We start from the raw sequence: 69099 nt of genomic DNA, 5'->3' as shown, positions 1-69099 counted from the left end.
ATGCACTTGTTCTCACGTGGATAATAAAGCACTCCCTACGGTCGTGCAAAATTACCGCTGCTGTGTATGTTAATATAATTATGTCATTTCTCGACAAAAATATAACGAAAACCAGACTACACTTTAGGAATTGCGCAAAAAATATTTTCATCAAATGAAATGTTTTAGAGCAATGCATCAAAAGTTTTTGCGACAAGGTGTTATGTATTAGGTATTGCGTCATAATTTTTTTCGAGAAAGTGAAATGTATCACGTATTGCGTCCACATGTTTTTCGAAAAAGACCTTTTATTAATTTCTCGTCAAAATATTACTCGTCATGTGCAATGTTTCTGTTTCTTGCAACAAAAAATTTGGCCAATTAGCTAAAATTTTCTCGTTTATTCGAGTTATTTTTTGCGAAAACACTGACAATATCATGCCTTTGCGCCTTAATTTTTTCCACTTGCGTAATTCTTCTCACAAAAGATCGCGTAAGAGGTGACCCTTTGAAGCTTCCGTAAAATATTTAGTAAGACGCACAGACATTACTCGCATTGACAAATAGCTCACGCAATTCAACAAAGTTTTTTTGCAATGATTAAAAACTTGTACATATTACGTATTTTATCATAACGTCTTGATGGAATGTTTTATGTATTACGAATTAATCATAACGTCTTCATGGAATGTTTTTGGTCAAAACGACAAGAAACAAGTTGACATGACGTGAAACTTTTAGATAAATGGAGGCACTGATAAGCTTCCGTATAGTACAAATCATTTGAAATACCGCATTCCTATTTAACTATTATGATTTTATACATCAGCTTGTCATATAAACTATCCATATAATTACCTTATCTTTAAGCGCATGTACATTAAGGTTTGTTATGGGGGCTTTGCAGTTGAATAAAGCTGTAAATTGTTTTTAACAAAATATATATGTTGTATTCAACATAAAATTATATAAATGCAATTTATAGTCATGCAGTTTAAATGCGGTAAGTAAGCTAAGAAGTGTGTTGACAAGTATATCAAGGTTACGACCTATAGAACATACTTTATAGAAAGTACAAGTAAAATATGTTACTATAAGCTGATAAGCAAATCGATATTGAAAGATATTTGTAAAACGTTTCAATATCTCATTATTTACCAATTAAATAGCAATTATTATTATTTCAAAGATAACCATTGTACGGAAGCTTATCAGGGCCTCCACTTATCTAAACGTTTCACGTCATGTCAACTTGTCTCTTCTCGTTTTGACCAAAAACATTTCATGAATACGTTATGATTAATACGTAATACGTAAAACATTTCATGAAGAGGTTATGATTAATACGTAATACGTAGAAGTTTTTAGTCATTGCAAAAAAACTTTGTTGAATTACGTGAGCTATTTGTCAATGCGAGTAATGTCTTTGCGTCTTACTAAATATTTCAGCAAAGTCGTGAAATCAAGAAGTTTCGACAGGATTTTTGTCGAAGAGACAAAAGCTTCAAGCATATCGAAAAAAATGCAGTTGTAATGCCTAAAAGTTTCTCATCTTTGTCAGTAAATTTTATTGAGAAATGCAAAAACATCTTATCAATGTGAATAAAAATAGGTCGACTTAGCGCAAAACATCTCACCAACTGTAGGCCCTGATACGCTTCCGTACCATTGTATGCGCTAAGCAAATTGTTGTTGGGGTTATCTCCCCTTTGCCAGCAATCATAAAATAAAAATAGTAAACGTCTAAACTATAAGAAAATGTCCTTTCTTTAAAAGCATAATACAAGTTACTTACCAGGCTTTAATCGTTGTGTACGGAAGCTTATCAGGGCCTTCATTTGATGAGTTTTTTTGCGCTAAGTCGACTTATATTTATTCGCATTGATAAGATGTTTTTGCACGTCTCAATAAAATTTACTTAGAAAGATTAGAAACTTTTGGGCATTGCAACCGAACTTTTCTCGTTATGCATTATGCTTTTATTACGGAAGCTACGGAAGCTTCAAAGGGTCACCTCTTACGCGATCTTTTGTGAGAAGATTTACGCTATTCGAAAAAATATAAGGCGCGAAGGCATGATATTTTTAGCGTTTTCTCAAAAAATAACTCGAATAAACGAGAAAAGTTGAGTTAATTGGCCAAATGTTTTCTTGCAAAAAAAGAAACATTGCACATGACGAGTACTTTTATGACGTGAAATTAATAAAAGTTGTTTTTCGAAAAAAGTGTAGACGCAATGTGTGATAGATTTCACTTTCACGATTAAAATTATGACGCAATACCTAATACATTACACCTTGTCGAAAAAACTTTTGATGCATTACCCTTATACATTTCATTTGATGAAAAAATGTTTGCACAATGCTTAAAGTGTAGCCCGCTTTTCGCTATATTTTTGTCGACATCGTATTACCTTTTCACACATGATGACTGTTATTTCGTAAAATGAGTTTTTTTTTTATAAAATAGTGGCATTCAGGCATATTATACTACAGGAGGCAGCATATTTATCATATATGTCATGGAGAAAGTTTTAACAGTATTGGTATGTTATTATTGTCATTATTATCATTAATATTACTATTATTAGTAGCACTAGCAGTAGTAGGAGTGGCGGCGATAGTTGTAGCATCAGAGAAGTAGCATTGGCAGTAAAAGCTAATGATCAATGCGAGTAACGTCTTTGCGTCTTATTTAATATTTCAGCAAAGTCGTGAAATCAAGAAGTTTCGACAGGATTTTTGTCAAAGAGACAAAAGCTTCAAGCATATCGAGAAAAATTCAGTTGCAATGCCTAAAAGCTTCTCATCTTTGTCAGTAAATTTTATTGAGAATTGCAAAAACATCTTATCAATGCGAATAAAAGTAAGTTGACTTCACGCAAAACATCTCGCCAACTGTAGGCCCTGATACGCTTCCGTTCAAAATATATAAATAGTGCTACTTAGATATCGATTGTTTTCCGCCTTACATATTTTCGCCATAATTCAAACAAGATAATTGTTTGAGACGGAAGTAATCTAACTGCTAACTAGCTGTCATCACATGTAAACAATATATTAAATGGGAATGAATATGGAGATATTTGGTTGACTATCAGTTGAAAATGCAAAATATTAATATGGAAAACATCTATGTGTAGTTTATGTGTGTTGTTTGACTGATATATTAGTTGTAAAAGCCAAGTACACTAAGTGTAGCAGCAGCCGGACACATGGCGCTTCGTAGCAACAACGTTAAAAACGTGAACGGTAACTGAATGAGACATGGCAAAGCGCATGCTCAGGAACTGACTTCCGCTCTATCGAAATACTGCATATACATATAGCGAAAGTTCGTAAGTGCAGGACGGGTTAACCTTTGTCACGAGTTAAGCGCAAGAAAGAAAAAACAAGAAAGAAACCAGTACTTAAAGCGTCACGTCGAATTAAAGTAATAAGAAGGTAAGTCTTTTGTTAGGAGGTTGTCGTTCATTTGAATATACTTTGCAAGATTCTATTATCTATTATCTGTTTAACATGCAATGAATTAAATAATTATTAGTTTTAATTTAAATAGATTTTACCATCTTATAATAATCTTAATCGGATCTCAACTCACTGAATTGGGCGTCGTTCCTTCCAAATACATTTACTTGATGAATCTGAAATAATCCCCCAAGGTCAAGCTTCCACCACGGTAAATCACTGTATCCTGATAATGTGAGATATTTGCTGTTGATATTATGGCATTCTTTTACTCCATCAACTGCATTTGAAGATGGCCATGTTAATTGCCCTCCAAGCTGTTCGGTTTTCTTTCCAAGAGCTACATTTACTTGAAACAGTCATATTTATTATATTTTATTTTAATGCAAAAAGGACAGTTACTTCAAAATTTTGATACGGATTTATTTAAAAGTGTTGATGATTCTGTCAATGGGTAACCACGCCCATTCTTGCTATAGCAATTCTATCAGGTCAACATTAATGCACAATCAAGGACGATCCATTTCATTGTCCTTTATGCTGTCCGTATCATATTGTGTTTTCAGTTATCTTGTATTGTATATAATTTATATAAATTGAAAATATTGTTATAACTTAAATATCACTTGAAGATAACTATGATTAAAAACTATAGTTTATCCATTTTCTCTTCCTGTTTATATTATTTATATATTCACATTTAACGGTGTAGTTAAGATACAGAGTAAATATCAATGTAGATCACCTATGTAAATCGTTATAAAGTCTTTAAATGGGTTGTGCATTCATTAAGAGAATATACTTTTAAGCCTTTATTTAAATGCAATATTACCTAAGGCAGCCATGTTTTCCGTAACTAGCAGCGTTAGAAGTGTTAAACAATACTGTGTCTTCATAATTTCTTTGCTGAGCTGTAAATACGGAATTGAGAGATACTTTTACCATTGTATGTTTTTTTGCTGTTTCTTACCTATTATATTCAGTTCACATTCAATGAGAGATTGATACTATAATTATTTCGTGGCAAGGTGGTAAGTGTCAAACAGCTGGTCACGTAACCGGTTGTTAGCATTTATATCAAATTACAAATATTATGCTACTTCTCCACATCCTTCACAATCTAAAAATATTCTTCACAAAATTCCTATCATACAAACAGTTTAATGTACAAGACATAAAATTGTGTGTTTCGTGATTTTCGTGTGGAAAAAAAATAACTTATAAAAAGTAAGGCGGTACACCATTCCAAAATTTTTACTGTGAGAGGATTTACCCAGGATAAGAAAGAAAAAGTTTTTAAAACATAGTTTTGAAAGAGAGAGAGAGAGCGACTTCCTTGCGTATTTCTTTTTGTCAAACAAAAAACGCTTGTCCGATATAGTACCCAGGTACTTAGCAGAATAAAAGTCATTGCTTTATATTTTATTCTAATTGCAAATATTTTACTTATCAATAATTAAATTTTATACTCACCTTTTAGCAATAAATCCAAATTATTAAACACTTGTTTATAAAATGTCCACCTAGGGAAGTATTTTTACACGTATCATTAATGCATCAAGCCCTGGTTTATTTAATTTATGTGAACCATTATCTTCTAAATAAATACAGATAAATTGTACGTGTGGTTATACCTATTTCGCTGTTTTATCTAAAGTTGTATATCAATTTTGGTATTTCTTATCAAATAGTAAGACGGATTTGGAGTCATTTTGATGTACTTCCTTTTTCATTTTAGTTACGTTATCCGTGTAGCGGCTGTAAAAAGTCTCCCCGTACATTTAGTCAATGCTGTTATATTTTCTTTCATTGAAAATCGTTAAGCACTACATTATTGTTGTGTATTCATATTGTGTGGTACTTTTAGTTTCTTTTGTTTGGCCTTTTTCAACTTTTATGGTTCTGGTATTCATACTTGAATACTGTATAATCACCCTTAGAATATGTTGCCTGCTTTTTAAATTTGTCTTTTGACGTCTTGTCTTAGATATGCAGGCTTCATAATCTCAGATCCCCTTTCAAAACTCTATTTTTTATTTAGTTCCGCCCATTGTTTCCTTGTTTAGGACAAAAGCATTCTTTTACTTGGGGACCATACGCCGCTTTTCATAGAACGGCACCACTGTATCTCATTGAAGGTTCCATGATGACCACCGTATGAAAACATCTCCGGATGTTTCTAAATTCAAAATTTCAACATTTTCTTGTTTAAATGTTTAATTCTGCTTAAGCCGGTGCTAGGGGGCGTGGACGGTATCTCGCACTTTCCAATACCATTCATGAACAAGCTCAATCAAACCGAGCCTGCAACATGTTTTATTTTGTCGTGTTGGGCTTTCTTTAGGGGTTCTGTTTTTCTCTATTTTATAGGAATTGACTGATGAAAAAACATGTGAATTATGCGATAAGTTAACTATTTAAGATGAATTTAATTTTGTGCTCTAATTACAAATTTTCAATGGTTTTGTTCGATTGAATTTGTTTAACTTATTAAAACAGAGAACCAACGATTACTTCATTATATCGGACTTAACTTGAACAGGACGCTTAAAAAGACACTACTAAACTAAACATGGTATGTTTATTCAATTTGTAGAAGGGCTTAGTAGTGATCCATGCATACTTTAAAATAAACATTCGAAGCTGTTCTGTTGACAGTTGAATCGTGAATGATAATACGATTTTCATGGACAATAAATCAGTATTATTCTGTATTGTAATTTATTATTATTTCAAAAACTTTAGACATTGCCACTACAAACGTTGTTACGGTCATTTTGTGATGTCGATAAATGAACTTTGATAACCTGACATGACAGTGTTTAGGTCTAAATTATTTATGATTCTATTATTTCGTCACCTTAGTCTAGTAATTACTTGAAATAAAACCGTAACTGTACTAAAAGGAAAATATGTTGATATTATTTACACTTTTTCGATACTTTACATTTAGACTAAGAATGTCAAATGTACAGCTCGAATTCGTTATTCCTTTCATTAACTGTTTATGTCAATATTGACAAATAGGGGTGTCGATAACTCTTATATAAAAACATACAATTTATCGCCTAAATCTTTCACTACCTAATCAAGCACTCATTTATTATGCGTTAAGGATAATAGCGTAGTGGTAAAACGTCCGCTCTGTGACTGTAGAGACCCTTGTTTAAATCCTGGAAAAGGTATTTTTTCTGTTCTTTAGTGTTTTTTATAGTTTTTTTTCTTACAACTAACTGGATTTTAGTTCCCCATGAATTTCATTCACACAATGCTATTTGAGAATATTTAGTTATACACACATTCGCATTCAACGTGTTTACAAGACAACACCGTCGTGATAAGGGTGATAAATGAGCAATGGAAGAAAATATATATACACAAATGAGCCAAAATTGTTTAAAATGTGGCGAATAGAATTCAGAGTTTCAAATAGAATAAAAATGATCATACTAATTAATAACTCTGTTTTAAAATCAAATACATCCAATTTTGTTTAACCGTCATAAATAACTTTAGAGTGTGCAAAACATTATAAAAAGAGAAATGACACACAATAAAAATATATATGAACTCGAAAAACCATGTTCATTACCTGTGATCTTTCTGGGTTCGGACTTATATGTATGTTTCTACTATTATTCTTCTGTATTGCAATAAAAGTGCACAATGTAATACTTGAAAAATTTGGACAACCCATTATATCACTATGATACGACTGATTAATATTAACGTTATCGTGTTCGACTTTTTTGTATTGTCCAACAACATTGATCTGGCACTTCATTAACGTTTGTAAAGGTCATTTGAATAAACAATAACCAGTACCTATCGAATATATCGATTTATTTTATGCTTTTCAGTGGATTACTGATTTATCCGTGAAAATTATATTTGGTAATTTCACAGTGAAAATTATAAAATATAATTTCACTCTTTTCAATGACGAAACTACTTTTTTAAGATTTTCCCCATGTGGTACCTCAATTTTATTTTTGCTGACAATTCTGACAATGTCAGGCTGTTTAAAGAAAAAGCAAAACTGAAATTGATAAATAACTTAAATGTCAAAAGTAATAAAAAGAAGAAAACTTACTTCTATTCATTCAAATTCATAAAATTCCAATCACCAAATTTCGTTTTTTTGTTTCATTTTGACAGTCTCAAAAATACATTCCTTCCCCATGCAAAACTGCTCTTGATGACATTTGGGCATATTAAAGTATCCTACGAGCAATAACTGCCGTATGCTTTATGAAAAGTTGAAAGCTTTGACAGCCATAACTCGAAGAATAAGTTAAATCAACCCAGCGTTCTTGAGCAGGTTTCCAAGTTTTCCATTTTCCTAGCTCCTTTTTTGAATGTTTTCAACATCTGTCAACACTTATTTTTTGTCTGTTACAATCCTCAAATAAGTTTTTCTTTCTTTTAAAAATGTGTATGACTAACAAATCCAAATTATATCCCTCTGAATCTTACACTTTATTTTTCCTCCCATGAAATACACAACTTTAAAAATGGCTGCCGCTTACAATTTACAAAGCCAGGTCTAATATAAATTCGCACTAAGTAACAGAAATATGGATGGATGGTTTGACTTTTTCTCCTACAAGAATTGTTTGTTTTATTATCAAAACAAAGCGATCATTCATATTTTTTTAATAAAATTAATAAATATCACCGTCATTTAATGTTGATTGGCGGACTTATTTTTCAGCTCAAGACTTTTTTTTTTTAATGAGAAATTCCGAATAAATGGGGCTCTCAATGGGGAAACAGTTTTAATATTAACGTTAAAATTATGGAATTTCGTTTTAACTTGTTTTTTAAGCATAAAAATAAAAAGAAAATTTGTCTGTTTGTTGTGTAAGATGTAATTTTATTTCATCTCGTGAACTTTAAAAACAGTATTCTCACTCGTGGCTTCGCCACTCGTGAGAATACTGTTTTTAAAGCCCACTCAATGAAATAAAATTTCATCTTACACACAAACAAACAAATATCCTCTATATATTTTCTAACTTCACTCGTCAGTGAGGCGTAGTGTATTGGTATATCTGAAGGTATCTGGTTCAATTCCTTACAAACACCAAGTAATGATTTTTTTAAATTAACTTGCAATCGTTTTACTACACCTGATTTTAGAAAACATTTAAAGAGATGTTTTATGCAAAATTGAATTATTTTTAGCATTAAAATAACTTATTACGCTTCATTGGTTTGTTTACCTTTTTAGTTTTATTTTAGTTTCCGTTTCTTAACATCAACCAAACAAATTCTCATTGGTTTAGATTTGATATTCTTACACCTTGGCTATTTTAGGTACTTTTTTCCAGTTTTCATTGCTATAAGTATTTTTTGTAGTGTCGCTTGATTTTCAAAATTGTTTCTCGAAGTCGTTTTTAGGGTGTGGCATTCCCGCCTTTTATTTTATTTTATTACGTTATATAGTTTCAAAGTTACCACTGGACTTTCATATAAAGTCCGGTTCAAAAAAAAAATGTTTTGAAATTCTCGGAAAGAAATGCCAGATTTTTCTGTTACATTTTGTTAATTGCTGGTACAATTTGTGAAAGTGATAATAAAAGTATAACGGATCTATTTATATTAGTATCAGGACTTTTCTGCAAGTGCTTGTTTTTGCAAACTTTGAAATACACGTGTACTCTGTACAAATTACGCGGGTGGGGAGCATCTCTCTATTTTATCGCTATAGGCTTTGTTGACAGTACATTCTACTCATTCTTTGCATTGTATAATCTATATTCATATCTGTGAAAACGGACTGAGATCTTGTCCAAACGTTCGTCACGCTTGACTGCGACGCAAACTTATCCGATCAGCTGTATACCGTTAATCTCCAATAATACAATGAGTGAATTTATTAATATAAAATCAGTTTTACACGATCTTAACTTCCATGCACAAAATTATTATGTATTATCATTTTGATTTTTTTTTCGAGTCGAGTCAAGGGCATCACATGCTAGATACAACTTCATTTTCATACGTTGCACTTCTTTGTCCCGGGTTATCTGAAAATAAATAGGAATAGTGTTAACACTGTATAAATTGAACTGTTGTTGTTGTTTTTCATAACTCAGATTTGAATGCTAAGCATATAGTTTCAATGATTTGGAGAGGTTGATTGCGCTCAGCTCTTGACATGTTAATTAACAGGACATCCATTATAGAAACATCTTTAGGTGTATTATGCAGGCTTAAAAAGACGGTGTATATTTTATATATTAAAGACAAGATACAACCTTCAGAGTAGAATCTGCAAATACAGTGGAATTATGCAGAACAAAAGTTATTTGGAGACATATATTCTGGTTGTTTTGCTCAATCATTGTGAAGTCGTACGTTGTCAAAAATTTGATACGACTGTGATTGTACGTATGCCATTTAACTTTACACAAAACCCTTCAGAAGTATAGGGTAGAAAAGCTTTTCCGTTGATACTTTACGATAATTACAACGGATGTAATTCCAAGGCAATTTGCAGACAGCATACTCTGCTGTCAATATTTAACATACCATCAATGATTTGATTCCCATGTACCCTACGATGATAGTATAGTTTGGTGGTCCTTCAGGAGCAAGTCCAGCAAGTTAGTGTTAAAGTTTAAATACAGTTTAATCCGTTGTTAATGGGCTTTGAGAGATGTTGCACATTTACATTATCTCTCATTAACAGATTTTATCAAACCTAGTATAATAATATTGTCACTTCCATTGCTCCCAACCGATCGCAACTTTTCCAGATTTTTTTATATAAACATCAGTCTTGCTGCGTTCTATATAAATCGTTTGATATAATTTGCAAGTGTCGGTTTAACGACCTATTATTCTTATACATGATATTCTCATACCTGATTATTATTGTAACAGTTGAATTGACAAGAGAGATATAATCATTATATTTACGAAAAAGAAGAAAAAATATCGATAATGAATAATTTGATTTAAAGATTATATGTAATATCATATTGATAACATACTGTTCATATGTTTCAAACGAAACAATCATAGCTCAACGGGGAGCCCGACGATAGTAATATAAGACATAAAAAATCCAAAAAAGTTTACACAATAATGACTTCAAACTTTGAATGTTTCCCACGGCTATTTCATAAGAAATAATAATACCGTCATAATTATTCTCGCGTGAAATGTTTAACCAGCACCGTTTTAGAAGCATTGTGCGTGAATTTGCGACGATACACAAATAATCAGAATTTTCCTTTACCCAGTTGACAAATATAAGCATAAATGGTATACATGGACTGAATAGTCCTCATTTGTACCAAATTGCAGATTTTGGGCATAAAAAACTTTTCCAAATTATGAGTGTAAATTCAAAGGTTATACGTAATGATTGTAGTACAAATATGTTCCGTCTTTTTCCCTTGTGTGAGATTAGCTGAACCGATCGTTTACTGCATATAACTTAGCCAAATATAAATAAGTAGAAATTGACCTAAATCATTCTCAAAATTTCAATGACAGAGCATTAAATGAGATCAAAGTAGCTTGCATACTATCTTCCTACAATGTATGCAAAGCATATGCAAAATATATTTATATGTATAATTGTACCATCGAGTACGTCTAAAGTGTCATAATCTGGATCATCTTGTGCAGCTCGAGACTTTGGCGTTGAGTTGTGACTTTTATTGTTCTCACTGTAATAAAAAAATAAATATTCAGAGTCTCTTCAAGCAAAGAACAAAAACAACAAAACAATATTACAAACAATAACGCACAATACCATTAAAACATGTGTAACTTGCTCTATCTTTTTGAAAAGTATTTTATAAAGGTACTTATCTCAAGACTTTGTTAAATATACATTGAATTGATTCTACCTTTTAACATATTTTATAACTGTATCAATATAGCAGTAAAGAGAAGACGAAATGTACTTTATTTATCGGTGTTTGTAACACAGACAGAATTTTTTTTATAAAAATAAAAATTATTTCAAAATAACCAATCAATTAAAGCTATTGACGTTCAAGTTGTGTCATTTTGATTTAAACTTGTTAACCTTTTTCTCTTTCTAAATATAAAAACAGCAACAATTAAGGCGCTAAGTATCAGGACAATTATTGATCCACCGACAACACCTGCTACCAGAGCTGTTGAATTCTTCTCCTTTTCTCCCTTGTGGGTTTCACCAACTGTATACAAACAATAGAGGATTCAAAAAATATTTTCAATGATTGAAAATCGGATGAAAATATCAGAATTTCGTTATTATATGATCTAAATATAGCTGCAAACAGTAGTCAACAGAACTTTTTATAAAATCATATTAACTGGGTGTAGTATCATATTCACTGGCTGAATTGGAATTTCCTAGTCTAAAGATAGATTGAGACTCATATTCAATGATCATACACCGTAGACTGTTAATTACGCGTGTTAATTAAAAAATAATTGTTGCTTTTTTTTCTTATGGCATTTTTCTCGATTAAAATATCAATACTTTACTATCATACTGAAGGGTTACACCGCAATAATGAGTATAAACTTGAATTATTTTTGTATGCGCAGCGTTCGCGTAGTCGTTGCATGCCTAACACGTCGTCTTTCTTCCCGCGCTTCAACGAGGCAAAATTTGTACATGTATAATTAGAAGGTTGCACTTTTGTGATTTTTTTAATTTCTTAGCCTATTCATATAATAAAACAATTATTGACAAGTGAACTATTGAATATGATGTGATATTCACCAGCAGCAAGTCATATTGACCTCGGCTATCGCCTCGGTCAATATGTCATCTGCCGGTGAATATCACATCATATTCAATGGCTCACTAGTCAATAATTGTATAATGTTACATACTAAACAAACACATTTTATTTAATATACCACCCCTTTTAGTTGTTGACATTAATTTGTTTAAGTAATGATTTTTGCCGCGTAACGATATGCTCTGGAAATAAGGACGTCTTCAAATTATGACGTCACAATAATATTGTTAATTTGATATTGTAAAGTTTCTTTCACTTGTGTTTCATTTATAAAATAATTCATGCAGATATTCACGCCATTAAGCACATTTTACTAACGAAATAGTATTTTTGACAATTTCCACTGAAAATTAAATAGATCTTACACCGGCTGCTGTTATAAACATTGAGACCTTGAACTTGAGTAAGCACAAAAACGATAGTCATATACATCTGTACATTTTACACAAAGTTTGAAGACGGCCCTTCATGAAGGAACATTTTTTGTATAGCTGACATAATCTAGTATGACGTTTCACTTTCAAGGGTGTCATTGACTGTGATACATCACACCGGCATTTAAGCCCAATGTTTACAGCAGTCGCGAGATTATCTAAAATATGATAAACAAGATCAACAAAGTTCACTTTCAAATGTGACCTTCGGTAGGAACATCTTCACAATGCATATTTGCAGTAATGATTTGCGCAAAGCTTGGTGAATAGCATTTAGAAAGGTACAGTGTTTATAAAGTCGACATGAAACTATTTGTCATTTTACTTCAGCAAGCACAATGCTAGCATTGATGCTGCCCATTGACTTGTTGAGGTGAAAACACCTGGAGGAAGTTTAAAGAAAGTCCTGCAAGGGGTATATAATTTAAATAGCAGTCGTAAGTCACTAGGATATTACAACAACTCACCTTGATTACAATGGAAACCAGTGTATCCGTCTTTGCAACCGTTTTCACATATCCCATAGTCGTTAGTACATGTACCATCTGCACAAAAACAGCTCTCACTACACTTGTCTCCAAAAGTGTTCTTCGGACATTCTTAGTAAACACAAATGTTAGTCTCAACTTATGACGCATTATGAACAAACATATACGTATTATGCCATAATTTTAGCATAAGTTTCAATGAAATATGAAATGAATGATAAACAAATGCGACTTATTACACATTTAGAAGTAAACGTTTTTACATTAAGATGTTTTTTCCAATTTTAAAATTTCAAGATTGTATACGCTGAAGTGTACAGAGTAGGTAATCACGTGATATTTGTTAACCGTAGCATTCGGTCACTGCTACCTGTTAAAGCTATCTATTCGTTATTTCTTTCATGCTTGACATATAAACATATTCCAGTAAATATTTGCCTATCCAATGTTATATAACTTGTCGTAACATTTTTTACTTTAGCTGTTATAGTAGATTGTTTTCTTTGCGGCAATACTATGATTAAAATATATGTAACAATTCCTGTAAGCATATCGGAATAAACGCTACACTAGAAATTTATGTACCATTGATATCATCATCTCAAAAATGTCTGCGATAATTTGAATCTCGGCCTGTTGATCATACATTTATCTATCTTTAAGGTTGAAGTAGCAAAATAGATTTTTAGAAACATCAAACATATTTTGAGTATGTAACATAACGTGTCATTTGGTCAGGGTATCGCATTGTAACATGGCCAGCGATTGGCTGAAAAAAAGTGCAGGGAAAACCGTATGAGTCAATTTATACATGAGGTGATTGGATGGAAGTGGGGTATTTTATAAGTAAAAAAAACTAATTTAAAAAGTAACACTACACTGTTTTCTGAAGAAAATGAAATATTTCATGAGACTCTGTGATAATTTTGACTTGGATATTTGCATTCATAAAAAGTGTATGTCAGTCCTGTGATCAGCAGAAAATTTCAATGAAATGGGGGGTAATCCTCTCTGAAGTCATTTTGCAAAAAATTTGGTTGGCTACCCCTATATAACAAGAACATTTTCATGTGTCAGGCATTTCATTCTGCTAGAAAAATTAGCTCTTTAGCATGAAAACTCAATTTTAAGGTAGGATTAGGGACCATTTCTTATAATGTAAGTCTATGGAAATATCAATGTGAGTGTCTGACCTAAAGAGAGGGAAATTGGAACTGTCATAATTCATTTGTAGTACTTTGTCTTCATTGATACACCATGAAAAGCTGATATTTTGGAAGAATGGATGTATACAGCCTGTCTAGGTATGAAATTTCATTATTTCAATGCAACTGTTGGTGTTTACAGCAGATAATGTGTCAAGGGGGTCAATCTACAAGCATTGTTTACATATGAACAAGAGTATTAGTGTTCCTTAAAAGTTAATAATGGTTTGTATTTTCTTTAAACAGTGAATTTGAGTGATAATTAATTGGTAATATGTTGATGATGAATAATGTAGACCTTGGTCATTAAAAATATTTTTCAGATTTCAAAGAAATGCTGTACATTGGCTATACACATGCCAGGTTTGAAGACTTATGTATAATTTGACAGGACCTGATGTAAGCACATTGGCCACTTTTGATGGGTGTTGCAGGTATATCACTACAAATGCATATTGCCAGGTTCAAAACTAATATATTAATACTAGAAATAGTCTAGGGTGCTGTTTCGGGTAACTTTCGACTTTATTTAGGGGCGGACATTTCTTCGCTCGGCACTAATTTTTTTCCATTTTGCTCAAATATTTACATAGAATGTCACAAATAAATTGCTTCTATGTCTGTTTCCCATATAAGAATGTTTTGTGTTTCATTTACAGGCATAGATAGCATAAAAGCTTCAAATAAATAGCATTTCAAGGCTTCTGTCTTAAAATTTACTTGGTTTCAGGGCATGAATATCAACACATACTTAGAAATTGAAATCCATTGAAAAATGTAGCATAATTCAGTTAGGTAGCCTCTGAATAGCCTTTTATTATGTGGTTAAGATGCAAAATAGTGATAAAAATTCATTGTTTTCTATTTGGTAATACATATTTACACACTCACAATGTATAATGCCATAGTTTTTAGACTTTATATCTGTTTAATGCATAATTGAAATGAGCATCATAATGGCCAAGGGTAGAATTATTTTGTAGAAAAAGTTTTATTGATAAGTAAAAGTTGATCTATTTTTTCACAATCATATTAGGCACAATTATAACACAGCTTTAGTGTCTCTGATGTGTCTATAAACAGAAAAAGCACTTATTCTGGTAGATAAATGTACACAAAGGGTGTGATTATGCACAACTTTAGTGAATTACCTCCCTTTATTTATTGAGAAACTTAGATAAGTGCATAAATTCTAGTGTCTGGCTACCTAAATGAGAAGAAAATACACAATACTATCCATTCCAAGTACATATTGGTCTGAAGAGGTGATTTACATGGTAAAACACCTGAAAGAAGGTTTCAATTGTCATATTTGGCTCCAAATGAATGAATGCAAAAATGGCCAATAAATTGGGTGTAGAAGTCAAATTTTAGGCTATTACTGTGCTGTTAAGTCCAGAGGAACTTGGTTTTTCCATATATTGCATTTTTTATATCCATGTAAGAGAGAGACAAAATATATATAAAGAATTTTGGCATTTTATTGACATTTAGGTTTGTATTTAAGACTATATAAGCAAATATTTGGAGTAGAAAAATACAGCAGGGGCAATTTTAAAATACCTAGTTACACCCAAAATGTTGCTATGTGTGTACAAATAACGTGTAATCCATAGTCAGGTCACTATACAGTAGTTATTTAATATGTTTGCTAAGCTAAATCTTCATTCAGGAAGTCTATTGGTAATAAAATGTTGAAATGTGGGTGAAAAATCACTTATTTTGTTATGGGTGGGGTGATAAAATTGCTCCCTGCTACATCCTTTTGTTAGAAAATTAGTATTTTGAAGCACTTCTGTAATGAAAACAGTGTAGTGTTGCTATCTGAGTGATTTTATGGAAGTTGTTACAAAATTGGCTTCAGAATAATGAATTATGTATGAAAATCACATGCTAACATTTATTTTCAGAATATCCGGATTGCGGCATAACGGCGCTTGTTAGAAAAAAGGCAATTTCAAAGTTTTTAATGACTTAAGAGTGGTGAAAATGCATCCATATAATTGGTAATTGTATATGCAACTTCATTTATTATTAGATATTAGAATACTAAACATTTAATATTCCCTTTAGGTCAGGGTATCGCATTGTAACATGGCCAGCGATTGGCTGAAAAAAAGTGCAGGGAAAACCGTATGAGTCAATTTATACATGAGGTGATTGGATGGAAGTGGGGTATTTTTAAGTAAAAAAACTAATTTAAAAAGTAACACTACACTGTTTTTCTGAAGAAAATGAAATATTTCATGAGTCTCTGTGATAATTTTGACTTGGATATTTGCATTCATAAAAAGTGTATGTCAGTCCTGTGATCAGCAGAAAATTTCAATGAAACGGGGGGTAATCCTCTCTGAAGTCATTTTGCAAAAATTTGGTTGGCTACCCCTATATAACAAGAACATTTTCATGTGTCAGGCATTTCATTCTGCTAGAAAAATTAGCTCTTTAGCATGAAAACTCAATTTTAAGGTAGGAATAGGGACCATTTCTTATATGGAAATATCAATGTGAGTGTCTGACCATTTGTAAGCTTACTTTTGTTACAAGATGTACCAATCCAACCAACTTTACATGCATCTGACTGACAATATCCATTTCTTTTATCACATGCACGTTCATCGGCACAGTGACAAATTTGGGAACATTCCTCGCCAAATGTTCCTACCTCACATTCTGTAAAACATGAAGTCCTCATCATTTTCTGCCATAAATCAAATTTTACATTTAGCAAACATATTGTCTCTAAATCTATCAAACATCTTATATTTATTGAAGAACACTGACTATACTATGATTTTCGATTTGTAAACTAGCTAGCAATAATTCAAATAATACCGAAACAATAAATAGAAATGTACATTAATGTGATTTGAGAATAAAAGTGCTCACCCCCTTCAGTCACCAAAACTTCACACATGGTCAAGACGCCTGGTCTCTGGATCTTAATATATCTTGTTAGTTTATTTGAAAAAGTTAGCACATGTTCATTTCCATCTATCCGCCTCGTGGTATTTTCAACCAGATGATATGAATTTTGTCCAGTATTATTAGAAAAGTAAAGCTTGAAATCGGTAAGTTGTTGATATATTTCCTCTAAAACATACAGATAAGTAAATATTAACCATAAAGAAAAAATAAATAAAAAAAGCATACTACTTGAAATAACAAACTTAAAATCAAAACACAAAAAGGCAAATATGATAAAAACAGTGCATTTTGACTAAGCCTGTAAATAGGCAGAAATTGTAAGCACCAGCTTCTGTTCTGCTTGCCCCACCTATTCCCTCAATAAAAACAAAGTTTTGCGTTATATTAACAGATAGTTCCACATTTCTAACAATGTAAGCGGACAAAACAGATTTATACTAACCGTTGTCTCTACTGTACACAGTTACACTACTGATAGGATAACGTTGTCCTAAATCTACTGTCCACCAAGACAATTGGGAATTCTTTGTGCCGCTACAGCAATTACAGACCTCAGGTATTGGACCAATTTTTCCATCAATTGCGCGATTTGAAGTCCAATTAAGTAATGTTGATGACATAGCTGTTTGCACATGCAAGCGTCTCAAAATGTTTATATCTATTTATATACAACAACAAAATATCTAATTATAAAATACGTAAAATGAAAACACTAATACTTTTAAAATATCTGAGGACAGTGCGTTTAAGTCATCTCAATTACAATGGTATAGAAAATGGTGTCCGTTCGTGCCTGAAATAATGTACGAAAGGCACCTGAGGTCTTCCTCCAACAGTAAAGCTGAAACGTTGCCATATGAAATATACTGTGTCTGTGATACGTATCAATCATAGAAACAAACCAATATTGCAAAGAAAATAACAAAAGAGTTAAAAAAATTATATTTAAATGTACCCTGAATGAAGACTGAAAAACATCAAACATATTTCAGAGGAAAGGACATATCAGAAAATAAATATCAAGACATATGTTTCTTATCCCTCAATTTTTATCATCACAAAAAAACCCTTAAACCTTTGAAATATATGTGTATTAGCTTTAAAACTACGTTTGTTCATTTATTAGATATAGTTCATAGAATTTTTACTAACTCATCAATATTTATCTGTCAATATAAACTAAAATTAAAACGAGGGGAAGTTTAAAGATTTAGTGGTAATAGTATCGAGGAAAGAAATGGCGGCATAGCGGCATAACGGGCTAAACTTGTTGTTGAAATTTGAAACAATTAAAACGGTTATAAAAGAATTTTTTCAGACAAATCTTGTGAGTTAAACGATATGTCAGCAGAAACAAAATTGAGAGACGTTATTTTATCATTTGTGTACGGTTATTTTTTCCATTAAGGCCATCGCGACACACACATAACTCGAAACAACGAAAACACGTAAATGTGATGGTAAAAAGTCAAAATAACGAAACAACGATGGTGAAAGGTCGGATGTATGATGATGAAAAGTCGAAAGCACGATACAGAAAAATCGGAATAACGAAACCATGATGGTGAAAACTCGATATAACTTTGATTTGATTTTTCACCACCGTACATTTTCATTTCTCCTCTATTTTATATTGTTGCTGTCAATTTGACGCGATCAGTCCGCTAGAATGCAAAGCCACCAACTTCCTTCATCTGAGTAATAATTATGTTTTATGAGGCATTATACAATATATGTACACGTCAACTTGAATTTTGTTTGCTGGTCAGCATCTATGTCATTTAAATACGGTGCAACTGCTCGACAGATCAATTGGAGTTGATTATAATACATTGGTATATCGATATATAAGCAATTGGTACAAAATGAAAGTGGTCATATACGTTTAGAAAATAATCATAGAAATGTTTTTATTTATATCGTGAAATAAGTGATTTGTTGCATTGTAATTAGCGATTGAATATGTAAAATCTATAGATGATGAAACGTAATTTCTCATTAAAAAGTATAATCCAAACATTTCTAAAATAAGTCTACCTGTATTAAATTTTGTAAAAAAAAAAGGGAGACATAGCAAAAGTTTTATAATTGCAATTTGTATTATACACGATGAATAACGGTATAATGTCTAAAATGAAAACCTCAATTGAAAGTAAATGAACAGTAATGTCCGAATGGCCGATAATTTCAACCAAATAAACAATGATGTGTATTTTAATTTAGTGCAAATACATATTCAAATACAAAAAAAATCTTTCATAAGATTATTTTGAAAAGGCAAATCTGTAAATCTGTTGTCATATACAGTTTTCTTCTTTTTTCTTCTTTGAAAGTTAAACTAATTCCAATTTCAAATTTTATTGCCTGAATTATTATACAATGTTTATAGCAAACTTTTGATTTTATGATTAAAGAAAACGTACCTTCGCTGCAGGTTGGTAGAAGCCATCCGGGCTCGCATTGCTCAATAAAGCATGTCCCATTAGTATTATCACATAAAGTACCTTCTTTACAATTGCAAGTGTTGTTGCATCCATCACCAAACTTGTGAACATCACAAACTACAGTAAGGTTTCAATGTAATGTTTCTAAGTAAGTTGATAAAGCTTTACTTACAAGTTTTTACGCTTTTGCTCGAACTCTAATTAATTATAAATAATCACCCGATATTTTGAGACGTGGGCACAACAGTACAGAATGATATACTTTAAGTGGTAAGATATAATACTATAAAGATTGAAATATGATCAAATAAAGTAATTATAATGGATATCATTAAAACTTTTATTATCGTGGTACGTTAACTTGAAAATCAAACTCTTCTGGCATATCAATTTTCTATACGGAAGGTACTTCAGATAGCAACATAACTAGACATGAATTGTTTAGAATATTTATTCCAAATATTGTTTTGTTCTAATTTGATAGGAAAAAAGCAGTTTATAAACAACAGAACTTAGAATTATTACAAATATATGTACCTAATTATAACGAAACGTGAGCCTAAGTAAACAAGCATTTCAATAAATAAAGAATTAGATGAGGAAACACATATATATTGTTAAAGAGATTAATGAATAATTTGGTAAGATATTAATAAGAGTATTTGTAATTACCAGGCTTTATCTAGTGTTTATTTAAGATAGTCTTTAGGAAGTATCTTCAAATTAAAAAAACTAAAGGAAAGTTGTACAATCAGTACTATCATTTAACATATTTGTTATTTACCATTTTCACAAGCCTCTCCTTGCCACCCTGCTAGACAACCCGGTGTCTGGCATTTACCTGTTACTTGGTTACATGCACGATTGTCTTTACAATGACAGATATGCAAACAACCAGTTCCAAAATTTCCTATCTCACATTCTGAAAGAGTTTACTTAAATTGTCGATTCTGCAATAATGTTTACCTGATCATTAACTGATGTCCGGTGACAGTGTTATGTGTGGTTCAATCTAGTACATAAGGTTTGTGTACAATATTATCACCTTAATGTCATTTAAAATCCAAAATTAATGTTTTAATAGAGATATCTTATAAAGAACGTAATCTACAGCCAGGAAAATAAAGTCGCAAAATTCAAGAACTTGTAATACTTTTAGAAATTTCATCCATGCCATATCTTCAATTTTCAGTATCTGTCAAAATGTATATGTGACTGTTTAGTATCAGTAAATACATTGCATTTATATTTGATCAATTAAAATATTACCTAATACTTATGCTCATTAGATAACAAATGGAACAAGGCAAGTCCCGGTAGAATTGTTACACGGACACATTTTGAACAAAACATGCTAGGAATGTTCCTTAACAAATAAAGAAATTATTCTTTTGAAATTTGTTACCTTTCTCATATAATTTCAATTCACACAAAGTCATCACTCTCTGTGACAACTCTACTAAAATGTATCGTATAATTATTGGATCTACTAGCTCCTTGGTAAAGTGTCGTTTGTTTGTCATTTTTGGAACCATGTAAACATTTGTCATATTTACTGATGGGTTTACTGTCGTTGAGTAATTTCCAGCATAAACTATTGCATCTTCTAACTGTTCATTCTGTTCTGTAATAAGATTCAGATTTTAATTGAGTTTTAAAACGAAAAGTGTTTGTATGATTGTGTCGAATACATTAATTCTTATTTTCACAAAGCTATATGAAAGTAGAAGCAGTCGTCTTCCGTTTATATTATTCTTTATTTAATCACGAAATTACCTAAAAAACCATGGATTTAGCTCAATACAGGATTGGAGCAGTACCTTGCAGAAATCATGATCACAAAATAGACAAATATCGTTTTTTTGGCGATTGTTATATTTTTCATTCATTATCATACATTAATCGGTGTGAAAAGATGAATTAGACCTATTAAAGTTCATTCCGTTGGGTAAAAAGGCAAGATTTTAGCATTTTATGATTCAAGCACCTTGCCCGGTATATACCGGAATACGGTATTTAGTGTGGTGCTCCAATCCTTTTTTTAGTCTCACTCAAAAACCATACACTGGTTTGCAATTTTATCTATTCCTGATTATATCTTTAAATTTCAGACATCATTAAAATAACAGTTTTTTTAAATGTCCTCATCTTACTTGATTCACGTCCAAATATCTGCAAACCACCTAACAGGTATTTCTGTTTAAGATCAATTTGCCACCAAGAAGGAGGTGCTCCGTTTGTTACACTACAGCATTTACATCTATCTACTGAATAATTTGGAACCCCATCTATTGCTTTTCTAGAGTTAAAATCTTGTTGTTTTGAGGTTGATGGAGAACATGTACTAGACTGACTGGTACTAACAATGTCTCGAATACGTTCTATTAGACTTAAATCTGAAAAAAAGATCAGAACATTTAAAAACGCTTATTGAATTTATAAAACAAATGTATATGAAACATCTAGCGTGCTGTACTTGATATGGACATTGACACACAAATGGCATTGTTTACTGTTAAATGGACCAAAGGCATGTTCAGGTACAGAATATTAAAATACCGTGTGATTAAATTGTATATTCTGAAAAAGCTTATTAATTTTTATCAACATTTAATACTGATTCTAAAATGTAAAAAAAAACAATTTAGCAGAAGAAATATGAATTGAATCTGTCGGCACATTTAGGTGTAGTAAGTTGTGAAAATGAATAAAAAACAACTACATGTATACGATAACACATTTGCATTTGAGAACATTACCAATTTAGTTTCAAAGCTAAGTACAAAGTTATATAAGTTAATAAGGCGTTGATAAAACAGTAGCATAACAATTCAAGGTAACATTTAATGATTTGTTCATGAAATTTTCTAAAATGTTTAACCATAATATATATATTACAGGCTGGAACCGACAATAATAATAATATGACACATAAATGCAGTCTAACAAAGGTTGTTACGCCGCATAAAGCTCTCAATTAATATAGCTCTTCGGGGATCTTTATTCCTCGACAACTTACTTCAATTGCCTTACTTCAAACGGTTACATACGATGAGATGTCCTTTTTCGACGGCTTAAGCTCCCGATATAATAGCTTGCAATTAATATTGTTGAAATGTATTAGTTTACTCATATATTTTACCCTTCACATCCGTTTTTAATCAGGATTCCTCGGCTTTTATTGTTATCTTGTAATTCGAAAAGTTGCGATTGGTATATAACCTATAATTGTGCAGTACTTCCGGCGAACGTTTTAAATACCATCACTATCTAGCAGGTACATGTACTCGTTAAACCGTAAAGCTCGCTTTGCGAACGGCCCTTTGGGCCTGCTCTTCGAGGTCACTATAAACTTCTGTCTGTATACCTACTATTTTCGCGCAAAGACAATGTTCACACAAAAGAGTGGACTAAATGGAAGATAGATAGGTAGAGGGATAATTTTATTTGAACGATGATTAATGGTTGATTATTTTTTCACGACGATGGATGTGATAATGATTTTGAATATTGATTTGGAGGCGAGTAAAATATTATTCTGATTATAATGATAGTGGAAGACGATTTTTGTGATAATTAAGGTGATAAAAACTTTAATGATGATGGAGGCGATTATGATATAGAATTGATGATGATTTAGGTGACGATAATTAGGATGTTGGAAACCATTCCTAATTTTGATAATAAGGGTGATGATGATGATGCAGATGCTGGTAATGAGAATTTGATGATCACGGAAATGATGATGATAAAATTTTGATGATGAAGGTAATCATATTCATTGACAAGAGGGTCATGATGGCCTTTTTATAAATTCTCCTTATGACAAGGAACAAGTTATATTGTAAGCTATTAATGAAAAGCAGATATGAAAACTAGATATTAAATGGATGTCAGAATGTTCAAACTTGTATCTGAAATGGTGCACATGTGAAACTATTACTGGTCGCAATTTCTCAGGAAATACAATAGCTTCTAAAAAGATCACTGGTTGCTGTACACAGTCCATGGTTTCCTTGGAAGTCAGTGGCTGCTATGAAATTTAATGGAAGATTCGCTCGTTACTATGTAAAGTCAATGGTTGCTTTATAAGACACTGGGTGCTATGGAAGTAAATGGCTGTTATGGAAAACACACTGTTGCTATGGGAGAAATGTGTTTCTATTGAAAGTCAATGGTTGTGATATAAGTCAATGGTTACTATGGGAGTCACATTTGATATCAGAATGCAGTGATTGCTAAAGAAAGTCATCGCTTGCTAAGGAAAACTATGGCTGCTATGACAATTCAGTGGTTGCTATGGATGTCAATGGTTGCTATGGAAAGTCAATGGTTGCTATTGAAATTTTCCGGTTGCTATGGAAATCTCATGGTTGCTTTTGAAAGTCACTGGTTGCTTAGGAATTCTATGATTGATAAATGGTCAATGGTTGCTATGTGAGTCACTAGTTGCTGTTGGAAATCACTTGCTGCAATCGAAGTCTTTGGTTGCTATGGAAAGTCACTGGTTCATATGACAGACAACGGATCGCCTGGGCTCCTTGCCACTGGTTCTAGTTATAAGGGTTGCGTTTATTGAACGCCGCCTTTCCTTGTTGATCTTGTTTGTTATCTTTTCTATAGAAAGTCACTGACTGCTATGGAAACTGATATGGAAGTCTAAGTTTGCTATTGAAAACACTGCTTAATATGGAAAGTAACTGGTTGTCACGGAAGTCAATGGTTGCTATGGAAAACAATGGTTGCTTCGGAATTTCAATGAATGTTATGAAATGTCACTACTTGCTTAAGAAGTTGTTGTTTTGGAAAGAAAACGGTTGCTATGTAAGTCACTTGTTGCTATGAGAAGTCAAAGGTTGCTATAGAAATAATTGGTTACTATGGAAAATCACTTGTTGCTATGAAAATTTTTGGTTGCTATGGAAAGTCAATGGTAACTATGGGTGTATAATCTGAACAACTTTAGTCTACCAAGAAATATTTTGAAAGTTAACGGAAAAAGGGAAACATACAGGATTTATTATAATGTGATTCAATAAAAAAAATAAGAATCCCTAAAAAAAAGCCCAACACGGCAAAATTGAAAATGTTGCAGGCTCAGTTTGATTTGAGCCTGTTCATCGACGGTACTATTAAGTGCAAACTGCCGTCCACGCCCATTAGCATCGGCTTAAGCAGAATTCAACATTTAACATGAACTGGTACAATTTGGAATTTTGAAACATCCGCAGATGTGTTCATATGGCGGTTATCATGGAACCTTCAATGCCATTCCATGAAAAGCGGCATATGGTCCCCATGCAAAATAAATCCGTGTGCCCTAAACGAGAAAACAATGGATGGAGCTAAATAAAATGGAATTAAGAAAGGGGATCAGAGGTTATTAAGCCCGAGGTTATCAAGTCATTTTCTTAAATTGTCATATGCATCTCTTATATATTGAAGGAGTCACTCAAAAATTGTTATTTAGAACATGTAAGCTCACTCTAAGAATAATGTTACAATTATAAAAATAGACCAATACTGTTGAGGATATTTTCATGACTTTTTACGCGCTAGTGTTGAAATACCGTTTACCAAATTTGTTAAATTCTGGCAACTACTTTGAATGTTAAACTCTTATCTAGTCATTGGACGTTTAAAGCAATTTTGATTTAAAACAAAAATATAGATTTCTGCTTTAAACATGTAAGGTATTGGTATTGATAAAATACCGTGTCTTTTCATCTTATAAACTTAGAGATTTTATTAAATTAATATAGGTTTTTGGTTCATACCATTGCTACAGTTCAATCCTGACCATCCAAACGCACAGCCTGTACTACAACCCCCGTCTGATTTGCGACAATCTGATTCATCTTGACAATGACATTTACCACTACAGTTTACGCCAAATGTGCCACTTGGACATTCTGTCAGAATAGTCAATCATGTGCTTAAGTTAGAATTGTCTCAGGGTTTTTTTTGTTTTTTTTTTTCCTGAACCGATTTAGCATTATTATGAAACCATTTTATAGAATAAGATCAACTTTTAATCATTATATTTACTAGGTCGCATTCTTAAAAGTTTTTATATTTTTTAATAATGGACTTGATGTTCATAAACTCTATACAAATCATTATTATACCACGAGAACATTTAGGTCCGGTGAATCCAGGATTGCAGCCGTCCAAACAATATCCTGTTGTTTTGTTGCACGCAGTTTTACCGTTCTTACAGTGATTACTACAAGTTCCGATACAATTTTGACCATACTGACCATCAAGACAAACTGTTGAAATGAAAGTAACACTTAATTATAGCACTGTTTTGTTAAGGTTCATTTTAGTACCTGACTCACTCAGTCAACTTCATATGGTATATCAAAACGGAAATAAAATTCTAAATAATTGTTTGTTTCAAAAACAAATTTCTGAAGGTGACGTTGTATTGTCTGTGCACCAATATAAATTAAATGTGAAGTGTTTACAGGAATTGTAGATTTTACATTTGAAATCATTGCATCTTATATACAGTCAAATATCGTTATCTCGACATAGCTTTTCTCGATATTTCGTTATCTCGATGAAATTTTGAAAGACCCGATTTTCTTCCTTCTTTATCTATATTGGAAATATTTGTTTATCTCGATATTTTTATTTCGATATTTTCAGAATCTCGATGTACAATCTCAGCCCTAGCAGTTATTTTCACACTATTATCCTTTGTTTATCTCGACTAATAGTTTTCTTTCGTCAGTTTCCTTCAGACGTGTGAAAAACACAAACTAGACGATAATTGCTCAATAGCGCGTGTCATAATGATGATTATGTTTGTAACATGTTTAGCTTTTTTTATAAAAGTTAATCTATTGAGGGCGTTGATTGACTTATGTTCAAATGAGTGAATTTTACGTTCTTTATAAATATTGGAACACTGTATCAATTCATGTAAATGAAATAGTGAAAGTACAGAAACGCTATCGTTGCAATATTGTTTCACAACATCACCACTAAATCAATCAGCGATCGAACAACATCGAGAAAGACCCGATAAATAACACGGGAGGTTATCCGGATCAACCACCCTGAAAACAATGTTTTCACTATATTGGTGTATTACTGAGTAAACCTCACTATGTGTTTTTTTCACAGAAACCCCTATTTCCGCTGGTAAGCATCCATTTTGTAATGTTACTTTGTTAAGTATTGACTAGTCCTATGAAAACAAGACATGGGGATATCATAGTTTATTTGACATAAGGTATGCACATGTCTTTTGTAAAAATCAGTTTCTGCTTTATTCAAACCCTAATATGTTTATCTCGACATTTCGTTATCTCGATATATTTTGGACGGTCCCGATTACTTCGATATAACGAGAGTCGACTGTATATATGTATTTGATGAAATAATATAATCCGTTTAATATATTATTTATAGTGATACGTGTACATATGTCAGTTTAAGTAAATGTAAACTAGAACTGTATTACCTATGTATTATGATATTAAATACAGCACTAATTGCGGCAAAAAAGAACATCTGGTAATATTTTGTCGCTATAAAATGATAAATAGTACTTGCATATTCATGTATTAAGTTTTTAATATGTATTCATTTTCACGTTGTGTAGTGGACAGTGAATTGAAAACAAAAGAAAGAAGCATGAAGGATTGTATGACCAATTATATTAATCCTGGTAATGCTAATATTCTTCTATGTTCTGCAGTTTTCTATGCAGACATAAAATACCTGTTGAACAATTATTGCCCATATAGCCTGCATCACAACCTTCCTTGCATATACCCGATGACTTGTCACATTGTTCAATTCCTTTAAAGCAATGGATACTGCAGTACGAAGTACAATTTACACCGAAACGTCCCGTCTCACATGCTGTGAATGTCGAATAACAGAAATAAGTTAATAAATGAAAATAATGATAAAATAAGACAATAACAAAAACAAACGGAACGCCCCCCCCCCCCAACTCCTCAAAAAACAACTATTTTTCTAACGTCCATTTCCTCTTACCATCAAAAACTTAAAACAGCAGTTTCGAAAAAAAAAACAAAGCTCGTTTCTGTGAAAAAGATAGATGAAAGGTAAACTTCTTAATATGTCCATCAGTATACAGTCATAATACAGTAGTTATTGATAAAATTATATCAATGGCGTGATGAACCTTGCTGGATCACTTAAAGGAATCTTGTATTTTAAGATACACCTTACTCATAAACTTTTATTTCTACGCCTGCTTTTCGGCGCAGTAAGCCTAGTAATAGGGCTAATGGATTTTTCTATAGCAAGACACGTACTAAAAACTTTTTTTGACTTTCCAGGGTATGAATGCCTAATAGTCTTCAATATGACAGAAATTTGTAAAAATATATACGTATAATCGAAAATTGATAGAAGTCTTTAAAACTCTAAAACGTTTCAGTAAAATATAGATTGATCTGCGCATAGTAAATTTGTATATTCGGTAAAAAAACCTTACCAAAATAACTAATGAAGGTCCTGCAGGCAGTAATTAGAATTATGCTTAACTTGATATGAAGCGAAAATCATAGCCCTTGAGGCATATACATGTAATAATAAAATAGAATATATACCATAGGCATATATACTTACGAGTCAAACAGTTATGTCCTTTAAATCCAGACACGCAGCCATTCTGACATTCTCCAGAAATTTTACTACACTGATCAAAACCTTGTAGACAGTTGTTGGAGCACGTTCGGCTACAATCACGACCGAATTTTCCAGCTGTACAGTCTATTATTTGACAAAAACATGTAATTTAAAATCAACAATAATTTGTGTATGTGTTTCTATTTAAATTTATGTATCTATTGAAAAAGTTTCAAAGAAACATCAACGAAACGTTTTGACCGGAAAACTACATTTGTTTGAACAATTTAATCTACAAAATATTGGATAGTTTAGCTTATATTGCATATGTACTAATTTGAAATTTCATTGACAGCTGACGATATATAATCTTTTTTTTTCTTCACGTATAGGTTATTTATAATGGCGTACTAACAGGATGGATTACATTTACTAAAACAAAATAGCAAAATCTTGCAAAGAAGAGACCACTCTAAAGCGACGAAAACACAAATATTATCTGACAATTAAGACCCGGTTTCATATATTCTGTTCATAATGTGTAATGTTAAAACATCTTTCATCTCTCACACACCACAGGCATAATCACGCGTAGGTTTACATCCTACAGACCGTATAAGACGAAGCCTATACATTTTGTGGACACGCACCGGCATATTGTACCAGTTTAGAAATTCGTGTCATTGAGTTGTCAAATTATTGTATGGTAAACTTTAAAATTCAGGGCCCAACAAATAAAATTGGAGATTGTATTATTTATCTAAAATTTCGTATATTTATTTGTTTAACCATTTTGAAACATTCAAAATGTATATAAGTCACTTCTCCCTAAATTAGTAGGCCAGGGTATTTTATACGATGTTCCGTTACGGCCATCGAGAAAAGCACAAATCTCTAAAAAACGAAAACACGAAATTTAGATGGTAAAAAGTCAAAGTAACGGAACCACGATAGTGAACAATTTAAAATGTCGGTAGCATGATTGTCAAATCATATATAACCAAACCACGAAGGTGAAAACGTGATATAATTTCACCGTTGTATTGTCTTCTTTTCGTCATGAGTTATAAAACTCATATTTGCCCTTTCTAAAGAAGAAAGTTAATCATTTGTGTAATCAACTGAAGGTTATACACTTTGTAGCATTCTTAGGTAGTCTTTTATCAAGTTTGCTCATATTAATTTGATTAGCCCCGTTTAAGCTAAAGCTTAAATGCCCCAGGTCATGGCATTTCTCAAAATTATTGTTTAAACATATTCTATGCTCAAATGTAATAGAATATATTGACATTGACACTGAAAAGCAGTTGTTTCTGGTGAGCGACTCAGGGCCATAATGGCCCTCTTGTTTTTGAATTATTCTATTTTATTTATTGCAAAAACACGTCTTCTTACATTTTATCGAACAGAACCATACCGTAACCTAGAAAAAACCGGTAACATGATGTAAACATAGGTTGTAAATGCATTGTAAAAGGATATGATTACGAAACTTCTTCACCGAAACAATCCTTCTTTAATAATTTTTAACAAAAAAATATTGCGGCAATTTTGATGCTAAACATAACAAATCAATTTTATTAAAAGATTTATAAAAACGACTTTTGAAAAGAAAATGTATTTATTTATAAGCTTCCTCCCAATATACATACATTTACCTCACTTTTTTCCAAGAGCTATTACTTTATAATGTTGTTTTTATTTTATACAATGTAAAACTTCATATTTTTAGTGTTTTTTTTTTTTCTTATTAAAATTAAAAAAATGGAGGAGCTTTATAGATTATATATAGTTTATACAATTTAATTATTTTGAAATAAGACAATCTTATTAAATAGAAACTGATGTTGCTCAAGATATGTAAATTATGCGGCATATAAAATGCCAATTGACATGAATATTGTTTTGCTATATTGTTGGCAGTCTCTCTCTAATTGCTAGAAGGTTATGGGTTTAAAGGCTGATGAAAAGTGGGTAAACCTTATCATACGTTAAAACGAAATTTATCTTCAAAGGAAGAAATACCAATATAACAAGTTTAGCCCATATCTACCACGGCTATTTGAATTACGGAATTTTTAAAGCTTGAAATCAAAAAAGGTAATAAGATTAAGATTTCCATATGTCCAAAAATATCATATTGATGTTAAAACTGAGACATTTTGTATGAAGCATCCCTTGATAATTTCTACATGATTAATATAAATCATGCTCTTGGCGTCAATATTGGCCGTGCCCATAGGTAGAAAACTTATTTTCATATAAAACTAGAACTGCCACTATCATGGCGTGAATACCCCCGCATTCCACTTTGTCAGAATCAACAGTGGCCATTTAGAGCTCAAGGACAACCTCCCTGCCAAATCTGAGGTTACTAAGCCAGTGCATTTCTAAGGTATGTATTCTACATGCTTCAAATGTGAAAATGTCAAAATCAATACATTGCGGACAGGACATTCTTTAGCAATTGAGAAGAAAAGCTTTTTTTTGTCAAGGTCCCTGTGACCTTGACCTTTGACCCAGTGACCTCAAAATCAATAGGGGTCACCTTATAGTCATGATCAACATCCATGCCAAATATGAAGACTGTGGGTCAAAGGAATCTTAAGTTAATGGGTGGACAAACTTTTTGAAGTCAAAGTCCCTATGACCTTGACCTTTGATCCAGTGACGTCAAAATCAAAAGGGGTCATCTACTTATCATGACTAACCTCCATTCCAAATATGAAGACTGTGGGTCATAGGAATCTTAAGTTATTGGGCGGACAAGCTTTTTGAAGTCAAGGCCCCTGTGACCTTGACCTTTGACCTGGTGACCTCAAAATCAATAGGGGTCATCTACTAATCATGACTAACCTCCATGCCAAATATAAAGACTGTGGGTCAAAGGAATCTTAAGTTATAGGGCGGACAAGCTTTTTGAAGTCAAGGCCCCTGTGACCTGGACCTTTGACCTGGTGACCTCAAAGTCAATAGGGGTCATCTACTAATCATGACTAACTTCCATGCCAAATATGAAGACTGTGGGTCAAAGGAATCTTAAGTTATTTGGCGGACAAGCTTTTTGAAGTCAAGGCCCCTGTGAGTTTGACCTTTGACCTGGTGACCTCAAAGTCAATAGGGGGCATCTACTTATTCTGACTAGCCTCCATGCCAAATATGAAGACTGTGGGTCAAAGGAATCTTAAGCTATTGGTCGGACAAGCTTTTTGAAGTCAAGGCCTCTGTGACCTTGACCTTTGACCTGGTGACATCAAAGTCAATAGGGGTCATCTATAATCATGACTAACCTCAATGCCAAATATGAAGACTATGGGTCAAAGGAATCTTAAGTTATTTGGCGGACAAGCTTTTTGAAGTCAAGGCCTCTGTGAGTTTGACCTTTGACCTGGTGACCTCAAAGTCAATAGGGGGCATCTACTTATTCTGACTAGCCTCCATGCCAAATATGAAGACTGTGGGTCAAAGGAATCTTAAGCTATTGTTCGGACAAGCTTTTTGAAGTCAAGGCCTCTGTGACCTTGACCTTTGACCTGGTGACCTCAAAGTCAATAGGGGTCATCTACTAATCATGACTAACCTCAATGCCAAATATGAAGACTATGGGTCAAAGGAATCTTAAGTTATTGGGCGGACAAGCTTTTTGAAGTCAAGGCCCCTGTGACCTTGACCTTTGACCTGGTGACCTCAAAATCAATAGGGGTCATCTACTAATAACGACTTATCTCCATGCCAAATATGAAGACTGTGGGTCAAAGGAATCTTAAGTTATTGGGCGGACAAGCTTTTTGAAGTCAAGGCCCCTGTGACCTTGACCTTTGACCTGGTGACCTCAAAATCAATAGGGGTCATCTACTAATCACGACTTACCTCTATTCCAAATATGAAGACTGTGGGTCAAAGGAATCTTAAGTTATTGGGCGGACAAGCTTTTTGAAGTCAAGGCCCCTGTGACCTTGACCTTTGACCTGGTGACCTCAAAATCAATAGGGGTCATCTACTAATCATGACTAACCTCCATGCCAAATATGACGACTGTAGGTCAAAGGAATCTTAAGTTATTGGGCGGACAAGCTTTTTGAAGTCAAGGCCCCTGTGACCTTGACCTTTGACCTAGTGACCTCAAAATCAATAGGGGTCATCTACTTATCATGACTAACCTCCATGCCAAATATGAAGACTAAGGGTCAAAGGAATCTTAAGTTATTGGGCGGACAAGAAAAAACCGACGGACGGCCGGACAGCCGGACGGACGGACAAGCTGATTCCAGTATACCCCCTTACAACTTTGTTGTGCGGGGGTATAATTATTTATTCTTATGTAAAGGTACAAATCCCAGATCTCAGTTATTTGGCATAGAAGAACACTGCAATTTTTCTAAAAATCATTTTACTGATATTAAAAATGGCTATTCCAAGTGGGTTGTTGGGGGATGGGTAGGTCTGGCACTGTTTATATGTACACATATTTATAGTTTACATGTTTTTAAAGTATTTGCCTCCAATAAACAACATGCATAACATAGATTTAAGCATGTATCTTTACTTTGTAAAAGTAGAATAATCCGTGATGGAAGTTTGTGTGAGTATTGATATTGCAAATGTACAGGGAGGAAATATATAAGAAAATTATTTGTAAGCATAACATTTTGATTTTTGATAATATTTAGGCATAATATTTTGTGTTCTTGAATTTCTTATATAATATTATTTATGTGTTTTTTTGAAATTGTATCATTTAGTTATTATTGTTTTCAGTCAGTATATATATACTCCGTGACAATTGCATTGAGATAAATAATCACCACTCTATCGTGTTGCTTTTGTTATGCACAATAACAATGTTCGATGTTTGTTCGGTAGATGGTCGAAATCCAGTAAATGTTTACGTAAATTATGACTCTAGGTTCACATGGGTCAATATCGTGTTGATGGCCTTTTGTTTTCCTCCAAAGCAAAATGTTTAGCAAAGTTTCGGCACATATATTGCTGTGCAATATTGTCCATTATTTTTAAATGTCAGGTGAATTTGAGGTACTTCGGCAGGTAGTGGAGAACGAGCTTGTTAACCACGACTAAGGACACGCATGGGCTGGGTTGTAATAGTTTAACGAAACGAAAATGTGCAGTCCGACATTGATTATATTCTCGATCCTGTTTATGTTCGTGGCAGTGGTAATCGGGCTTTCACAGCATCGCTTCGATAAAGTTGTATTGTTTTCGTAGAATTGTTTCAACACATGTATTATACACATGATATTGGCCTTTGTCAAACTTACTGCTTTCATTACTGCTTTCACCTTGTTACTTTGTAATTGTCATATAATTTGAATGAACTCCCTACAAATGATGTTCATCACATTGATTTTTATTTGTTTAAAGTTTCATGAAACATTGTGTGGAAGAATAATTTTATGAACATACCCATAGAACAGTTATGACCCATATATCCGGCTCCACATCCTTGCATGCAGTTTCCAGTAATTCTATTACATTGAATTACGCCGTTGAAACAATGGGAACTACAGACTGAGGAGCAGTTTATGCCATAGTCTCCTAAGTCGCATTCTGTAACACGTGTTATTTAATTGTAATATTTTCAATAATGATGATGTATCATTTAAGCTATGTAAACATTTTCAAGGACCTGTTTTTTTAAACAAGGAAAATGTTTATTTTTCCTGAATTTATTGAATGATGTTGCTAATTGTACAATGTACAATGTCGTTGCTATTACTTTATGTTTCATTTTCGCAACTATCTATTGTCAACATGCAAAATCTGTCTAATAAATAACGTTTGCAAATTCTAATCGTTTCTTTAATTTTTTCATTTCCTTGTAGGTTAAATATTAACGTTAATTGCGCAGCAAAGCAACAGCAATAAGGAAATACTTTGTTATACCTCTAACACATTTTAAACCCGTCCATCCTGCCATACACTCTCCATTTGGACAATGTCCAGAATCGATTTTACACGGCCCATGACTGCAATGTCCGCATTGTTGTTCACATAACTTTCCGTAAGTCCCTGGTTTGCAGTCTGTGAATAATATATAAAAAATGCAAATAAAATATTAAAAGACATATCTAAATATGATATGTGATTTTAATAATGTTTTTTGTGATCTTACTTATTGTCAAAATTTTGAAAGTTATATTTCACGCTTTCCACTTAGGGTATCTATGCCTATATATTGAACGAATTTAAATCTTCTTTGGGGACTCGCATTAAGATGTGTAAAGACGCATAAGGTCATTATGACAGACAGATTTATTCTTGTGTAAAATTGTTAATCTTGCGCAAGGTAATTTTTCTTTTCTTGGTGTTTAATTTAGTATTTTTTGTTATTTCAGAAGATCGTAATTCAGTTAAATCTTTTATTACAAATTCGTTTTATAGAAATTTTATTTTACATTTTGGCAGTAAGTTTTCGTTCTCTAATTGTTCGTCTTCTGTAGATTTATGACTAATTACTTGAATATTGCTAATCCGTTTATCATCATTGATAGGTGTTGTACGAATGTCGTATGTATGGAAGCTGGTGACGCCTTGAGTGCACGTTATTTTATCATGCATATGTTTGATTTATATTTACTAAAATAAGCTTTCATGTTCTTGTTTAATACCGTGAAAGTCATTTATAATTATGTCTGCTGCAATTGTTCTTTTTATACAATTTTTATTTTAAGTAATTTTCATATCACATCATCATTATTTTGAGTACGAAATAATATTGATTCGATTCAAGGAAGGATTTCGTCGATATTTAGGTGGCATCCGGTCAGGCTTTATGTTTTATATATAACAACGTGCTACGATATATGACCGACGTTGAATTCATTGTACCAGTGTGTATGGCGTTCCATAGGGGACATTATATTTTTTAGAAGCTTTGTTTATAGGAATCCGACAAAGGTCCGGCTATTCAAAAGGGACATACTTTTACCCTTATATTTGTGTACCATGGACATTTACCATGTTTTATATTTTGAAGCTTCTACTCGGAGGATCACCCACAATTTTGAATCACGCATGTGTTCAACATATAGACGATAGTGGAGATTGTGACGTAGCGACCCCACATCCGCAGTCTTGGGTCTACACTCTGTAGACAGTACAGAATCGATCTATCTGCTTTGAATGGGTCACATCTGGAGATTGTGACGTAGAGACCCCACATCCACAGCCTTGGATCTACACTCTTTAGACAGTACAGTATCGATCTCTCTGCTTTGAATGGGTCACATCTCGAGCTTCATTGAATATTTGTTTTGAGTTAAGCCGCCGGGAAAAAGTGCTATTCGACAGGACATGAGAAATGTGACACGGAACTTTTATTTATTTATTTTTCTTTTAATTCGTTTCATATCATTTATTTCATTATAAATATTCATCTATTTTTGTAAATAAAATGTTAAATAGTTTGTACTTAGTTGTGCTTTGTTTTGCATGGTAGTTGTGATCAGCCTGAGTTCCATGGTAGTCCATATTGTGACAATATTGACATTTCACTTTTGTTTATTTTTGTTTAATATAAATTGTTTATGTAAGGTCATAAGATATACACCTGTTATTATAACAGTTCAGTGGCATTTGTCTCCGTTTTTTATACATGCAGAATGAATTTACAATATTTAGAACTTTTGGGCCAGAGAGAGCATTGTTGTATCTATTGTTTAAAATCTCGCGATTGCTGTATCACAATTCCTGATTTAAATAAAAAAGACTTTTTTTTATAAATGATCTTACATTTGATATATATTTCCACTTCACAAACAACAAGATACCATTCGTTAACGTTCTGTGGACTTGATCGTCTTAATGTTATATACCGAGTGTGTATTCCTTGTGGTAACGTCACTATTACATCAGTGGCATTCGCTGATGTGAAATTACCGAGGATACGGTTGTTAGTACCATTTCCAAATATTTCCAACCCAGTAACATCTCTGCTTTCTGGCAAAAAAAGAAATGCTCTAATGCTTAAGTTATAGATGAGAATAATATATATAAGCAAACATAAATAATAATTCTACGGAAATTAATTGCAAACGCTTATGTCAAAGGTATAGATAACTTATGAAGAACAATATCAGGCTCAAGATCAGGATCAAATGTTAAAACTTTAATATTCTTCATTTTTTATCCTCATAGATTAAATATCTAATATCAATTTGATAACACTTGACTTGCAATAGCAAGTTTGTGAAATTTTAGAATAAATTTATTGTTATTTTTGCAAGATACGGGCATTTTACAGTTGATCCAAATATTGATCCAGATCCGAATGTTTTTGTATTCGTTTTGTAATTTGTTGATTTTATCCAAAACAAGTTTTGCTTATTCGCAAACCAGCAATTTTTTTTACATTTTGAATATTTACCATTTAATTCTAGCAAAACACGATTTATTTTAGTAACATAAAACAATGAAAAATAAAACCAGGATCACTTGATCCTGATCCCAATCGTTTCTTAGTGAACACGGGGCCTAATGCATAAATGAAAACTCAACATAAGTTATAAAAAGCATATGTTTCTAAGGTCCGGCCGCATTTATAAGTTTATGTAAATCAAGGAATGTAACTAGAAAAATGTTTGTGATAAAGCCATATGTTCTATAACGAGAATCTGTATTATTCATAATGTACATGTAATCTTTAAATATAACACATTATCGGTTACATATATATGTCAGTGTTTGAAAATAACAAAAGTAAATCAGCAAAGGACAGTTTATCCTAAAAATCTTATCTTTTCCGCAAAAGAATTGATCTCGCGATCTCTTTTAATAACTACAAACGTGTCCAGGCAGACAAATTCAAATCAAAGAAGTAGACAAACATGAAGGAACCAGTACAAAAACGCTTTGGGAACTAAGCACCTGTCGCTTTTATATTTCATAGAATTGCGCGACAGTCCATAATATGATAAATTACGTCACGGATATTGTACACATTACATACATTATATAGAAACTGATTATAACATGCTTAAATTAAAACGTTTGGAGTCAGAAAAGTACTCAAAAGGTAAAAAATAACACACACGATTAACTATGAATCTAAAACAAACTTACTTTCAAAACTATCTTTCCTACCAGCAACATGAATTTGAAATATTTCATGCACTTGCAGAAGATCGACAGTTATCCATGGATTTGCCTCATTATTGGAATGGCTACAACAATGACAAACATTCAGATCCCGACGTGGATTACCATCTATACATTTATCCGCAGTCATATCACTATAGTATGTAGACATCGTTGCTTGTTTATCAGTTGCGATGTTTGACACTGTAATATATGATTTTGAAAACATAATTAGGGATAAATTTAGCATAATGAATATTCTATAATTTACTTTAGATATATGTCAAAATAAAGAAACTAATATTTTGAAATATGTACTTAATCATTTATTTACTTGTATTGTTTCGAAATGCATATGGACAGTAAATTTTACAGATTCTTAAGTTAACGGAACGTTTCGAGTAAACCGGAACCAGTAAAGTTTCATCTAGCTAAACGCCATATTGGTTAACGAATCGACTAAGAAGAATCAAGCAATTCCCTTGCTTACAACGAACCATCCGTAATAGTTTGATTGTTTATATTGCTATTCCTCCATAAGCAATTGTAACATTTCTATAGGGGTTAAGATAAAATGGTAGAAGTCAACATGCGATTTATAATAATTATTGTAACTTACTTGAAGAAGAAACATTGATACATTATTAACATCAAATACCATACAACTTACTTTTGACAAGAATCTCAACCTCACATAAAACAATAGGTCCATCTAAAAATGAGCCATTTACTCGTATATCTTTGTCCCTGTATGTTCCAGGCACATCAATATTGATAAATTTGAATACACCAGATAAGTTCGCCGTTATGACAATTTGACCATGGTTATAATTATCTTTTGTATTTATGTATACTATGTCACTCTCTGTGAAATTTCCATCTTGTGAAAGGTAAAGTCTGAAGCCTTGCAACTGCTCTAAAAATAAAAATATTATAATTCCATTTCTAATCTTTAAGTGGTAAAATGTTTTCACAACTATAGATTTGAATACCTAAAACGGTTGTCCGATATATATGAAATATTATAAAGAAGTGTCTTAAAATCATATTTAATCTAAATTAATTTTTGAATTTCCATTTATTTCATACATATATATCTTTTTGGCTGTAAATATAGTTCAAGAAAATGTATTTAGATTAATTTAAAATATGTCATCGCTTTTGAACTTATATAATTTAATTACAAAATTGTCATTTTAACTATCAAATACATTACGAAATCTTTAAGTGCAAATACATTTTTGTTTGTTGAGTGGACAAAGCTGTATGTAGTACATACATTGAAAAGTTAGCAGCTACAGCAAGCCAAGCAAAAAAAAACATCACAATTTATATAAAGTAACCAATGATCTGCTGGAATGCTCAGCTAGCTAAGCAGTGTAGAGGGACATTCCAAAATATAGAGTAAAATGCTCCGCTTCAATGCTTATCTAGGAAAACAATCTAGCAGGGCATATGGAAATATAGTGTAAACATTCTCTGCTGTAATGCACATCTGATAGAGCAATCTAATAGAGCATTCTGGAACATAACGTTAAAATGCTTAGCTTGAATGCTAGCGGGCAATCTATAATTTAGTGTAAAATATAAATATAGTGTATAAATGGTCTGCTGGAATGCTCATCTGAATTGGAAATCTAGCAGGACAGTCCTTAATATAACGTGAAAATGCTCTGCTGGAATGCAAAATAGGCACCAATGGAGATAATGAAATTTTTACCCTCAAGCGTCCATTTCTTTGGTATTCGACTTTTTATGACACTACAGATAAAGATGTTATGAATTATATGGATCCTCCAGAGTTCATTTCGTCGATCTGCAACTGATTCTTGGGTAATTGCAGACTTTCAGGCGTTTTGATGCCAATGGAGAAAATGACATTTTTGACATCTAGGGAACCTCCAAAGTCCAGTTTTGGACTGCGATAGTTCTGGGATACTTGCAAACTTTCCGGAATTTTTAGTTGCAATGGAGGTAATGACATTTTTAGCTCGACTATTCGCAGAATAATCGAGCTAATGCAGTCACCCATTTGTCGGCGTCGGCGTCGGCGTCCCTGTGGTTAAGTTTTTGTATGTAAGCTGGTATCTCCATAACTACTGAAGGGAATGGATTGAAACTTCACACACTTGTTTTCTGTGATTATCTAAGATGATAGGCACAAGTCCCATAACTCTGAGTTGCTTTTTTACAGAATTATGCCCCTTTTTCGACTTAGAAATTCTTGGTTAAGTTTTTGTATGTAAGCTGGTATCTCCATTACTACTGAAGGGAATGGATTGAAACTTCACACACTTGTTCTCTGTGATTATCTAAGATGATTGGTACAAGTCCCATAACTCTGATTTGCTTTTTTACATAATTATGCCTCTTTTTCGACTTAGAAATTCTTGGTTAAGTTTTTGTGTGTAAGCTGGTATCTCCATAACTACTGATGGGAATGGATTGAAACTTCACACACTTGTTCTCTGTGATTATCTAAGATGATTGGTACAAGTCCCATAACTCTGATTTGCTTTTTTACATAATTATGCCCCTTTTCGACTTAGAAATTCTTGGTTAAGTTTTTGCGTGTAAGCTGGTATCTCCATAACTACTGAAGGGAATGGATTGAAACTTCACACACTTGTTCTCTGTGATTATTTAAGATGATTGGCACAAGTCCCATAACTCTGATTTGCTTTTTTACATAATAATGCCCCTTTTTCGACTTAGAAATTCTTGGTTAGGTTTTTGCGTGTAAGCTGGTATCTCCATAACTACTTAAGGGAATGGATTGAAACTTCACACACTTGTTTTCTGTGATTATCTTAGATGATTGGTACAAGTCCCATAACTCTGATTTGCTTTTTTACATAATAATGCCCCTTTTTCGACTTAGAAATTCTTGGTTAAGTTTTTGTGTGTAAGCTTGTATATCCATTACTACTGAAGGAATGTATTGAAACTTGAAGGGTTTGTACCTTTTCGGACAATTTTATGTATTCATATAGGTAAGCATTATTATACTCAATGAAACACCCTTGTGACAAATTTTCGAATAGTAGAGCGTTACTGTCCTCCGACAGTTCTTGTTTTAACTCTAGGGACCTCCTTAAGTCCATTGGACACATTTTCACGTTTATCTCCCCTTTCACGCAAGTACGGAGAATATCTACATTTTCTTCAGGAATATCCGGCTATAGTGCCAGTAAAACATTTAATAAACTATACTCCAGAAAGCCTCGCTAGATTGCTTTGCCAACTCGGTATTTCTGAGGTGCATTTCTCACTATACTTTAGAATGTCATGCTAAACTGATTTGCCTCTGCCAGGTTAGCATTCAATCAGAGCTTTTTTGTACTATATTTCAGAATTCAAGCAGAACATTTTACACAATATTTAAGAATACCCCGCGAAATTGTTCTACAAGATAAGCATTCCAGCACACAATGTTTACATTATATTTTAAAATGCCCCGCTAAATTGCTCTGCCAACTCGACATTTAGATGGTCCAAATTAAGACAAGATTAAGAATACCAAGTTAGATTGCTCTGTCTCTGCCATTTACACTTATTTACGAAAGCTCTCTATACTGTTCTGCCAGCAGATCAATGCGGAAGAGCAATTCTTCCAATATATTTAAAAACACAAGAATCAAGATCAACAAGACAAAGGCAACGTTCACAGGACGCAGCCCCCTGACACACCCAAGTAGGGCACCCAGAACGCACCCAACCAAAACCTGGAGTGGTAGTGTTATTTAAAGATTAATTGAGTATACTTAACAAATTGTCTTTAAATCATTGCAATATTTGAAATATTAATTTTATATATTATATAATAACCGTAGCGCCCTTGCGTTGTATATTTTAGTCATGTCGTTACTAAACTATTCTGCCTATTTGTTAAATATTTTTCGAATTTAACATATCTTTCACAGCTGCAAAAAGACCTCTCGCATGCTTCTTTTTAAAGCTACATTAAATAAATATGTAAAAATATTTTTGCCGTCGGCCTGAAAACCAAGCATTCTACAGATTCATTAACCTTTTTAACAGTATTGTTGTTAATCTCATCAAATATTGTTCATTAATAAGGATTTTAAACGGAAAACCCCACGGTAACACCAAAGTTCGTATACGAATTTTAACATGCAAATGAAGATTATAATCAGCTTGTGTATGCGCTACGTCACAGTGTTATAGCTGCTATCCGGAACACAACAAATATGAGATATTCTTGTGCAAACACATTTAACCGTTTAACTTCACGGTGCACTAGGCCTGAGGTTCAGTAAAAAGTAATCATTTCATAAAAAAAGATTAAATTTGTATGAAAACATCCGTGTCAATGCGGAAATATACCGTTAAATTAGGACGGCTACTATAGTCATATTTGTTGATTTAGTATTGATGTACGGATGATCTGAAAGCGGAGTTTCTCATGCAAACAGATATTGTACTTCTGATTTCGCCACAATGAGGTTGTCCATTTTTTTATTCTTATAAAACTCTTTTTGGTTGTCTGGAAACCAAAATAAGATCTGGAGTCGATATAATATCCAATTTATTAATGAAATGTCGCTTTTTCTGTTTTTATGAAATTTATTAAATGTCACTTTAAAGAAGCAAACTTGTAATTCTAGTAATAAATTTAATGTTGTCCTAGAAGAAATTTTGGTAAGCATAACTTTAACTCTACATTTTGGAATGTCTAGCTCACTGTACCTGATCGGTTTTATGACGGATGCAGGTTTTAAGAGGGACCTTTATAATTTTACGAGTCGGTTTTTCTCACGCTATTAAATACATGTCACCCCAATATTTGCGCAAATTTGAAGAGGAAAGTCTTTTCCTGTTTTTCACGTTTAACCTCATTTGTGTAAGTATAGGCCTGATATTGTTGTAAGACAAATACTCGAGACGTTTTTCTTTAGCTCTGCTGCGTTAGTATCATTACATACAGTGTTTAGTGCGTAGTAATGCCTAATACGCAAATGACATACGGCCGCCACGAGGCGACTATTTCACATAAAAAAATCGTAGTATCGTCCAAAGGCCGTCCGGCCACCGTGACAATCGGACGGCAGCAGCTGAAAGTTTTGCTCATCGGTCGGGTGCCGTCGAGTTTTAAGTACTACTTAAAAGCTAACGGCGTCTGGACGATAACTTTATGAGTCATTAACTTGAAAACGTAATTCGGTACCCGGATGGTTCATGCACAGCCTCCTGGCGGTCATCGTTTCGTCATACGGCGATCGCGCGACTTAAGTGTGTTGTAATTGCGGCTTGATGAACAGGCTCAATCAAACCGAGCCTGCAACATTTTCAATTTTGCCGTGTTGGGCTTTCTTTAGGGATTCTGTATTTATCTATTTTTTTTATTTATTTAAGTAGTTGCCTAAAAATGTATCTGTGAATTCTTATGAGTTTTACATGATTTAATGTCGAGCAAGAACGTATACGCGGAAACGTATTAAGGAAAATACAACCTACAATTGTTTTATTATTTGCTTGGTCTTCATCTTGTCTCTATCAACTGCCTTCTTTGCTGGCATATTGACCACTGACTGATTTTTAAAAGGAACTCATAAAATGCCCGGCGCCCACGCGCAACCGCCCGATCCATTTATTAATCGCACAGAAGCCGTCAGGACATCGGGCGGGGACCGCCCGGTTTTTGAATGCTGTCTGTAACACCATTTAGGCAAAAAAATTGCCCGGCAACAGTTTCATTCATTACCACGCAAGGTGTCAGATTTAAAATCGCCCGGGGAGTTCGCGAAATCTTCAAAATAGAGAAATACAGAATCCCTCAAGAAAGCCCAACACGACAAAATTGATAATGTTGCAGGCTCGCTTTGATTGAGCCTGTGCATCTGTTCATTGACGGTACTGGAAAATGCAAGTTAGCATCCACACCTAGTACCTGCTTAAGCAAAATTCAACATTAAAACACGGAAAATGGTGCACTTTTGAATTTAAAGACATTCACAGAAAGCCGGCGATGTTGTAAAAATCGTTTAATTGGGCGGCGGTTGTTTTATTTATGACCTAGGCATTAAGCCATATTGTTAATAAGAACATATATGGATAGGTTACACACCGCTAAATGTTTAAAAACAAATGCTATTATTCATGATGATTATTTTTTTTATAGTGTTATATATTTTCAGTATGCATGACAGGACGCACTCCGATATTACATCAGAGAAAACACTTGCAGGAAGCACTCTGTATTGTTTATATAAAAGACATAGAAAGACCTTTGAAAGGTATAGTTGCTTTCAAAAACAATAAAATAACTGTTAAGTCTTGTCTTCTTCGTTGTCTGACTGACGCATCCGGAACATTACACTTACTTTTCACTACTAAGTTCTCACATACTATAAAGTATCATTGTCTACATATAGTAAGTTAGTTGAGAAGTGATGGTGACAAGTAGGCGTTTATGGCATCTCGACCCCTTGACACCACGACCCATGACACTTAGACCCCTCAGACACTTAGACCCCTTGAATGTACTGGACATTTCGAACCCTTATTCTATAATGTACTTGAAGACGTTAACTTAGAAAAGAATGATATGTACAAAGACGTAAATATAGTAAAAAAGTAAATGTGTGCACAAGTTTGATTATTATATATAATCTAATAGATATACTGAATAAAAAGTGAAATCATATTAAGCCGTTATTTGTTATACACAATCATTCATCCAGTCAAGCATTTTATGTAAGGAATAGAAAACACACGCACTACATTTAAACAGAAAGTATATATACATGTATTATGTATATATGTACATGTATATATAATATCATAAATAGCAGTTATTGCAATAGAAATTGTAAACGTCATTTTCGTAATGGAACTACCAATATCAGAAAATTGAAGGCTTTTTTTTGTTCTTTAAATACTATATTTTAATGAAAAACATGTACGTGTTTTGTTATACAATAAAATAAATATACTTTTTCGAGGACGTTAGTATGAAATTAATTAAATTTCCAGAACGTTTCTATCATTAAATCGTAATAAATTATGCTAAGTAGCAAAAACCTCCCAAAAATTGAAACAATAATAAAAATTAAGTAATTTTAAATTTAAAAAAAAATCCTTATCTGGCACTGAAGTCACAAGCAAAATCATATTAAGCCGTTATTTGTTATACATAATCATTCATCAAGTCAAGCATTTTATGTAAGGAATAGAAAACACACGCACTACATTTAAACAGAAAGTATATATACATGTATTATGTATATATGTACATGTATATATAATATCATAAATAACAGTTATTGCAATAGAAATTGTAAACGTCATTTTCGTAATGGAACTACCAATATCAGAAAATTGAAGGCTTTTTTTTGTTCTTTAAATACTATATTTTAATGAAAAACATGTACGTGTTTTGTTATACAATAAAATAAATATACTTTTTCGAGGACGTTAGTATGAAATTAATTATATTTCCAGAACGTTTCTATCATTAAATCGTAATAAATTACGCTAAGTAACAAAAAACTTCCGGAAATTGAAACAATAATAAAAAATAAGTAATTTTAAATTTAAAAAAAAAATCCTTATCTGGCACTGAAGTCACAAGCAAAATCATAATATCACTAATACCAGTACAGTATTAATGTATCAACAATTAATTTTTCATATGATATATGACATTTGTGTTAGATACATTTTAATATAATAATGGTATTTCATATCGACGTATCAATGCTCAGGCCCTTATCATGTATGTCCGCCGCCATTGAATGTATGCCTATGAATATTTAATATGTTTATATATTAAAAAAAAATAAAGTAAATGTTAAGTATAACAATTTCTTTCCCAATCAGAAAACCCCGTTAAAATGAAATGCAGCTACCGTTTTTTTAGCACGACAACAAAAATTTGGTGATTGGCAGAATGTTTACCACAGGTGTTTATTACCGATAATTAAATTATCAATGACACGTGGCTAATGTTTATTGGGCACGCGTTTTCACACCATTTAGATAAAGTGATTTAGAGGAACATGTATTGACTTAAAGATATTAAATAATTTTCTTAACTTGCTATTGTCGAAAATATTGATTTTGAAGCTCATTTTGGCAATATTTCACTCAAACTATGAGAAAAGAAAATGCGTATATAAAATGTGAGATGTAGTAAAATATTTTGAAAATTAACTTTTTTTATCATACAAATTATATAAGAAATAGATGAGACTATATCGTTTTTTGTCAATATAACTACAATTTTACATATTATAATTTGCATAATAGTTGTAAATTATAGTACATGTTAAAATTAAAATTAATTGAGTTGTCAAATTACAATCATTTTCTGATTTAATTCAATTTATAACATAAATTAAGTAAATCAGGTAGACATGTAAAATAATTCATCACCAATATAACATGCATGTGTGTGTCACAGAAAAATAAACTAAATCTTTACAAACTCGTAGAAATTGTAGATATGAATTAGTACACAGACGCTTGGGGCCCCTCCCCAACGTGATACGCCCCTGTAAACACTCTATCAAAATATTTTAATATTTAAACACGAATGGGACATCTGCTACAACGATAAGACTGGTTTTCAAACAATTTTTACATATCTGAAAAAAAATTGCCTTTTACCATCAAGTCTCAATAAAGTAAATATTGAAGACTCCCGAATGTAAACACAAATTCCCTGTCCAACCAATACGCGACCTGAGCTTAGCATATGTTTGCGCTCTTGTTTCGCTTTTTGGAGCCGGGCCCACGCTATAATTCTCTCACGACTAAACTTGTATCGGAATCATCATACTTACGGGCGCCAAATTCAAATGTTCTAAATTTATTATACAGAAAAGGAAAATGTGGAAAACAACACACTGTGCATCTTGGTAATAGATAAACACATGAAATGTCTTTTATCTTACATGCCATACTTAATATAATTCACTGATGCTGACTTCTATTCAAACTATAATTATTCACTTTATATGTGGTCAAACTTCATACCAAATTTATTCGACCCAAATGATACAATTAGTCGATGTAACGGTATTTTCGGGAGAAAATGTCTTTCAAATATTTTTTTTCATAAAATGTCTTGTGTATTTTACTACCTTATTCATGAATGTTATTAATTTGAAATTTCGTTTATCCGATTTATCTATCACTTTTATTGATATTGTTAGTTTCCTACAAGGACTAGTATTATTCATAAATCTAATATATAACGATTGCCTGAACTTTTTTTTATCTAAGATAGAGATATGTGACATAATTTCCATGCGTCTAATCGGTGATATTTATGTTTCCAATTTAAAGATTGCATGAGCGGTATGAAGAGACTGAAGCTTCAGAAACGCTTTTCTCGGTCATTTTCAAAGAAAATCAAGAACAAGGGGGCACTCTGAAAAGTATTTCATTTGGACAGTATATAAGTCGTATTTTTCAAAAAAAAACAAAAAACAAATGCACAAGAAGATTTAATTCCGAAATTTATAAAGATGAAACTATATATCTCGGTCTTTCAAAAAAAAAAATCATCTATCTGTTCATAAATAAAAGGAACTATTATTGACATAAAGCAGTGGATCTCGTCGTCATTTTTCGTCAATAATGAAAATGAACACGAGATCCATGTATCACATGTTACTAATACAATTGTTAACGGCAATCCAATTATTAAAAAGGTAGTATCAAAGATAATAACACATGGGATTTGTTCATTGGTCAAAATATTGTTGCACTCGATGAATGCAATATTGAAAATTCTTTTACACCAACAAAACAGTGTGTACAAAATATTTGCAGTTTAACAAGTAAAATACGATTATGTCTTGGCAAAGATAAAGTGTCATTTAAAAAACCACGTCCTTGAATATATAGGTACACAAAAAACAAAAACTTATAGAAGTTTCAAGTGTTCTCGAGCACTGCCATTTCTCTATATTGGTGATTCTTGCCGTTTTTGCTCTAAATTCAGAAGAAATCCTTCACAAATCACAATAAGTCCACACAAAAAAATTGCAGTCTCCTTCAGGTCCCTCCACTAAGAATAATAATCATGTGTCTGTCTCAGGAAGCTCCCATTCTGCAGAAAAAGACATACCGTCAAGTAAAACACAAGATTTAAGTGACTCTAGCAACGTTGTCCTGAAACAAAGCAGTAATGATGATATGAAAAAAATCTTAGAAAAGGTGCTTCCAGAAGCAAGTGGAGAAATGTAAGATATGCTTGTAGATTAAATAAAATGTCAAAAAACCCTAATTGTAGACGATGGGACAATAAAACCATTATTCTTTGTTTGTCACTAGGTGTAGAAGCAACCGCCTCCGTGGTTGAGGGGTTAGAGTCAATGACTTCTAATCCAGTTACCTCTCTGGCGTTGGTTCGATCCCCGGGAGATGCTTTGGTAGTTTAGCGCGGAGGAAGGTATTCTTGTACTGGTGTAACTCTCCAGGAACGATGGTTAGGAAACTACCCGCCTATATGACTGAAATACTGTTGGGAAAGGCGTAAAATGAAACAAACAAACAAACAGGTGTAGAAGCCAAAAAAAAATGCGATGCTTGAGGACAGCAAAGTATTAATGTAGAATTAATAAATTAAGTTTCATTTGATGGTAGACATCAAATGAAACTTTGCGTGTACACAAATGTTCTGTAGACCAAAGGGCGGGTTTTAAATGGATGGCTGACTCGGCTAAAGAGTATAAATCCGGCGATGGTATGTGTGGTGGCATAGGAATTGATGAAATGAGTATACTAGAAGATCTTTGTATGATACACACTAATGGTGAGGTAAAATGGATATGATTTGTTGATATGGGAGAGGAGGCCGACAATCTTGATGTCTTTTTAAAAATTCTTTGGGGAAACAGGGGACGTTCTTGATGACACAATTAATTTGCTGAAAGCAACAAGCACAATGGTTTCCGTTTTTCAGCGATTAAAGACCTATTACTGATATGGAAGACATTCGCATAGAACAGCTTAAACAAACATTAACATGGTTTAAAGATTGGGAAAATTTTGTCGTTCATAAGGATGACGTTCCATCAGGTAAAAAAGAAAAAATGTTAATTTCTTATCAGACTAGAGAAGATATTTCTTCTTGTCTCATCGGTTTTACACAACTATGCAAAAATATGTTAAAAACAAATAGAGCTTCTTTAGTACCGGCCCGCATAAATAGCGACGTAATTGAAAATATTTGTTTGCCAGCAAAGAGGAATAATAAACGGAAACAACACTAATCCTACATTCTATCAGTATGTTAAAAATATCAATTTTGTTATAATTGGTCAAAGTATCATATCAAAGTCATCCAACACTGGTTCGGGAAATTACAACCCTGTCTACATTCTATCTACTCAAAAGTGAAGAAAAAGACCATCTGTATCAGCAAAACGAAACCCTCTTAAGGCTTTAAACATTTAAATTTTTAAAAACTTTCGTGGTTTTTTCTTCTTTTTTTGTTAATTTGGTAGACTGAGCAACGCGCTTGTGGACTGGCCGTACCGCTTGCTCTTTCTTCCTAAAAACCCTTATAATGCAGATAAAGTCTACATTTTAAGTTGTTATTTGTTTTACATTTTTTTATCTGTGCTGTATTGATTCAACACGATAAACATGTATAAAATGCATCACCTGACGCTATGCCACAATACATACCATATTAATTTCTTCATCTGTCATGAAACATCAAGCTTAAGTTATTATTTTTGTGTTAACTGTTGAAACTGCACCGTTCCCTTATCTGCCTTTGTTGTTGACGTTTTGTACTCAACACTTCATACATATCTAAAAACATGTTTTGTATAAATTCATATTGACAATCTGTACCATTAATTTATGATAATTCGTATAGATTGTCAGCAATACACGTTACATGTGCGTTATACAATGTAAACGGATGTAATTTATTTTAGCTCGTCAATGAAAAATATACATGAATATATGTCCCCTTTTTATTAAATTGTCCAAAATATTTTGTTGTTAACTGTTCACACTATGCTTATCACTGAGAAAGACTCTTTATATTTGAATCGTTGCACCCAAGCAACGCGCGTACCGCTTGCGCGTGCCTGATACTTAACCATTGCTGTTGTAATATATATGAAACAGTCATCTTTTATGCCTTGTGTTTCATATTAATAACAGAACGAAAACTACCTTTTTAATGATTTGACAAAAAATTAAATGCACTCTTTATGTCATATGCTTACTTATTTTCAAATGAACCTTTACGCCAAGAGATATATGTATGTTTCATCATCGAACGTCAAATATCTTTACTCAAATTTTCAATCATAGGAAAAACACTCTTTAATATGTCATTATTGTCTCATCACTGGTTAGATACTCATCTTAGTGACATCAGTTCATCAGGTGATACATCATCGGACAGAAAATGATCTATATGACACCAATCTTGCATCATCGTTTAGATAATCATTTATGTAACATTGGTAATTCATCACAGGACAGACGCATACCTATGTGACTTAATCGTCTAACAACTTTTTATCTACGTTGCATCAATCAAAGAATTCATCACAAGTGATTCATCATTGGACATTCTGTATGTGATGTCCGTGTGTCATCATAGAACGAAATCTTACATACACATGTACGGGCCACCAAATATTTATCATTGGGCGGATTCATGAACATGACACCAATGTATCAACAAATGGATACTCATCTAAAAAACTTGTTTAAAATCTTTAATTATCAAATGAACTTAATAGAATACTACTAGAGTATGTAAGTTTTAATCAATATGTCATATCCTCAAATTTAGCCTCGAGGAAACCCAAAATCAAAGCCATTATGATTTTGTAGAGAAAGAAGTTAATCAAAACTTGGCTTAAGTGAATCCACAAGAGAATCAGCCGATTGAAATGCTGGCCTTAAGAAACGTTGTGGACGTACCAGGTTTGTGATATCACAAGTTGTGTGCCAAAACAGAACAATTGTTTTAACGTCATGTCTCAGCAAAGGGCAGTCTTGAGCTATTTTTTCCTCCAAGAAAGAAACACCTTCAGGTGTTGTTCGCCCCTCACACGAAACCAAAAGGTTAAAGAAGAGGTGTCAGCATAATTACTGACAGCCTCAAGTTTGTATTTTAAATACTTTCCCTTACTGTCGGAAAAACAATAAGTTAAACATTAGTATATACAGGCTCGAGTTTAAACTCATTCTTAACCTTTTCTAGGAAACATTTTATATGCCTAATTTGAGACGCTTCCTTGGGTTAAGCCTCGGCCATAACAATATAACAATATCTGGAATATAACTTCCTTTTGAATTAAAAAACAAACAAAAGAAAAACCGAAAAAAAAGTAATCAAAAACAGAAAATATTTAAGTTAAATTATTAAAAGAAGTAAGATATACTAGTAAAGGCAAATCGACCTTTACTTGAATACGTATACCATAAGACTGAAAAAAGACAGAAATACAGGGTAGCAAAAAAGTTAATCGATCTTTATGTTCTTAAAATTTATCTATGGTCAGGGTGGCAAAACTGGCAACACATACTAAAATTATAGCTTAATAAAGTCTTTAAAATAAAGTTATTAAACATTAACAATTATCGTATTAAGTTCAAAGATGAAATTAATTTAACTTACCCGTTTTAAAATAAACGAAGTTTTGCATTTGCAATATTGAATACGACAGGCCGTACTGCATGTATAGATGATTTTTTCATGTTCTAATTACATGTACATCTATCTATTCACACTATTTTAAGGCACATAAAGCTTCAAACATTAATATAATTTCCCTTTTTATTTAAGGTATATGTTACATGTTAGCCATGAGAATAAATTAGCGTGGAATGAGAAAAAGAATGTAATTAAAATAAACGAATAACCTGAAATAAATTTGATATCATGTTGTTGGCTTACTTGCTTTACAAATGAACCAAGTGCCACTTAGAAAGCGATATTAACAAAAAAAACATTACGGTGGTAGATATATAGTTTCATGAATAAAAATTCGACGTATATGGGGGTATAAAAGTGATGTCGTTGTTGTGATTTTCTGCTGTTTTTTGTTTAAAGTACGAAAATAGTTGTTCAAACTTCGCAAAATAATGTAGTTGTCATGTTAATGCGGTACGCGTGAAAGTGAATGACAAACATACATAATATAAAAAACTGTGTGTGCGTGTGATTAATACTTTAATTTAAACTCTTATTTACAGAAAGGACAAATAAAAGATACATTATCATCTTCATGTATTTCCCATTGTTCGGAGGTAGTAATTCAAACACATCGACCATAAACCCATTCATTTGCAGGAGTCACACTGAATCCATTCAGGGCTATCATCATACTTACCAGAACAAACGGGACAAATGTTCTCATCGTCTTCTTTTTCCTCTATTTTCTTCTTTCTTCGTTGATGATGACCTTCTACCTTTTCCTTTTTCCTTTGTTACATTGGTCAATGGTGAGGTTACTACCTCCGCAATATTTTCAGTTGTTTCAGATTCATTAGTTTCTTCTGTTTGTATATCATCTGTTATATAAGCCGAGCATAAAGTTTGTTTTGTTTTGTTTTGTTTTTTTGTATAAAACTTATCATTAAAATAATTGGGATCTGTTAAAACACCAGCTGGGAGACACATTTTCCCTGTGACTTATCACTATTAAGTTCGTCGAATGACTCTTTTCTAATACTTTTATTTTCTTTCTTTTCCATAACGTTTTTCCTATGTGCTTTTGATTTTTCTGTTCTCATGAAGAGTAAAAAATATTATCTAAAATGTGACGCAGAGACATTAATAAATTTTGACACAACTTCCGTAAAAAAGTTCAAAAACATATTTTTCCGCGGTAGTTTTAAACAGATCTGTCAACTGATGCAACAAATCGCTTTCATTTAAAATCTGGCTTTCTATTACTTCGATAGTTTTCTCGCCGTGTTTATAAAGATTAGAAAATGTTTCCAAATGTCTCAGTTTTAAATTTAAACTCTGAAAAAATGTAAATGCAGGGTTTGTAATGTTTGTTAATCCTTTTGCTTTCTTGCAGTGGTTTTAAGTGTTGCGGGACATAAAGAATCAACAGATAGGGTATTGTAAGAAGTTACTATCTGTGATAGAATATCAACTTTTTCGCGGCTATTTTTCAGAAAGGTAACTTGCACTTTCCAGTACCGTCCATGAACAGGCTCAATCAAACCGAGCCTGCAACATTTTCAATTTTGTTGTGTTGGACTTTCTTTAGGGATTCTGATTTTCTCTATTTTATTGTCACATCCGTGTTATTTGTGTCATGTGGCGGCTGTAAAAAGTCTTCCCGTACATTTAATCAATGATGTTATATTTTCGATCCTTGAAGATCGTTCAGCATGACACTATTGTTGTGTATACATGTTATGTGGTACTTTTAGTTTCTTCTATTTGGCCATTTTCAACTTGGGTGGTTCCAGTATTCCTACTTGAATACTGTATAATCACCCTTAGGATATGTTTCCTGCTTTTTAAATTTGTCTTTTGACGTCTTATCTGTGATATGCAGGCTTCATAACCTCAAATCCCCTTTCAATATCCCATTTTATTTAGTTCCGCCCATTGTTTTCTCGTTTAGGGCAAAAGCATTCTTTTACTTGGGGACCATAAGCCTCTTTTCATGGAATGGCACTACTGTGTCACATTGAAGGTTCCATGATAACCGCCGTATGAACGCATCTGCGGATGTTTCTAAATTCAAAATTTCACCATTTTCGTGTTAAACGGTTGAATTCTGCTTAAGCCGGTGCTAGGGGACCTGGACGGTAACTTGCACTTTCCAGTACCGTCCATGAACAGGCTCAATCAAACCGAGACTGCAACATTTTCAATTTTGTTGTGTTGGACTTTCTTTAGGGATTTTGTTTATCTCTACTTTAAATAAAGAATTTTGGACAATTTTTTTGATACTTAATTTAATTTTCGCAATACAATAACCACCAATATAACGTGTTACACCCTTCCCTTCTTCAAATCCTCCAGTTGGTACAGTTCGTTCCTGAATTTCTGAAGTAGAAACATTTTCAGAGTTTGTCTTTAAAAGATATTTTAAAATGTTTAATGCTTTTACCGAAAATAAAATGAAACCTAGGTTCGGCGTATAACTTTTAATTTCTCGAATGTCCTTTTTACATGATTCAAAATACGTTTCGCTTATAAAATAAGAATTAACCTTTGCGCAAAAGCACAGAGCATGTTTATTTTGCGACAAATCATTTTCTGGAAAAGTGTGTGCACATATTTTATTTTATTTTAAATATAAAAAATACTTGTAAACCAGAGATAAGAAAATCATATTAGTTTTAACTTCTTCAATAATGTTTTTTATTGATTCAGCAAGGGGAGTTGAATTGTATTCTTCTTCTATTTCATTCAAAATTTCAACAGGGGAAATATTATCTGGAATAGGTGAGGCGGTATGGACTTTTTCTTCAAAAACAGTGTTATCTTGGTCTAAATTAAATTTAAGAAGGATTTCATTATCATCAACACAAAAACTATGATCAAATATATCATCGGCATCAGCGTTATCAGCATCAATAATAATTTCCGCATCAAAATAATTGTTCGTTAGATTCCAATCGATTGGAATAAAAAAAGATCAGTTAACACGTCAGATGAAATAAATTCATTTTTGCAACAACTGCAATCAGGTTAAAGGTCTTTTGATGATACTTTATAGAAATTATAAACTTGTTGAGGGTGTATTGTAACTAAATGTGCACTGAAAATTTAACTTGCAAATTTCTGCAGTCATTGCACGTCCTAATGCAACACCAAGTTGACCTGGTATGTTTGCGTTTTCGCAATCTACAACGACTGATTCAAGTAACATGCCCTGTGATTTATGATTTGTTATACCAAATGAAAGAATTAATGAAAACTGAAATCTTTTTGCTAGATTCTTTTTTGAAACAGGGTCTATTTTTGTAAAAGCATATTGACTCAATGTAACAGTAATGTCTGGTTTTGGGAAATAAACAACAATATTGTCATCTAAGAAATCTTTAACCTTACCAATCGATCAATTTACAAGTACATTACGTAAATTAACGACAAGCATCACAGGGCATCCAACTTTCAGACCTAATGTTTTAGGTGCTTGAAATCGTTGAAGGTAATAGGAATCATCCTCTTTTTGAGATTCAAATATTTTTATAGTTCCTGGGAATATTTACAATTTGTCATGATTAAAAAGAGTAGTTTTATAATGACGTGCGAAAAGGTGCAATGTATTTCCTTTAACCTGAATATTTCTTTCTAAACTTTTTATGTATTTGATGGTATCTAAACTTATGTTTCCGTTTTCAAGAGAATTCACACAAGAAATCAAGTCGTTTTCTTTTTATCGAAATAAATGTTTCTAAATTTATATGGTGTGGTAAGGCAGACCTAAAGTAATCAGACTCAAAACAATATTTACCTGCTTCACCGTACAGTTGATCTGGTACGGGAGGAAGCTGAAAAAAGTCACCGAAATATATTACTTGAATACCCCAAAAATACCTCTCATTTTTTCGTACCGACCTACACAATAAATCGACGGCTTCAAACACTTTTTTGCTAATCATAGAGCATTAATCAACAATGAGGATATCACAGCGTATTATACGCTGTCTTGTCTCATGATACCTCTCATATGTACATACTAAATTAGCAAGTTCTTTTGTATGATTGACCACATCACCATAACCGCACAACTTGTGTAGTGTTTGTGCAGAGCAATATTGTGTTGCAGCTATACCCGTACTGCATGTAATTGAAACGACTTTCCCTCTTTTTGTCATATCGTCATAAAATTTACCGATAACGTAAGATTTTTCAGTGCCACCCTGACCAGTTAAAATAATACTATGGCCACTTGAAGCAGCAGCATAAAAACGTGCTTGGCTTGCACTTAACATTATCGTTAAGTTCAGTTTGAATACGTACAGTCAAAAACTGTCCAAAAATTACGATAAAATTGCCAACGAGCAATTGCAAACAGCTACTACGCGGGAAATGACGGTGACGATACAATACACGAGTAGTCGATGGCGAGTACACCGTTTTCCTAACGGTTTAATAAGCGCCCAACGCAGAGCCGGGAACACTTCGCGTATTGCTTGGACAGGACTCTTTTATATTAAATTGTCACATATAGATGTTTATACTGATTGCATCTGGAAGATAATTCGATATACTATTGATTTACACCGAAAAAGTCATGGTAAGATTTTATTTAACATCTTTATTTGGTTTCGGGAATTTGTGTATTCTGGAGTCTGCAATCTTTACTTTATTGAAACTTGATTGTAAAAGGTAATTTTTTCAGATATGTAAAAAATGTTTAAAAACCAGTTGTATCAGATGTCCCATTTGTTAAACTATTTTTGATAGAGTGTTTACAGGGGCGTATCACGTTGGGGCAGGATCTGACCCCCAAGCGTCTGTGAATTAATACGCAATACACAAATCGCGAATTTTCATTATTATGATTATAATAATTCCTTCACTTTTAGTCAGGGGGCTGTTATCCTAAAGTACAAAAATTGAGATAGGGGTCGAAATGTCTCACCCACTAGGGTGTTAAAAGGGGTCTAAGTGTCAAGGGGTCTAGGAGTCATCTTACTATCGTAAGGGGTCGAGAAATGAAGGGGTCTAAAATCTTACTTGCACAAGTATAACAAGGGTTTAACCTATCTTTCAGAATTTGCAGTTAACATGTAACTATAAGATGACAAAATAATGCATTAAAACACTTATATATATTATAATAAGTAAATTAAACTAGAAAGACATTAAATTGTGTTAAACGTTGCAATTTCGCATCATTTACCCATTAAACAACAACAATTATTATTTCTTAAGTGGACATAACCGTTATATAATTATACTAAGCACATTATTGTTGGATGCATAATTGAGGTAACTTGTGTGACAGGATTTTAATTATTGTGATTCGAAATTTGTAGGCCATCTATGAAAGTATGGTTTATAAGACTCTCTACGTGAATTGTATTATTTTGGGCATATTAATAAGAATATATATTTTGTTTATACCAAATTTAATGAAAATTCCGATATTTTCTCCTGGAGTATTATCGTGCCTAGCGTTTTATATTTTCAGATTGAATTTGGTTCAAATAATTCTATTGAGACATGTATTTATAATGCTTAAAGAGTTTTCATATTGAAATTCGTGTTTAAAACCGCTGTGAGATGAAAGTCTGCTAGTTTAATTAATGTTTGAATATCTTTTTTTCTCTAATATATTATACTTCAACGCCTCTTCTTAATGCAAATTGTATATATTCATGGTAATAAGATTATAGCATTCGGCACGATATGGCCATTTATGTGTTGACGTGCCGTAAAATCCAAACAAACAAACAATAAGATTATCAGGTGACTTGATTACCGCTCAAGCCGGTGCTAGGGGGCGTGAGTGATGTTGCACTTATTCATTATCCCTCATGTACAGAAAAAACTCAGTCAAACCGAGTCTGCAATTCTCGTGTAATTTTGTTGTGATTAATGCTTCCGAGGGATCACTTTGTATCCAGATTTTGAGTATTTAAATCTAATATTAAACATTAAAAGTTTACAGTTTGCCTTTGTACATTTCCCATATCTCCATGTAATTATTCAGATTTGTTGGTATACGAACACAATGAATATACCGGAGAAATTTATAATGTATTCAAATAGTTTGTAGTCATAATATCCAAACACTTCTGTGATATAATTTGAGACAAATCCTGCCATTGTATCAAACAGTTTGCGATTACCACGAATCTTTGAATCTACCTGATAAAATACATTGAATAGGTTATGTCTTGAAAATGATGAATATTTGACAAGATGGTTCTGTGTACGATTTTTTTTAAAGAAACGTGGCATAATGTGGATGGATCGCACATCAAAGTCAAAATTACATATAATGAATAAATGAAATTTAAAAATTAATAACATATTTCAAATTTTATACACATGTTTTAGGTTATCATTTTTGCCCTAAAATATTTTTTCTATGATGATAATTTCTGGGAAGAGCTTAATCTAACGCTGCCAGAACTTGTATTTTGTGATATCCTCATCATTAGTATAATATTTTACATGTGTGTGATGCAATGAAATATGTTTAAAGTAAAACTAAAATACTTATAGCTGGGAATATACTTTTGCAATTGTTTTTATCAAAGTTATACCCCTGATTATATTTGATTCTTCCGGGCCACCTCCTTTTTACACAACCAATATTGTGGACATTGAAATCATAAAAATATCAATTCACAACTTTAAGAGAAACAAAATATATCAATAATGAGAAAAAATACTAATTTACTATTGATTGTATCCAATCTGACATATTTGTCATGTACTTAAAACGCAAGATTAAAATTTTCAAAATGCTTTTTAAATGAAATGAAATAAGATAAAATAAACTAAAATAACAAACACAAAGAGTAACTATGGCAACGTCTCTGCAGCCCGTTTTACTTTTACAAATAACTACAAGACGGGGTAACCTTTGCCACAATGCCAGAGTTTAGCGCAAAAAATCGGTCCTAAAATTCTGTTGCAAATCGCGCACAATTTGTTTTCGATTTAAAGTAATAAGAAGGTAAGTATTTCTTAGGAGGTATTTATTAATTTCATTCTATCTTGCAAAACTTCATTATAAATGTAGTTTATACCCGTACCAAATATTGGTAAACCTTAACGTTTTATTTTAAATAGATTTTGTCATCTTATAATAATCTTAATTAGATCTCAACTCACTGAATTGGGCGTCGTTCCTTCCAAATATATTGACTTGATGAATCTGAAATAATCCTCCAAGGTCAAGCTTCCACCACGGTAAATCACTGTATCCTGATAATGTAAGATATTTGTCGTTGATATTCTGGCATTCTTTCACTCCATCAACTGCATTTGAAGATGGCCATGTTCCTTGTCGTCCAAACTGTTCAGTTTTCTTTCCAAGAGCAACATTTACTTGAAACAGTTAAAATCATTGTATTTTATTTAAAATGAAAAAGGATAGTTACTCCAAAATTTTGATACGGATTTATATCAAAGTTTTAATGTTTCTGTCACTGGGTAACCACACCCAATCTTGATGATAGAAATTTTATCATGTCAAATACACAATCATAGACGTTCCATTTAATTGTCTTTTATGCTATCCGTATCATATTGAGTTTGCAGGTATCTCGGATTATATATAATTTATCTAAATTGAAAATGTTGTTGTAACGTAAATATCACTTGAAAATAACTATGATTTAAGACGATAACTTATCCATTTTCTTTTCCTGTTTATGTTCTTATATGTTCAAATTTAACGGTGTATTTAACATACAGAGTATATACATGTATCATTGTAGATCATCTACCTAAATCGTTTTATCATATTATAATAAAATCTTTGAACGGGGCGGGTATTCATTAAGAGAATTTACATTTAAGCTCTTATTTGTTTTTAAACGCAATATTACCTAAGATGGCTCTGTTTCCTGGTACTAGCAGCAAGAGCAGTGCTAAACAATATTGTGTCTTCATAATTCAATTGCTGAGCTGTAAATACGGTATTGAGAAATACTTTTATTATTGCATGGTTTTGGAACACTTTTTCGTCGCTGTTTCTAGTTCAATTTCAACAGAAAAATGATACCACAACTATTACTTGGCAAGGTGGTAATTATCAAACAGATGGTCACGTTACCAGTTGTTCTTACATCTAGCTTTAGCATTCAAACGGGACATTTTAGTACCATAACATTCTCAATAACGTAGAATTAATAAGACCATCACATGTTCAGAATGCTAATTACCTTCGATTTCATATATTATACTCGTATAAATATCTCTAGTTTGTATAGGACCTTTTTCAAGAAGAATGATTAAATATCTTGTCTTGATAATAAAAGGTACACATTTTTACAACAATTATCTCAATGACTTTCAAGTCAGACCTGGTCGCAAATGAATTCTTTTAAAAAAATCATCTTATCAAAAGCATTTAATGGCAATATTACACAACTGTAATAACGGGGCCTTTTGGTTTGTTTGTTAAAAGCTATTTAAAACAATATTTTACTTTTTAATGACAACTATCTTATTATTTTTTCTTACAACTTTGATACATTTCTATGGATGGCAATTATCTACACCGAGAAAATAAAACATCATATCGATTAATAAGGTTTTGGATTGCAGTTCGCAATGCTTTTATTACTTTCTTAGTTCATTTGTCAATATATTTAAATGACTCTAAATATTGATCTTAAAACTATTACTGAATGGGCAGACCAATGGCTTGTAACCTTTAACCCTAATAAGACAGAAGTATTATTGTGTCCTCTTATTAGAAATGAAAGACCTTTTTTGTACTTTAACAATGTTTAACTTAATTACACTCAACACCACAGGCATTTGGGGTTAACCCTGGCATGAACATATTAATAATATAACTAACTCGGCGTCCAAAATATTAAGTTCTATGCGTTATTTAAAGTTCAAATTAAATAGAACAACATTAAATCAAATTTATATTTCCTATATGAGGCCTTTATTAGAATATGCTAGTGTTATTTGGGATAGTTGTACCTGATATGAAAAAGAAAAAATTGAAAAACTGCAATACGAAGCTGCGCGCTTAGTAACTGGTTTGACTCGCTCAGTGTCTATAGAAAGACTATAGCATGAAATAGGTTGGGTCTCTTTAGCGGATCGTCGTTTAATGCAAAAATTATCAATAATGTATAAAGCTAAAAATGGGGAGCTTTCAAGTTATCTGGACACTTTGTTCCCAAATTTTGTATCAGAAAGTAGCCAATATAACCTTAGAAATAACGATACTTTTGTAACAATAGCACGACGAACAGAAATATTTTCTAGATCATTTATACCCTCAGCAATTTCGGCATGGAATAGTCTTGATAATGACATACGTGACTCGACTTCTTTAAATGTGTTCAAAACTAAACTTAAGGATAAATTCAAACCCACACTTGTCCCTAAATATTATTTAATTGGAGAAAGGTTAACATCTGTTTACCATGCACGTTTAAGAAATAGATGTAGTAATTTGAATGATGATCTGTATAGAAATCACTTAGCAAACTCCCCTGTTTGTGAGTTTTGCCATATCAATTTCTTTTTTAATTGTAAACTTTTTGGTGTTCAAAGACTCCAACTTTTCACTTCCACTCGCCCTTTTCATCCATTAAGTACAAGTACTCTCCTTTATGGAAAAGAAAATTTATCAGTCGAGGAAAACTCTTTTTTCTTTCATGAGGTTCCAAAATATATAAAGAAATACACATAGCTTTAAATAATAAGAAATAAGTACAAGTAAAAATAACAATCGTTGTTCCAATATTAATTCTTCTAATTCCCTTTATAAATGACATATTTTGACAGCCATACAAACCATTACATACTGCAAGTGCAGGAAAATTACTATCATTTTTTATATTTAAAAAATTGATAAGAAAATGTTTTATTGTTCTCTTAAATTTGATGTCAAATTCTATTTGCTACTTTGTTTTGTATCCGTCTTAATATTTGAAATTGCTTATGTGTATAGTGTTTAAACATGTTTTCGTTCGTTTCTATATCTTATAATGCTTAAGGGAAGGACAGTTACTAATGTTGCTAGAACTTGTTGTTCAACCCTTTTGCCCTTTGTTAAAAAATGTTGTTTTGTGGAAATAATGTTCTAAATTGTACTCAAAGAGCAATAAAATGTTATTAAACCATATATTTAAATACATTGTCAAAATAAATAAAAAATAGTTCATAGACCAGTCTGGTCAAAGTACAGACGGGATGGCTTTCTGTCACTTTAAGTTTCTTTCACCACGTTAGGTAATGTAGATATGTCATTTATCAGCCTGATAGACATTCAGGTTTTACTAACAAGACTAGTACAAACTCCTGTTGTCTATAAAATGTTATAAAATAAACACATATCTTGATTAAACTGAACAAAAGGTTCTAAATCCGTCATGTAAAAGATTTTAATTCAATTTATTCAAAAACAATAACACGTTTCTAGTTGAGCCTTGATAAAAATGGCAGTTCGCCACTTTCATATAGATAATCAATCTAGATATTCTTTCAATTATATCTTCGTATTATACGAAATTCTATAAGATACTAGTGTAATTATAAAAAAGCCATAACAATTTTATCAAATTACAAATATTTCTCCTCATCTGATCAATCTAAAAAGAAATTTCACATAATTCCTTAAACACAACCAGTTTAATGAGAAGATTAACACAGAAAGTGATATAAAAACAGCTAGACAACATTTTAAAACATATTTTCAAAGATGCGTATTTTTCTCGGTCAAGCAGAAAGCGATTTTCCGATATAGCACCCAGTTGGTAGGCGGAACATTAGTCATTGCTCGATATTTCATTCTAATTATCAAGAATTAAATTTTATACCCACATTTTAGCAATAAATCCAATTTTTTAAAACACTTGTTCATATAATGTCCACCCAAGGAAGTATTTTTACACGTATCATTAATAAATCGAGCCGGTGTTAATTTATTTTTTTGTGAACCGTTATCTTCTAAACAAATAAAGATTGTACGTGTGATTATACCTATTAAGCTGTTTATCTATAGTTGCATATAAATTTTGGTATTTCTGTCAAATCGTAAGATGGACTTGGAGTAATTCTGTTGACTTCTTTTTCCCTTTTATTTGAGTTATCCGTAACGTTGGAAAGATCATCACTTTTTTAAGAATGTATTTTTAGCTCATCTGTCACAAAGTGACAGGGTGAGCTTTTGTAATCGCTTTTCGTCCGGCGTCCGTCCGTCGTCCGTCCGTCCGTCGTCCGTCCGTAAACTTTTACTTTTAATGAAATCTCCTCATAAACCGCTGAGCCAATTTCATCCAAACTTCACAGGAATGTTAGTTGGTGGTCCCCTTTAAAAATTGTTCAAAGAATTTAATTTCATGCAGAACTCTGGTTGCCATGGCAACCGATAGTAAAACTTAAAATATCTTCTTTTAAAAAACCCAATGGGGTAGAGCTTAGATATTTGGCATGAAACATCTTCTAGTGGGTGTCTACCAAGTTTGTTCAAATAAAAGCCCTGGGGTCAAAATTGGCCCGGCCCCAGGGGGTCATTTATTTTCCCTATATGCATATAGTAAAAACTTATAAAATCTTCTTTTAAAGAACCCAAAGAGCTAGAGCTAAGATATTTAGCATGAAACATTTTCTATTGAGTGTCTATCAAGTTTGTTCAAATAAAAGCCTTAGGGTCAAAATTGGCCCCGCCCCAGGGGGTAATTGATTTTCCCTATATGCATATAGTAAAAAACATAAAATCTTCTTTTAAAGAACCCAAAGAGCTAGAGCCCTGCCCCGGGGGTCATTGATTTTCCTTAAATGTGTAAAGCAAAAACTTTTAAAAAAAAATCTTCTTTGAAAAAACCAAAATAGCTAGTTTAGATACTAAGCATGAAACATCTTCTATCGAGTGTCTACAAATAAATGTCCTTAGGTCAAAATTGGCCCCGTCCCGGGGGTCATTGATTTTATTTATGTGTAAAGCGAAAACTTAAAAAAATTTCTTTGAAAAAAACCCAAATAGCTAGAGTTAAGATATTAAGCATGAAACATCTTCCAGTTAGTGTCTTCAAAGTTTGTTCAATAAAAGCCCTGGGGTCAAAATTGGCCCTGCCCCGGAGGACATTGATTTTCCTTATAAGTGTATAGCAAAAACTAAAAAATCTTCTTTGAAAAAAAACAAATATGTAGAGTTTAGATATTAAGCATGAAACATCTTCTAGTGAGTGTCTTCAAAGTTTGTTCAAATAAAAGCCCTGGGGTCAAAACTGGCCCCGCCTTAGGGGTGTCATTGCTTTTAACTATATGTGTATAGTTTAAACTTAAAAAATATTTTTTTTAAACGAGCTAGACCTTAGATGTTTAGCATGAAACAACTTCCAATGGATGTCTACTAAGTTTGTTCAAATAAATGCCCTGGGGTTTAAACTGGCCCCGCTCTGGGGGCCTATATACAGGTGAGCGACTTCAGGGCCATCATAGCCCTCTTGTTTATTATGTTTGAACACATTTATTTTGGCGACTTTTTTCTACTCAACATCAAAATCGAGTGCTGTTTTTGATAAAATATTAATAAAATATCTATAAATCACTGTGATATTCAGACATGTTATTCCTGTACAAGTTTCACATTGTATAGAATATGATAAACAAGATCAACAAGGAAAGGCGGCGTTCAATGAACGCAACCCCCACATGACCCAGTAACAAGAACCAGTGGCAAGGAGCCAAGGCAGACCCAAAACAAATACCAGGACAGGGCACTAGGCAGAGCACAGACAGGCTAATCACTAAAATGATAAATAATATGTAACTGATAAGAAATTCTAAGAAAACAAATAAATGATTGAATAAAAGGAAGAAAATTGGAAACTGACAAGGAATTCAAAAAACATAAATAGACTGAACAATAGGGGGGGGGGGGGTAAATTAAAGAAATAAGAACCAGGGCAAAAGGGAAAATACTTACCGTAGACGAAAAAACAACAAGGGACATCGATATGTTTTTATTTTCTTTTTATAATTATCTTAATAAGCGAAATGAAATTATTAATTGTCTTTATATCAATATTTGCGCACAAAACAGAATGAATATAAGTATCGAGAATGTTTATAAAAATGTTGATTCTTTCCTGCAAAAAAAGGTATTTTGATAAATGCATTTATGTAAATTTAAACATACTTCTTTTTGGGGATTTTACTTCGCACCTACACTGTTAAGGTCAAATGGTGACTCCAGTTTTCCCTGGTGGAGGGATACCCCATGGATTGCATTACCAGCTCCACAACACAGATTGGTCTGTTTTCGTTTGCAATGCATTTGGTTATTTTTAAGTAAAATGCTTTTAATTGTTTTGATCATTGGCAAATGTATGTTTTGAGAAAAATGTACACACACTAAAAAGTCTATGATGTTAGTTGCTTATCATGCTCACTTGTCCTTTGTCAACTTAAGCTGAATTGCCTCAATATGTTAAATGATTGACTGTCCAACAGTTGACATAAGGATAAAAAATAAATCTGTCTAAAATATAAAAGTATCTATTCTTTTTATTTGTTACATAAAACTATGACCTTCAAACATATCGCTGAAAATGTCTCAAATGCTCCCTATTCGATTAATTTGGATAAATTTAGATGAAATGAATAGTTATAAATAACTGATCAATGAAACTATCAATTTACTTTTTATTAGTTTTTCAAGCAAATGATAGCCAAAAGGGAAGTTTGTCCCTTACATTGTACATTTGATAGCAATAAACATGAAATATAACAATATATTAATCCGGTATTATACTTGATTTCAATATATATTGATAAAGATATGCTGATTACATTGTAGACTTCAATATGCATGAGGTTTTTATGATCAATTTATTTGTATTAAAGCGCCATCTTTTAACATTTCGAAACGATAAAAGGGTTTAGATTTTAAAAAGAGTAGAATATAAACAATCTAAGTGACGCTTGTGACTATATATGAACATATATATGACACAATTAAAATACTTATTATTTTAATAACTACAATTGGTCATGCAATAAGAAGTGCCGAAATAGCGTGAAATTGCTTTATTTATAATAAACAAGACAACATTTTACACATACGAGCGGTCCCTTTTTATGAAAAGATTACTGTGTAGACATGCTGAAGAATAAATAATGATGACGTTTTATGAGAACGTTTTGATATCTGAATATGATTTGAAGATCAGTTTGTCCAATTGCAAAAAGTGATAATGTTCTAATGTAAATGTACAAGTTTTATAAATATCACTTAAGATGAAATGCAGTGTTTTTGCAGGACTCTTCCTGACATAAATGTTATCTACGAAAACACTTTCAGATTACAATAAATCAGATAAAACAAAGTGCGTGAATCGGAGCTTATAGTGATTTTGGTCGTGTGGAAGCCGATAAAAGTGGCATCGTTAAATCAATAAGAGACGTTATATGTTCGTGTAGTTCAGAACAACATAATTGATGAGTTTGTTGTAATTTTATTTTTAGTTCTAACACCCCTCGTGATTTAATAATGAAACAATATCTCACATGCACTAACACCACATATTTGATCCATATCGGTTAATAAATATTTTGTCAAAACGGCGCCAATCCGTAAGCAGCGTAATGACGTCATCCTAAGTATACATCTCATTCATATACGCTGACGTCATTTCAAACATTCAATTATGATAAATTGGACACTGATGTAAACACAATTCAATCCAATTCAATTTTTTTTATGAAAACTTGTTAAATTAACTCTTTTTCTTATTATTTCTATTATTATTGTTTAATAATTTCTAAATCTTAGCAGCAGTAGGGTGTGAAATTGTACAGCGTTATACGAAAATAGGCACTTGAAGTTATTCCTGCTTGAAACAATAACATAAGTGATCTACCTTATTTTATCTTGTTAGTCGTTTTGATGCGAAAAAAACCACTCAAGCCTACGGCCTTCGTGGTCAATTCCTACGCATCAAAACTCCAAACTGGTGTTAAATAGTCCATGAACACCGCTCAGACCGATATTATTTTTTAAATGGATGATATAGATTTTCAGATGTATATTACATACAAACTTGAAAGTATAAGAACATTATTTGAGCTATAACTAGCTCAATGACTTTCTTACATTAAAATAAGTTAGTAACTTAATAAAGGTAGCAATGACTTGGGCAATAATAGTATATTGTCAGTGTATTTGTAATTCGATTAAAAAAGATCATACAAGAGCACGCAAAGTTTTTGCTATAATAATAATAATAATAATAATAATAATAATAATAATAATAAACTCTTTATTTAACGATGATAACTTAGTAAGACATACATCAAAGCATTAGATACAACACATAAAATGCAAAATCTTATTTTTAACAAGGCCTCTAATAAAACATAAACATATCAAAGCAATTATAAAGATTACAACATTCAGTAAATCTAATAATATTATATTGCAGTATAGGTAAATTTTCTATAATTCATCACTAGATAATAATAAATGTTTGAAATGTGATTTAAACAATTTAAGACTTGAAAAATTTATTATTTTAAAATGAATGATAGTGTTCCATAACTACTAGAATAATACGTTTCAAATAATTTGTTTTAGGTCTTTTATGCATTATGTCTTTTTATGTGTTGATCTTAGTATGGGATAACAGAATTAGATAAGAAATATATGCTAGTGTTAATTTATTCATCACTTTATATACTAACATAATTCCAGAAAAGTATTTACATCTAGATGGAAAAGATAACGTTTTGATATTTTGAACATTTCAAGAGAATTTGGTTTTACGGGCTTATTTCAAATAATTCTGGCGGTTCTTTTTTTTGCAATTTTGTTATTATGTCATATATATACATATAGGGATCACTTCTCCGTCGTCTGTCCGTCCGTTTGTCCGTCGGTCTGTCTGCCTGTCCGTCTGTCCGTCACAAAACTTGTCCGGACTATTCCGAGTTATGACCCTTTGATAATTTTTATTTTTAAAGTTTGTCCGGACTACTTCTCTCATACCACTAACGCAATTTCAATGAAACTTTACAAGATTGATCTGTAGCTCAAGTCCTTGCGCATATTGCACGGGTTTTCCGGTTGAATGATTTTTGGCCGAGTTATGGCCCTTTGAAAAAAATGTGTTTTTTTCTGTGTGTTGCCAGATACACAAAAGCTTGTCTGGACTACTCCTCATAAACTACTGGTGCAATTTCATCCAAACTTTACAGGAATGATCAGAACCAAGTGTAGTTGTGCATATTGTCAGAATGTTTCGGTTCAATGATTTTTGTCAGAGTTATGGCCTTTTAATAATTTTTATTTTAAAGTTTGTCCGGACTACTTCTCTTATACCACTAATGCAATTTCAATGAAATTTTACAGGATTGATCTGAAGCTCAAGTCCTTGCGCAATTGCACGGGTTTTCCGGTTGAATGATTTTTGGCTGAGTTATGGCCCTTTGATAAAAAGGTGTTTTTTTCTGTGTGTTGCCAGATACACAAAAGCTTGTCCCCACTACTCTTCATAAACTACTGGTGCAATTCCATCCAAACTTTACAGGAATTATCAGTACCAAGTCTAGTTGTGCACTGTCCGTCTGTCTGTCCGTCTGTCACAAAACTTGTCCCAACATGAAATTGGCCATCATGAGGCGACACGTGTGATAAATGATCGCTCTTGGTCTATTTAGATATATATATATGATTTGTTACATTGAGACCAAATAATACATCAATAATCCAAAGTAGGGGCAATGTAAGCGTTATAAAATAATTATTTCATTTCAGGTGTAAGAAATATTTGAATTATTTTCAGCAGAGATATTTAAGAAGCAAGCTTAGAACACGTTTTGTCAATATGTGTTTTCCAAGACAGTTCCTTCTTGTAACACAATTTAATGTAAACGACAATGGATAGTGATCGCTTATGCTTAAAATAGAGACGCTCACATCATAAATATGGTTAAGGGAAGATACGTATAAATGGTCAATTATAGTAGATATATCTTTAGGTACTCTAGTAGGAGATTGGATTAATTGCCCGAGGCCAAAATCTTGAACAATCCCACAGCCACCCTTTAAGACCCTGTCTCTCCTTTAAAAAGTGTAATTATCAATTTTGAGATCCTTATCTTCTACTGAATCACATACAAATGTTTCGCATAAACCAAAAATATCTGGGGCATTTGATTCATTAAGTATCACACGTATTTCATCAATTTTGGACATAAGATGCTGTACATTTAAAAAGCTTATATGCAACCGTTTCGTGCCGAAAGTAAATGTTACATAATTACTAACAGGTTCATTAAAAGCAGTTTCAACCAACAAACAGTTTGTGTTACTTTGTGAGGAAGTAAAGTTAAAATTATCATCAAGATCTATACACTTTGAATTATTGTTTGGTATAGAATGATTTACGTTTTGAATTGACACTCAAGCTAATTTATCACAAGTGTTGCATAGTGTTGAGCACATATTAACACTGTCCCTCATGAGCATATCGTGAAAAATGGCCGTTTTCATTGAAAAACCTCCTGTTACAAGTTCAAACTGCTATGAAACTATGAAAAATGCTTCAATACTAATCAAGCTTGGCACAAATGTTGACTGGACCATTGCCTTTGTAATGACATGCTCAATCTTAAATTTCATGTTACCATGGCAACGAGGGGACATCTCAAAATTGCAAAAAATTACTATTTTGCGTAGATTTTTTCCATCAAAATTGATTTCAAAGTGCTGCAACTTCTCAATGGATTTAGATAGAGTCAAATACTTTTCAGCGTTGGTTACACATTACCTTATGATCAACCTGGGGTCATTTTTAGCCTCTCACAAGTCCAAAATTTTCTTGGCGATGACGGGGGACTACTGCCCCCCTTCAAAGCCCCTAAAAAGAAGGGGGCACATCCCCCTTCTTGCAACCCCCTGGTGTACCTTTCGGATGGGGGACGGCGCCGAAAAAAGTGGTCATTTTTTTAGCAACAATTCCCCAACTAAAAACAGTGTTTGGGGCCTAAATAGGGTAATTTTTTTTTCACTGTTTGAGGCCTAAAAAAGGGGCGTG

The 69099-nt window shown here is 32.5% G+C and overlaps 2 protein-coding genes and 1 long non-coding RNA gene across 3 annotated transcripts; all 3 read right to left on the bottom strand.

Annotated features, from left to right (window-relative positions):
- Positions 1-3595: 3595 nt before the first annotated feature.
- On the bottom strand, positions 3596-5070 carry LOC132723860 (uncharacterized). Its single transcript, XR_009624801.1, has 3 exons — positions 4920-5070; positions 4279-4357; positions 3596-3795 (listed from the first exon to the last, which is right to left on the bottom strand). It is a non-coding gene; the product is annotated as an uncharacterized LOC132723860 (long non-coding RNA).
- Positions 5071-8461: 3391 nt separating this feature from the next.
- Positions 8462-55221, bottom strand: LOC132723859 (neurogenic locus notch homolog protein 1-like). Its single transcript, XM_060708661.1, has 25 exons — positions 55084-55221; positions 54858-54894; positions 53366-53440; positions 51838-51939; positions 38087-38332; positions 37402-37620; positions 36073-36279; positions 34225-34362; positions 33745-33888; positions 28321-28464; positions 27439-27582; positions 26687-26771; positions 25833-25996; positions 25482-25616; positions 21858-22100; positions 21110-21328; positions 20489-20626; positions 19684-19821; positions 17703-17918; positions 17222-17425; positions 16868-17005; positions 13107-13238; positions 11497-11629; positions 11046-11131; positions 8462-9478 (listed from the first exon to the last, which is right to left on the bottom strand). Exons 1-25 carry the CDS (start codon positions 55219-55221, stop codon positions 9423-9425), a joined length of 3681 nt encoding a protein of 1226 aa, XP_060564644.1. The 3' UTR covers positions 8462-9422.
- A 1266-nt stretch (positions 55222-56487) lies between these two features.
- Positions 56488-62004, bottom strand: LOC132723858 (uncharacterized). The gene is made up of 4 exons (XM_060708660.1): positions 61883-62004; positions 58918-58996; positions 58199-58414; positions 56488-57223 (listed from the first exon to the last, which is right to left on the bottom strand). Exons 2-4 carry the CDS (start codon positions 58979-58981, stop codon positions 57201-57203), a joined length of 303 nt encoding a protein of 100 aa, XP_060564643.1. The 5' UTR covers positions 58982-58996; positions 61883-62004; the 3' UTR covers positions 56488-57200.
- Positions 62005-69099: the final 7095 nt, after the last annotated feature.

The sequence above is a fragment of the Ruditapes philippinarum genome, unplaced genomic scaffold (assembly GCF_026571515.1).
Source record: "Ruditapes philippinarum isolate M1 unplaced genomic scaffold, ASM2657151v2 ctg2911_1_1_1_1, whole genome shotgun sequence".
Taxonomy (NCBI): domain Eukaryota; kingdom Metazoa; phylum Mollusca; class Bivalvia; order Venerida; family Veneridae; genus Ruditapes; species Ruditapes philippinarum.
This window is presented reverse-complemented; position numbering and strand designations above follow the sequence as displayed.

Coding starts and splice junctions, on each gene's coding strand:
- LOC132723858 (XM_060708660.1), bottom strand. CDS start 58,981: ATGAAGACACAATATTGTTTAGCACTGCTCTTGCTGCTAGTACCAGGA. Junction 58,415..58,917: donor AGGAAACAGAGCCATCTTAG/GTAATATTGCGT, acceptor AACTGTTTCAAG/TAAATGTTGCTCTTGGAAAG. Junction 57,224..58,198: donor AAGGAACGACGCCCAATTCA/GTGAGTTGAGAT, acceptor GTATTTTATCAG/GTAGATTCAAAGATTCGTGG.
- LOC132723859 (XM_060708661.1), bottom strand. CDS start 55,221: ATGACAAAAAGAGGGAAAGTCGTTTCAATTACATGCAGTACGGGTATA. Junction 37,621..38,086: donor GGTTGAGATTCTTGTCAAAA/GTAAGTTGTATG, acceptor CATATATTACAG/TGTCAAACATCGCAACTGAT. Junction 34,363..36,072: donor AGTGGAAATATATATCAAAT/GTAAGATCATTT, acceptor TATTATTCACAG/ACTGCAAACCAGGGACTTAC.